Source organism: Prionailurus bengalensis, chromosome B3 (genome assembly GCF_016509475.1).
Source record: "Prionailurus bengalensis isolate Pbe53 chromosome B3, Fcat_Pben_1.1_paternal_pri, whole genome shotgun sequence".
In the NCBI taxonomy this organism is placed as follows: Eukaryota; Metazoa; Chordata; class Mammalia; order Carnivora; family Felidae; genus Prionailurus; species Prionailurus bengalensis.
In genome coordinates this window covers 36,862,638-36,933,702 of record NC_057355.1, presented here as the reverse complement: position 1 = coordinate 36,933,702, position 71,065 = coordinate 36,862,638, and the positions used below count along the sequence as shown (strand labels likewise).

Sequence of the window (71,065 nt, the reverse complement as noted above, 5' to 3'; positions counted from 1 at the left end):
CTTTGGCAATACAGAATTATGTGAAAATATTTTAGGTGAATACAAAATACAAAGTTAATGTTGTAGGTGATTAAAAAATCACCCATAATCTTAATTCTAATAATATGTCTTTGTTTTGCATGTTTTCTTTATCTTTGTTTCTCATGCTATCTCCACATCATTATTACCATCCTGAAATTTCTCCACATACAGAAAACTTGGAAAAATTGTGCATCAAACAGTCATATATTTACTACCTAGCTTCTATAATTAACATTTTGGCCATATTTATTTTATCACATATCCATCAATCCTTCTTATTTTTTATGAATTTAAAAATAAGTTCCAGAAATCAGTGCCCTTCACCTCTAAATACGTCAGCATGCATATCATTAGCTAAAGTTCAATATTTACTTATGGTTCTTACTTTTTTTAGGTAAAATTTACACACAGTGAAATGCACCAGTCTTGTGTTTGACGAACTCTGATGAATGTACATACATTTGAAACGCAAACTCTAATCAAGAGAGAGAATAATCCTTTCAGCCCAGATAGTTCCTGATGCCCCTTTCTAATCAATCCCCAGTTGCATACCCCAGAGGGAAAGCAGTGTTTGATTTTATCACTGTAGATTAGTTTTGCTTGTTATTAAAATTTATGTAAGTGGAATCATACAGTCTGTACTCTTTTGCGTCTGGCTCGGTTTGCTTGGCACAACCGCTTTGATATTCTTCTGAGTTGTTGCGTTGGTCAGTCATTCATCTGTTTTTTATTGGTGGGGAGTATTCCATTATTGGGTCATCCTACAATTTGTTTCTTTATTCACCGGCTGTTGGACGTTTGAGTTGTTTCCAGTCTGAGGCTATTGCAACAAAGATACGGCCCTTGTACAGCGTCTTGTGCTGTCCTTGCATTCTTGTACAAGTCTTCCTGTGGGCATGTTTCATTTCTGTTGGGTAAATTCAGGCATGGAATTGCTGAATTAGAGGGTAGGTATACAACTGTAAAATTTAAAGAAATTGCAGAACTTTTTCCAAAGAGGCTGTACCATTTTCTTTTTTAATTTTTTTCAACGTTTTTTATTTATTTTTGGGACAGAGAGAGACAGAGCATGAACGGGGGAGGGGCAGAGAGAGAGGGAGACACAGAATCAGAAACAGGCTCCAGGCTCCGAGCCATCAGCCCAGAGCCTGACGCGGGGCTCGAACTCACGGACCGCGAGATCATGACCTGGCTGAAGTCGGACGCTTAACCGACTGCGTCACCCAGGCGCCCCGAGGCTGTACCATTTTATGCACCCACCAAAACCACAGCAGAGTCTGGTGGTTCAACATCCTCATCAGCTTTTGTTGTTGTCAGTCTTTCTCATTTTAGCCATTCTGGTGGGTGTGAGTGATAACTCATTTCCCTGATAGCTAATGATGTTGGGTACTTTTTCATGTGCTTATTCGCTATTTGTATCTTCCTTTGAGAAATGGCCTGTTCAAATATCTTTATTTTACGCATTTTTATCTTTTTTTTGTTCTTATTGAATTATACAGCATATTCTCTTTTTCATATGGCAAAAGACTTTACATATTGTTCTTATTTGTATGCATATTAATTTGTTTTCTGTTCTCTTCAATAAGTATTGCATAACAGTTGCATAACATTTCTCCTTTTTTCCTCCTAGACAGCTGGAAATGTCACCTGTTTTATTTTTTTTATTTATTTATTTTGAAAAGATAACTTCAGTTTTATTAATACCTAATGACTGGTTCTCACCTGGGAAACAATAACAGTCATCTGGGGAACTTTGAAAAAAAATTTTTTAATTTTATTTTTTATTTTTTAAAATTTACATCCAAATTAGTTACATATAGTGAAACAGTGATTTCAGGAGTAGATTCCTTAATGCCCCTTACCCATTTAGCCCATCCCCCCTCCCACAACCCCTTCAGTAACCCTCTGTCTGTTCTCCATATTTAAGACTCTTCTGTTTTGTCCCCCTCCCTGTTTTTATATTATTTTTGTTTCCCTTCCCTTATGTTCATCTGTTTTGTCTCTTAAAGTCCTCATAGGAGTGAAGTCATATGATTTCTGTCTTTCTCTGACTGACTAATTTCACTTAGCATAATACCCTCCAGTTCCATCCACGTAGTTGCAAATGGCAAGATTTCATTCTTTTTGATTGCCGAGTCATACTCCATTGTATATATATATACCACATTTTCTTTATCCATTCATCCATTGATGGACATTTGGGCTTTTTCCATACTTTGGCTATTGCTGATAGTGCTGCTATAAACATGGGGGTGCATGTGTCCCTTCAAAACAGCACACCTGTATCCCTTGGATAAATGCCTAGTAGTGTGATTGCTGGGTCGTAGGGTAGTTCTATTTTTAGTTTTTTGAGGAAACTCCATACTGTTTTCCAGAATGGAAACATCACCCATTTTAAAGTGTCATATGCCTTTTTGCATGCTGAGACAGTTTTAAGAATATTCAGTTCAGGGGCGCTTGGATGGCCCAGTCACTTAAGCATTCAACTCTTGATTTCGGCTCAGGTCGTGATCTCATAGCTCGTGGGTTTGAGCCCTGAGTCGGGAACCTGCTTGGGATTCTCTCTCTCTCTCTTTCTCTCTCTGACCCTACCCTGCTCATTCTCTGTTTCTCTCTCTGTCTCTCTCTCAAAATAAATAAATGCAAGAAACTTAAAAAAAGAAAAGAATTATCAGTTTGCGTGGTTACTGATCGAATTTGGCAAAATTTAATTTGTCACCATAAAATCTCATGGGACAGCTCAAACTCAGATTGTGCTGAATCTTGAAATCAGGGAGAAGACAAGCCTCCCTAAACTCTATAGTCTCACCCAATTCCTCCCACTAGGGCTGGCATGGTGGTCAATGACTGCTTTTTCAATATTTCCTACACGGTGGTCCATTTCATGAACTATTGATCTGTGGGGGAGAATCTGACTCCCTAGTATCAACAGACCCATCAGTTTATCCTGTTTAAGAGCTCTTGCTGCGAGGGCTCTAGTTCTGCTCTCTTTTGCCTTGCAAGGAATTGAATGGCACAGCCTGGAGGTGGTCAGGTCAAGGGCAGCCAGGAACGTAAATTATGGAGATCTAAGAGACTTCCGGGGACCAGTCACGGCCGCTGAGAACTCCCAAAATCTGAATAGGGTTCAAAGAAGCGGGCATGGGGCGCCTGGGTGGCGCAGTCGGTTAAGCGTCCGACTTCAGCCAGGTCATGATCTCGCGGTCCGTGAGTTCGAGCCCCGCGTCGGGCTCTGGGCTGATGGCTCAGAGCCTGGAGCCTGTTTCTGATTCTGTGTCTCCCTCTCTCTCTGCCCCTCCCCCGTTCATGCTCTGTCTCTCTCTGTCCCAAAAATAATAATAAAAAAAAAAACGTTGAAAAAAAAAGAAGCGGGCAAAGACAGGTGTTGTGACAGGGGCCCACACAAGATCTGGGGTGCAGGAAGCGTGAGCAACAAAACGCAGAAACCAATTCCTCCACCAAGCTTCAGGTGCTTAGCCTGTCCACAGCCTTTCCTGAGAAAGGGGGCCCAGGCGGCTCTTTCTGCACAGTTGATAGGGCTTCTCAGTGGGAAGCTGGAGCCCCCTTGGCCGGATGACTGAAGCACGAGTTGGTGTCCAGGCCAGAACCTGCCCAACAGTGGAGGCCCCCCGCTGCTGGTGACTAACCGGCTAGGGCGGCTCATTTTTGCCTGGGGAAGGGCAGGCCTGATGTGATGTGCGGAGAGCAGGGGAGTGCACTGAGTGGCTGAGGCCCTGGGGGCTGCCATGATACGGGAGTGACAACGTGTGTGTTATATAGTCCTCCAGGGGCCAGGACACGGAAGGGCTGGGCTGGCGTGGTGTTTCCTGCTTTCCTCCCTACTGCTGGAATCCCAGCCACGGAGTTTGGGATGCTGGGCCCACGGCGTGTAAGATCTGGCCAGTGGATGCGCGCTCATGAGCTCTTGCCGGAACGGCTCCGGAGGGGAGAGTGGCCCTGAGCCCATAGGCAGAGACCACGACCTGTGCGTGGCTAGAACCAGGGAGTGTGGAGTGCGGGGTCCCAGGGAGTCGACAGCCGGTGGGGAGGAACCAGCAAGCGCAGAGTCCGACGGCAAGCGGATTGCACGAGTTTCCTCCGTGGACGCCCACAAGCGCCACGATGCGAAAAGCCCTGATCCTTTTCCCTGCCCCAGCCACCCACCGCCCCCCCCCCCCCCCGGCCCCTGCCAACGTGAAGATCCACGGAAGTTGTATTAGGGAGAACAAGGGTTATTCTTCCCCCCTTCCACCTCTCACACCTGCAATCCCGTGAGGTCCATCCGTAAGCAGCTGACGGACCCCCCCTCCCTTGTCCCAACTCCAACCTAGTCCTGGAACCGGAGACTTTTTCCTGTTCCCCATCACTGCCTCCATGTCTCCTTCCTCTTCCTTTAAAAAGTTGTGAATGCCTCTCTGTTGCTGTTTTCTGCCTCCTCTTTGGTGAGGTGGTCCATCATCTCTTCTCCTGTTGTGATTCCTGTCATCATGCTCAGCAACTTCAATGACGCCGGGGATGAACCATCCAATGCCTCGACCTCTCGGCTCTGCGGCCTCCTCACCTCCAGTGCAGATCTGCTCTGGCGTCCCGCTCAGACACCCACCTCCACGGCCCTGTCCTTGACCTTCTCAACAGTAAGTACGGCCTGTGGGATAGCTCCACTCCCTGAGGGCTGCCTCCTCCCGCAGCAGCTCACACGCCTTGGTGGTCCCAGCCCAACAGCCCTTCCACTCTGGCAGTTCACCTTCTCGCACCTTCTCCCCATCAGTCATGACTCACTTCCCTCCTGAGCTGACTCGGGATTCCTGGTCTGCCCTTACAATCTCGTAGACACCCCGTCTCCCTTGCCCCACGCCTTAATGCGTTAGAATCATCCAGCTAGTTAAACAATTTTTTACAGAGTTTATTTACTTATTTTTGAGAGAGACGGTGAATGGAGGAGGGGCAGAGAGAGGGGGAGAGAGGATCCCAAGCCCCGATGTGGGGCTCGAACTCCTGAAACCGAGATCATGACCTGAGCCGAAACCAAGAGTTGGGTGCTTTATGGACTGGGCCACCCGGGCGCCCCTCATCCAGCTAGTTAAATCCAACTCTCTGCCCCACCGACGCCCATACTCAAGCAGCTGGGCCATGTTGACTGGTCCCCCCTTTAAAGTTGTGGTTCCCAGTCACAGGTAAATGGGCACTGGCCCCTCCCAGGCTTCCCAGGGGTGGTCCCCCCGTCCTGAACAACCACAACTGTCTCACGCCTTCTGGTCTCTCTTCAAACCCTCGCTCCCAATCTGCCCCCTCCGCCCCGAAACTCCACTGACCACCGTGCCTCCTATTTCCTTCAAAAGCAGCCGGGAACCCTGCCACCTTCCCTCCACCAAATCTACCCACCTTACTGTATCTACAGCCTTGCAGTCCCTTCTCTCCTGCTACAAAGGATGAAGTGGGTTTTTTTTTTTTTCCCCTCTGCCAAAGCCTAAAGAGGATCCCCTGCCTCTGATTTTCCCCAAGATGCTCCCCATTTTGTGTACATCACGCACGCCTCCTTCTCTACGGGGTCATTCCTGTCAACATGCAAACATGCTCCGTGCCTCGGGACAATTCTGGGATGCAGACGCCGCGGAGAGGTGGCCTGTCCCAGGTCACAGGGCCTCTGGGCTCTAGCCCAGGATGGTGCCCCCAGCTGTGCTGCCTCTTCTGATGTCTTCAAGCATGGGAAGGAACTGCTGTTGCTCCTTCAAGACAGCCGGTGTCCTCCCTCTCTCCAGAGGTAGAGATCTCCTTGCTCCTGAGGTATAAGTCATTTCTGTGGCAGACGTCTGCTCCCAGGGACTATGGAGAGCCTGGTTTCATCACAGACTTAGGAGTCTGGAGAACCGCAGAGCTGAGTGGGAGGACCGTACTGGGCCTGAGAACTGGATTCCTGAGAAAAGGTGTGAAATTAGTCAAACCAAGATTTGGAGGAGATGAGTCTTTGCTGCAGATCGTTGTAGACTGCAGAGGACTGAGAACTGAGGAAATACCTCCGTCCTTCAGGCCCGGAAGCTATGGGTTCTCACGCCTGCTTGTGCCTTCCTGGCTGTGTGATCCGGAGCAAGCTCCATAATGTCTCTGAGCCTCAGTTTCTTCTGGGAAGAGGAAAGACTACCTACCTCAAAGGCAATTGTGCTGTGAGAATCTGTGGGCCTCGAGACGGGTCGGTTTTAGCTCTCCTTCCGTATTGGGTCAGCTGGGTGACCCAGGCAATTGTGGGTGTGGATAGACCCGGCTATCTGTCTACACGGTGAGACCTCAGAAGTGCACCGGCCTCTGCAGAAAAGGCTGTTTCTGCCATATTGGGCCCTTCCTCTTGGCAGGGACTGCCAAGTCCCTTGGGCAGGGACTGCCTTTACCAAACTTCCTGTTCAACCTAGGCCTGACTGGGGGGCCTCAGGGCAATGAGGGAAAGACTATCACAGTGAAGTCCAGACTAAGGCTTCAGATGTAATGTCATAAAGCCAAGGTGTCTGCAATCACCCAGCCAGTTAGTCTCAGAGCAGAGCTAGGATGGGAATCCAGGCCTCCTGACTCCCTGAGCCCTGGCCAAGACTCAGAACACCTCAGGAGGCGGGCAGCAAGATTTAGGATACTCCCAGAGCACAAATTCAGTTCTTTTTACAACTAAGATCTTTCAAGAACTGTATCTTGACTGTGGCTGTTGATACAGAGAGTAAATTTTATTGTATGTAAATTTAATTTTTTTTTAATGTTTTTATTTATTTTTGAGACAGAGAGAGACAGAGCATGAGCAGGGGAAGGGCAGAGAGAGAGGGAGACACAGAATCCAAAGCAGGCTCCAGGCTCTGAGCTGTCAGCACAGAGCCGACGCAGGGCTCGAACTCACGAGCTGTGAGATCGTGACCTGAGCTGATGTCGGATGCTTAACCGACTGAGCCACCCAGGCACCCCTATTGTAGGTAAATTTTTAAAGAATGTGGGGGATAAAAGTCTTCCATGTAGATTATTAATTACCAAGTGGTTTTAGGACTTTGTTTTCCACTTCTTATAGAAAATATGTGGGTTGCTTGGGCCTCTTTTTTCATAAAACTGGCCTCTCACTCTCTCTCCTTTCTCCTTTAAAAATTTTGTTATTATTTTATTTATTGTTTTTTTTAAATGGTTTATTTATTTTTGAGAGAGAGAGAGAGCAAGAACGAGCAGGGTAGGGACAGACAGAGATCTGGAGTAGGCTCTGTGCAGACACCAGAGAGCCCGATGTGGGGCTCGAACACACGAACTGTGACATCATGACCTGAGTCGAAGTCAGATGCTTAACTGACTGAGCCACCCAGGCACCCCCCTACTCTCTTTTTTCTTAAAGTTCATTTATTTATTTTTTAAAGTAATCTCTACACCCAACGTGGGGCTCGAACTCACAACCCGCAACATCAAGGATTGCATGCTCTTCTGACTGAGCCAACCAGGCGCCCCTCCTCTTCCCTTATTAATAGCAGATTTGCTTTCCACTTTCCCATCGCCTAGCAACCAATGAGGTACACAGTAGGTAGGATCATCCTCTTTCTGCAGCAAGTGTGAAAGCCACAGACACCCAGGTTCAGATCCCAGCTCTGTCACTTGCCTGTGTTAGCTTGGGTGGGTTACTTAACCTCTCTGGAGCTTCCCTTTCTCAACTTTAAATGAGCATGGCCATACCTTCTTCAGGAGGCCATCGTGGGTACTGAGTCCCCAGTGATGAGAATCCTCTGGGTACTTGTTAACACACAGATTCCCGGCCTCGATCCAGAGCTACTGAACCAGAATTCCCAGGGGGTGAGGTCTGGACCGCTGACAAGCCCCAGGGATTCTTATCAGGGAAATTTGGGAAACATCAGGTTGATTTCTTTAAGGCATTTATTGTTGTCTGCCACTAAGCGGCTAGTATTTATGGAGCACTTGAATGTGCTCAATCTTGGAAATGGGGGTAATAACGACTACCCGATGGGAAACAAGCAAAATAACATACGACGTCCAGCAGACAACAAGTTCTAAATATATGTCGTGTGTCTTCACTCCCTCATAGTCGTCTGGACTCTCCCAGGCTGACGCAGAATGATCCAGAGGCTCTGTCCAAGGGATGTGCCTCCACAACTCCCGGGCCTCCGACCTCCCAGCCCCAACCAAACCCCCAACAGGAAGTTGCTCATTTTCCAAATTCCAGGGGCCAAGCCTCATTTAACCAGTTTGGGTTCCAGGCTCTTCCCTGTACCACTCAACATGGTCTAAGTTCAGAATACACTGATTGGCCAGGACTGGGTCATCCCCAGAACCAGAGCGGGTAGCCCTACCTGAACTTCAGGTCCGTATCCACACGAGTCCTGCTGGTGGTCCCTGTAGTGTTGTTGCCAGACCAACTCCACGGATGTCCCCTGCATCGGCTTCTTGAGTCACAGTCGGCCATCAGGTTGGACTCTTTCTCGTCTCTCCCCTGCTGGCGTGCGCATGGCCTGCCTGATTCGGCCTGACCTGCCCTCCTGCATCCAACCACCTCTCCTCGGCCCTGCTCACTCACCCCTGGGCCCAGCCTGCCACAGGGGCCTGTCTAAGGGCTGGTCCAGGGACTCAGGGCCACCATTGTGCAAAGCTGCTTATTAGGGACCCACTGTGGGAATCCTTCCAACCATGAACAATGAGTTTCTGAACAAGGATAAAAACAGCCTTTGCAAGTCAGCAAACGAGAAAAACGGAATTGCTCACCCCCCCCCCCCCCCTTCCCTCAGCCGCCTGGCCCTTTTAACACAGTGGATAAGAACAAGTCTTCCAGCGTCAGGACGTAGGCTTGAGGCTTAACCGCCACTTACTAGCCAGGCTAGTTGTCTTCTCTTTGAACTTTGATTTCGTCAGTGAAATCTGTACGAGGATTAAGGGAGGCCATGGATATAAAGCGCATGACACAGAGTAGCTCCTAATCTAGAAGCATCATCATTACGCTCTTTCCAGGCACTGGTTCTGCGTCGGGAAACACACACCGATTCCAGGGATGACCAATGTCAGACACTACGGGGAACATTTAAAAACACAGGACACACTCCAAAGCCAATGGAGCCCCCGGGTGTGCCGTGGCACTCCCTCCGTCCTGCCCGCCCAGGGCTTAGCGGTGTTCTTCCTGTAAGGCACTACACTGTGTATCTTCCACTTCTGGAAGCCCACAGCAGCTGGGCTCCCCGCAACCACAGTGCAGCTGTGGATGTCTGAGCAGCAGCCCAGGAAAGGGGGTCCTGCCTTCCACGCCGGGCTCTCCCACCGCCTTGCTGTATGACCTTGGGCACATCACTCACCCTCCCTGATTTTGGTCTCCTTTTTGGTCAAATGGGACGGTTGAGGACTGGGTGATTTCTAAGGGCCCTTCCCTCTCAAGGGTCCATCCTGTGCATTTGCTGGCACTCAGCGGGGAAACCTCTGTCCTGGGGGCACCGTGACGGGCAAGGAGGAGGTGGCTGCAGGGATTCTGGTGGAAGGGAAGAGGGCTGGCTCTGGAACCACACACCCCTGGTTTATTACTGGCGCTGCTCCTTCCTGCCTGCATGACCTTGGGCCAGTCACTAAACCGCCTGTAGAACAGGGTTAACGGCACTTACCTAAGGCAGCTGTGAGGATTCGGTAAGATGGAGATGACGCACATACAGCGTGGTACCTGGCACACAGTGAGTTCAATAAATAGGCTTTTAGCGCCTCCCCACCCGCCACCCGCCCCTTGGGCTGAACTTCCTCTTCCTCCTTGTCATTCTTGACTAACTTCAGTGAAATGGAAATAGTTCAAACAGACCTGGGTTTCATCCTGGCTCCACCTCTTCTTAGCTCCACATCACTTGACCTCAGTTTTCCTCATCTGTAAAATGGGCATGGCAAGACCTTTCCTTAAGGGTTGATGTAAATACTTGGTATGGTTGCTACAGATAGTCTGCTCTTCCCTTAATCCCATCAACACTAACCCAGTCATTACTATGCATTTCACCTTACATTTTATAGCATGTATGTCCATTATCTACATGAGTCAGCTGGTCTCTAAAGCCCCCAAGGAGGCAGTCAGGGTCAGAACACCCAGGGCCAGGTCGGAGACGCTCTCAACTTCACCCCCTCCCCATGTTCTTTGGCCGGCTCCGGGAGGCACAGAGCACGCCCACCAGTTGCTCTTCACCACCCCGTTGCTTGGCATGGGACCTGGCCTCTGGGAGGTCACCTTCCCCGCCTTCCACCTGGGGCTGGAGGATGTCTTTGCCAAAGAAGAGGACAGCAGGTGTCTGGGCACCGCCCAGAGACGGGGTGGGTCAGTCTCTCCCCAAGAAGCACCTCATTCTGCTGGAACCACGCAGAACCAGGCCTTGCTAGAACTCAGGGTTCAAAGACGTAAGGCAGAGAATGAACATAACGTGCATACGCATTAACTACCACAGTATTCTACCATGGCATAATCCTCCTGGAAAACACAGAACCTTGCACGGGAGCCTTAGAAATGTCCAACTTTTGGTTCAACGACCCTGCTTCTAAGGCTCTGTGTGGAGAAATCCACAAAAAGTAGAACAGAACCGCTGCAGGGGGAAGTGAGAAACAACTCAAACCTCTAACCATGTGGTTAGACTGAGAATCAAGCGGGTCAGAATAGTTAATGGACTACTACATAGCCATTTAAGATCCATGCTTTTGAACTCTTCAGAGGTAAGAGAAATTACCGTAACGATGGTTAAGGAAAGAAGGAACAAATTTGTTTTATCCATCCCTGGGGGCTTCAGGTGAGTATTCTTTCCAACAGAACCACGAAAGAGAACTCAAAATAAGGTCCCAAAGTTGGCCTCACTTTTGGGTGACTGTTTCGGTGTTCGAGGAACTCTTTTTCTAGCTTTACATCTTTTGGGTTTTTACTCTGAAGACGAAGCTTTGAATGAAGACCGCACACCACTGAGCCTGGCTTTGAGAACCCCAAGCCTCCAAACTTGGCACCAGGTTGCATACTCTGTAAAGAAGCTATTTTAATCAGGTAACCGATGCTAACGCTTCCCCGCATCAGCTAGCAGGTTATCTGGAATGCATCTTAGAAAGATCAATGGCCTGCTGGACTCAAAGAAGCCATCCCCAAAAAAATTGTATAAAAAGATTTATTGAAATTTATCAATGACAAACAGACATAAAACTCAAAGTTTGGCTCTTCTGAGGGGGAGGAGAAAAACCGGTGCAGATGTTCTTTTGTACAGATGAAACGCGGGCTAGGAAAGAACACGTCACTTCTAAAGCAATCCAGAAGGGGGACACGAAAGCAAACCTGTACACTCACTAGGAATTTGCAGTCATTTCAGATTTCCACTAGGTAAGAAAATACAATTTTGCGTTAGTTTATCCGTGCTCGGGTGTATGAAAAAAAAACCCAGCTGACATGCAGCACTGCCTCCCGTGCCTAGGTTTGTAAAAACGGTCTAAGCACAGAAGGACACGTGGAAGAATTCTCTGGTCATTTTTTTGTAAAACAAGGCGTTCGAGTATTTTACAGAACAAGATAGGACAGTTTTGTGTTTCCTTAATCTTATTTTAAAGAGGTTGAAGTTTGAGGGTTTGCTTCTTCTCTCTTAATTGTCATGACCGAATCCGTTCTACTCATAACCCATAAGCCTGCTGTTTTCGGCTCTCTGGCTCATAGCTCTGAAGAGTGACGCCACAGCCTTCTTCACAGAGCAAAGCCCACCACCATCTGTGAAGAGGGAAAGGAATGAGAGACGGGGAATGTCCCCCAACCAGTGCCAAAATACGCCTTTAGGTTGCTATTTACAAACCAGGGCGTTGGATGCCTCTAGCAGGCCCGAGAAATGCAGAAATCACGGGAAAGAGCACAAGAGGTAAGACGTGGCTGGTGCTCAGCGCCTTCTGGGCTTCGAGAAACCAAACGGAGGCCAGCCACGACCTTCCAACTGACTCCAGAGACTCCGGAAGTACCAGGAGACAGAAGAGCCCTCCAAACCATCCTCTTTGAGAGTAAGAAACAAATGCTCACTTGGTGTGTACCTTAGCTATCGCATTTACAGGGACAAAACCAGACACAAAGAAAAAGTAGGGGAAAAAAATAAAGAGTGGCAGTAAAAATAGTATTTTATTCCACCCCCTCCCGCCCTCCCTCCCCCCACAACCCCCAGTACACGTTTCCCCTCTCGTTCCCACAGCAACGTTACAATCAGAAAAAAATAAGTTTCGGGGGGCGGGATTTCGGGGGGGGGGGGTATGGGTAAAAACAGTCAAATCACAATAGGAATTTTTCAAAATAGGTTATTCCACTTAGTCATCGTCTTCTCCCTCATCTTCAGGTTCTCGTTTTCGCTTCTGACCCCTTTCTTCTTCTGGAAGAGGAAGGAAAAGGCGTTTAGGTTAAAACACTGAGCCTGCCTCTCACTCGACCCACCTGCTGGGAAACCAGGGGACCATACGTCTGGGAAGCTGGGCCATCCCTGGCAGATCTGAGGGGGCAGATCTGCAAGCCAGGGAGGCACGGGGGGCCTCGGATGGGTGTGTTCTACCCTCGGGCAGGTCCCCAGGGCCTGTGCGGTCCGCTGCCGACCGAGGGGGCCGGGCTAGCTGAGAGTAAAAAGGCTGCCATACCACCAACATCTTCTTCGTCTTCCTCGTCGTCTACTTCCCCATCGTTATAACCCTCTTCATCCTCCTGGAAGAGAATACAGACAGCAGGCATTAGTGATGCCCCTGGCCCAGGGACCCGCTGAAGAGGCCACTTCCCCAGACAGTGAGATCGAGAAGGTGGGGGCCTCTCAGAGCCTCACAAGAACCTGCCACCTCAGGATGGATCCAAAGCAGACGTTCTCTTGGATCAAGGATCCCTTTGAGAAAATGACAAAGCTCTGAACCCCTTCTCCAGAAGAAACCGCCCACATCACACACAGTATCTGCAAACAATGTTGGGGGGATGGCAGATGCTAACCCAGTTCAGAATTCTGACCTGGAGTCCCTGTAACTCAAGCAGCTTTCCAATCTGTGCGCTCTCGGGAGAGAAACTTCCCCAAGCCGACTCTGTCATGCACAAGCCAGCCGTGCTTTTATTTGCCCTCAAAGTAGTTTTCGCTTCAAGGGAAGACCCCGGTTTTAGCAAATCCAGGTTCTGTGGGCAAGTTCAACCTCACGCTACCCAGCCTGTCCACCGCCTTGCACACTTGGATCACTCGGAGGGGACGATCAATCCCAGGCCCCTGGAGGACATCATTCCCAGCTCCTTGAGATTCAGCAAGGTGTGTGAATTCATCCTCAGCACAGGATCCCTGTTTTACGCTGCTTCTGAAGTCCTATGCTAGCTGAATCTCTACATGTTGAACACTGTTCCTAAAGCATCAGGCAACCAACCCATAGTTTAAGAAGAACCTGGTGTGGGGCAGTCAGTTAAGCGTCTGACTCTTGGTTTCAGCTCGGGTCATGATCTCTCCGTTTGTGAGTTCAAGCCTGACATCAGGGTCTCAAGTAACAGTGCAGAGCCTGTTTGGGATTCTCTCTCCCTCTCTCTCTGCCCCTCCCCTGCTCATGCTCTCTCTCTCTCTCTCAAAATAAATAAGTAAACTTAAAAAAAATAAATAAAAAGATCTTGATGAGAACTTTCTTTTTGTCAAGAGACATATCCTTTTAGAAGATCACCAAATAGTTTTTCAGTCTGTCTGCTAAGACTTTTTTGGTCTGTGTGTAAGTTCAACTTCACTGGAAGCTAGAACTCTTGCAGATGGTCAATGAGATTACAAAAAAAAAAAAAAAAAAAACCCAAAACAAAAAAACCACAACAAAAAAAACACAACAAAACCCTGCACGTTGGGACTCCTGTGACAGGAAGCGCAAGATGAAAAATCCATTAGCCAACATGACTTACTGCCCTGTCCTGGGGGGGACTGTTTTTCTAAGTCTTTATTTTTTAAATATTTGCAATATTCTTGCAGCCTACACCTAGGGAAAAGGGAAACCCAGCAGCAGAACTAGGCGGGAACAAGGCCGATCTTTTTCTATTTGCCTTGCCTTGTGCCTCTCCTAAGTTTGGGGTGGGCAGGAGATCCTGTCCAAATGGGTCTGTGGCAGGATAGAGACAGGAAATCGGAGAAGGTAGGTACCCTGTCCGTGTTGTTCTCACTTGCAGCCTCTCCAGGTGTAACTTTTTTGTTTTTTTAATGTTTATTTATTTTTGAGAGAGAGAGAGAGACAGAGTGCAAGCAGGGGAAGGGCAGAGAGAGAGGGAGACACAGAAACCAAAGCAGGCTCCAGGTTCTAAGCTGTCAGCACAGAGCCCGATGCGGGGCTTGAACCCATGAGCTGTGAGATCATGACCTGGGCCGAAGTCAGAGGCTTAACTGACTGAGCCACCCAGGCGCCCTTCCGGGTCTAACTTTTGTAATCAGGAAGAGCTGATTTAGAATTCTGAACAAGTCATGGAAAATGACTATTACAGAGAGACTCCGAACATCCAAACACAAAACCTAGCACAAGACCTTGGAGAAGGGTGTAAAAGCCTAAAATAGTTAAGTGCTATTACCTACAAATTTTTATATTCTCTTAAGAATTCACTGAATTGATCCTTCTTTACAACTCAGATGTAAAACAATACCTATCTTACAGATGAAGAAATAGGCTCAGAAAGGTTAAGGAACTTGTCCAGGGACACAGAGCCAGCAAATGGTAGAGCTGGGATCCGCCCTCCTCAGACTGTGCTATTAGTAACCCTCACAGACACGCACAAACCTTGTTAAGACGCTGGGAGCAAGCCAATGTATTAGGATCACAGCATTATTTCCACGTGTGCTAGGGACCCTTGTCACTCTGAATGGCACCAAGCAGGGTCTTCTCCTATCACCCATGAGTTCAAAGCAGTCTTTGATTTTCTCTAACACACTCTAAGTGCTCAGTAAATATCTGAATTAATGTATGAATGCAAAAAGGCAGAAAAGAAGGATGTGGATTCCCTAAGAACTAATTTTCACATATAAACCAGGGCTAGGTTTATTCCACCAGCACATGGCTCCCCTCCTGACCTGCCTCCAGAATCTTCTCCCTCTTCCTCTCCTGGGGCTGGCTGCGAGCCTGGACTCCCCCATAGCAGCCCCATAAAAGGCCCCGAAATGGTCTCGTTTCCCCAACCAGGGTTTCGTGGCTGCCAAAGGCCGATCACCGAGGCCTTTAAGTTGGACGGAGTCATAGGCAGCAAGTAAGGGGGACTCTGGGAGCTGGTGCCCCTGCCCGGTTCAGCCTCTTACCTCTTCTTCTCCACTCACGTCCTCCTCTTCTCCTTCCTCCTCCTCCTCTTCATCCTCCTCATCTTCCACTACCTGAGCATCTTCATCATACTCTTCCTCTGTGCAGCAGAAATGGGGACAAGGGAACTGGTGGTGAGCCCGCCTCCCTCACAGCACGAGCCCAGGCTGTGCACGGGTGTTCCATACAGGTAGTCTCCCGTGGGGCCCAGGACCCTCCCACGCCCACTCAGGCCCAAAGCCTGGAAGCCCCAGTGTGACTGAACACACCCTAGGGTCATCCAAAAGCTAAACCCTCCTCCCAAGTTGTACAAAAACGAGAAGTTCCTGGGTGGAGGCTCAGCCCACAGAGAACTCGCTGGATCAGAGGAACAAGTTACAGGGTCTAGGAAGGCAGAGAAGTCAATTCATTTGCCAAGAGCATCTAGCCAAATTCCTTGCTTTAAAGGTGAACATCCGAGTCCCTGAGGGGGGATGTGACTTGTTCAAGGTCATACGTCAGAGTTAGCCATGGAGGTGGGCCTAGAAACCTGGCCTCAGGAGTCCTGTCCTGGGCCCTTCCTGTCATACCACAAGATGGAATAAACTAAGGCAAATGGGTGTCTTGAGTATCTGACCTAACAAGGAAACTCAAAAATCCTATGTCTGAATTAATGGGCCAAATGTCTCCACTCTCTCTGTTACTGTGGCCATCAAGAACCCGCTGGGAAACTACACTACGCTGGCACAGGGGGGAAGGAGACAGGACACGCTCCTTTCCTTTCTTCCTTCCTTCCTCCCTGCAGGTCCTGCTGCTCACGGCTCAACCTCACCCTCCCCGCACCACCAGGGGGCCCAGCATGCCACGCGAAGCAGCCTCTTGTACTTCCGGGGCCCCTGGGGGCCCCTGGGGCTCCAGCATCCACACCCTGCAGGTCCCGCCTGTGGTCCTGTGGGCTGCAGCCACCAGGGGGCCCCACAACCTCTCCAGCTCATGACCTCATCTCCACTGCTGGACACCCAGGTGAATGGGACCCTCAGGCCACACCCCACCTTCCTCTGTGGGCTCACCAGCCCTGGGCTGGGGAGTCCACGGTCATGGTCACGGTCACACTACAGAGAGACACTGTAGGATCTCATTCCGGGGGTGGGGACTTCGGAAAAGAGGGAAAACCGGAAGGGAAGGTTTAGTTAGATTTCTTAAAGAGTTACCGCACTGTCAGGCAGTGTCACGATGCCTCTCTGGGGTTCGAGCCCCAGTGAGAAAGATGAGGGATGGTGGCAGCAAAGCAGCCCCACTCTCCCCACCCCACCCCACCCCCCGACACCCACCATCCTCGTCCTCCTCATCGTCGTCCAGCCCCTCCACATAGCCCTCGGCGTCTGAGTCGGGGGCCTCCTTGTCATCCCGGTCGTAGCCGTCGAGATACGTGAGCTGTGGGAGGAGCTTGAACACGTTTTCTCGGTAGTCGTTCAGGTTGGTCACCTCACAATTGAAAAGGTCTAAGCTCTTGAGGTTTTCTAACTTTTTCTGCAAGCAGAAACATGAAGTCGACAGTGAATGATCTGTGGGAGGGCGGGAGGGCAGGGGGGAAGCAGGAGGGGGGACTGAGCCAGGTGGAGGAAACAGCTTTGCTCTGCCCAGCCCCGTCACCCTGGTTGGTGGGCCTCAGTTCCTTCACCTGGAAAATGGGAGGGCGCACTTTAGGGCCTTTGAAGCTCCATCCAAGGCCAACACATTTAGTCTGCAAATACAGCTTTGGCCGTGTCAGTGACCAGCTTCAAATTAACCTGGGACTCCCTGGGGCTCCAGCCAAGAGCTTTGCGGCTGCCCCTGTGACGAAGGAGCCAGAGGGGAACGAAAAAGGCGCCACGAACAAAGAGACTCCTGATGTGTCTATTACTAATGATGGTGTGGATGACGGCCATTCACATAGCACACTAGGTATTAACTCAGTTTATCCTCACAGCCCCGATAAGGAAGAAGTGATTACTAATGTTCAGTTGCTCTCAAGATCTCAGGAGCGAGAAGTCATTCTCAGCAGGTCAAGGGCAGGGAAGGAGTCTGGGCTGTGGTCTGGGTGGGCAAGCCCAACACCCTCCCCCAGCCTGAGGAGGTGAGCGTAAAGCATCAATCACATTGATAACCAGGGAAGGAGAAGCTCCAAAAACATGTGTGGTCTGTGCAGGGAGAATAGGGTGTGTCTGTCTGTCTGTCTAGGTCAGACCTTTCATCGTAAGCCGAATCACAATGTTTTATATATACATACGCTTGGCCTCTACACCTGCCTCCCAAAATACACATATACAGAACTTCAAAGATCGTCCTATGAAATCACGAAATCAAGGCTTCCAGGTAGATCCAAATAGTTTTGCTTTTCCCTAGGAGGTTGGTGGAAGACCTAAAAAGAAGTTCTGTGGGACGCATATACTCGTAGTTGACTCCACGCCACAGCGGGCAAAGTCAGAGCTTGGGAAAGATGTGCCGGCTTCTGGTTCTGCCGTTCTGGCCCATCAACCTGCCCCTCGAGCGTCCACAGAGGACAGGGAGTGCCTTTTGGACAAGAACCCTACAAACCCGAACTGAGGGATGCCCCAATTTCTACTCTGTAAACCTAGAAAGTGTGGCAAACTTGGCAAAATACCCTCATGACCTTTCCCTGACTCTAAGGTGGATGGCTTGTGAGAGGGTTCTTACGTGTATGTTCGCAATAAGAATGCTTATTTAACGTGGTAGTATTTCCGTATGTCAAGAAAGCTATTAGTCAAGGACAGCTGAAATCAAGGGAACACACTCACTCAGATCCAGGTAATGGAGAAATTGTTATTGTGACCATGCCTTGTCCCTTTCTGGTGAGTAAACCCATGAAGTTTGGGGTGTGTTCAGCTCTATGGAAATGAACAGGAGCCAGAAACACGGCCCACGTCTCTGAGGCCCTGGTCACTATCACACCAAGGACTAGAGACCATGGCTCAGTCGCTCTCTGCCCCTCAGAGCAAGGCCTGCATCGAGGCTCTTGCCCCATGCCATTCTGGGCCATCCAGGGGGCCATCCCACCATTTGGGGGTACCAGCCTCAGGCCAGCAATCCAAGGAGAAAACAGGTAGGCCACTCCCAGGGGCAGCTTAATTCTTGGGTGGCTCCTCCCTCCCCAACGAGGGACTATGAACCAAGCTCAGGTTCCCAAAGCTGAGCAGAAACTGTACGAAGAAAAGCACTGGACCAGAAGTTGAGGCCAGGGTCCTACCCCACCCCGGCCCCCTGACTACCCACTCTGGCAGTGTGAACTTGCTCAGGCCATTTAACTTCGCTAGGCTTCAGCTTCTCTGCGGACAAGGCAGAAATAGTAGCTCCAAGTTGATCTCATAGCACACGAGGGTCAAATAAAGTAAAAGAAGTGAGAAGAAGAAAAGAAAAGACAAAGACAAGGGGAAGGGGAAGGGGAAGGGGAAGGGGAAGGGGAAGGGGAAGGGGAAGGGGAAGGGGAAGGGGAAGGGGAAGGGGAAGGGGAAGGGGAAGGGGAAGGGGAAGGGGAAGGGGAAGGGGAAGGGGAAGGGAAAGGAAAGGAAAGGAAAGGAAAGGAAAGGAAAGGAAAGGAAAGAAAAGAAAAGAAAAGAAAAGAAAAGAAAAGAAAAGAAAAGAAAAGAAAAGAAAAGAAAAGGAAAAGGAAAGAAAATTAAAGAAAAGAAAAGAAAAGAAAAGAAAAGAAAAGAAAAGAAAAGAAAAGAAAAGAGAAAAGAAACAAATCCCAAACATTCTACAAACGCAAAAGTAGTATTCCCTGGTATCAACTCCTCCCCCCTCCCGCCCCGAGGAGAGGGAAGGACCCGAGGACCCGAAAGACTCACCAGTGGCTCTATTGTGCTGAGGTCTTTAATTTTGTTGCCACTTAAATTTAGATGCGTGAGGTTCGGACACTTTTCTGCCAATACTTCCAGGCCCCCTGAGATTCTGTTATCGCTTAGTTCAAGCTAAACAGGGCAGGGAGGGGAAAAGCAGAAAGAGCTCTTAACACGAAGGCGGAGGGCCCAGGGTGCCCAGCCCTCAAAGTCGTCTGAGGGCCTCGACCACGGGCGTGTCGGCGCATGCGGCCGCCTCACCTTCGCTCGCGCCCCCTCAACACCAAGCAACGAGCGACCCCCTCCCCTCCTCCCCGTGCACACTCCTAGACTCTATTTACCTTCTTAAGTTTGTTTAACTTTGGTAAGTTTGCGACTGAGGTGAGGCCTACGTTGATTGTACTTAAGAACTCCAGTTCTTCAAATTCATCTGTGAGGCCCTCGATTTTGCCTTCGATTGACCGGCAGTTGTCCAGGACGAGCTCTTTCACCTGCAAAGGGAAGGCCAGCGGGCGGTCAGACCCAAAGAGCAGTCAGTCCGTCCTACACTGCAGGCTGCACCTCCTCTGTCTCTTCAGGGGCATCGTGCGGCCAGCACCCACCCGGGTCCTCCTGCCGTCTGCGGTCCTGAGGGGAAGGACGGAGGGGGTGGGCACACGCTCCGGGCATGGTGGTCTCGTTCCAACGCCACGGCCACACTTCTCCAAAACTCCCCTTAAAAATAAGCCGCCACAGTCCCCAGCTTCCCACCAGCACCAGCCACACCGTCAGATCCCCACCGCCCTCCTCCCAGGCCCTGTGGCCTCAGCCTGCCCATCTCCCACGGCCAGCTACTTCCCCTCCTTCTGCCTCCGTGTGCCTGTGACCCTCGGTGTGCGGACGGGGCCCAAGACACACACGTACGCCACCCTCACCAGCTCACCGGCCAGAGCCTGCCCACTCGTCACCACAGTCACCCACTTGGCCTGGCCCCTGGTAGGGGCCGCAGACTAGGGAGCCCCCCACTCTCCGTTCTCTAGACCAGCCCCATGCAACAGAACCTCCTGCAACGATGGATGCCTCCTGCTCTGGCCAAGAGACGAGGCGCTAGCCGAGGGTGGCCACTGAGCACCTGTGACCCGGCTGGTGAGACTGAGGAACTGAGTTTTCACTTTCATTTTCCTTAATTTAAATGTAAAAAGATACTTAGAATTACCATACGGGATAGTGCATCTCTAGACCCTGCTCTTCCGGGTCCTGAGCATAGATGTGAAAGGAAAAGAATGGAAATCCGCAACCCTAGGACGGCCCCGTAATGCATGCTGAGGTCGTCGAAGTACAAAAAGTCAGTCTTTGGAAGCACCTCTGTGACCCTGTCTGGCCCTTCTTTAAAACTCCCTGGAGGCAATTTTGCCGCTGGAGTTCTTAGATTCTCTTCTTTTCTCTTCTTACTCCAATCTGGGTCCAAATCCTTTATTTCTGATGACGCAGAAAGACGAGTTTGGCTCAGGTCATGATCTCATGGTTTGTGAGTTTGAGCCCCACCTCAGGCTCTCTGCTGTCAGTGTGGAGCCTGCTTGGGATTCTCTCTCTCTTCCTCTCTCTCTGCCCCTTCCCCGCTCTCTCTCTCTCAAAATAAATAAATGAACTTTCAAAACACCCCCCCCCCCCAAAAAAAAGAGTTCCTTTATTTAAAAAAAAAAAAAAAAGACTCATGAAAAGCAACTTCTCATTAGGTGGTTAAAAGGTAGATTTGGCTGAAGGGAAGATTCCAGGCTCCAGTACAGACGGTGGGGAGACAAGCTGAGGAACACATCAAGCCCCAGGCCTCAACGTCTCTGGGGAGTCAGCAAGGGAAGCCAGGGTGCCCAGCCCTCCAGGAGGATGCCCCGGTGACCCACTCCTGCCCCAGCAGTCTGGCTGCTCCTTCGCCACCCAGGGCTGGCAGGCACCTTAAAGGTAACTCTTCCTAGACGCATCTGGTGCTGGACACAACATCCCCACCTGTCTGCTCCCCACAGCCTCAAGGAAACACACATCACCATCTCGGGATCTGCTGCCCCCCTAGGACTTCCCCCTACAGGTTCTGATTGGTCACGGATGGTTCAGACAGTACGATCTAGTTCTTCCAAATGGCAGTCCCACACTGTCCGAAGGGTCATGCCAGCCCCTCAGAGCCTTTTCTTCTCCTGGACAAGCAGATGGCCTTCTGTTCTAACCAGCCCCTGTCCAGAGCTCCTCCGGCCCCCTGAGCAGGCCAATTTGCTTAGACCTTCCTGCCGGGCCCAGGATGACCGGCTTGCCACAGTCCTCCAATCCTCCCTCCTGCTCAGGCGTCTCTAGGCCAAGCAGAAACCTGGGGGGACAGAATCGACAGTGGGCCTGCTGGGCCCCTTCTCAGCCCACCCTTGTCAGCGGGCAGACCAGGGGCGCTCGGGGCACATCTGGACTGCAGAGCCCCCACAGTTACCCTGCTATCTTCTTCCCTGGCAGACAGAGGTGGTGTGCCTAGCCCAGCGACAGTGGCAATCTGCCAGGAAGGGCAAAGCCAGGCACAGGAGCTCCTTCCCAGAGCTGACCCGTTCTGGGCCTAGGCAATGGCCTCCAAGTCCTGCCTTTCCCCTCGGATCTGGGATGGGAGAAGTTAAATCCTTTTCCACTCCCTCAGTCCCCAGGAGAGGCCAGATGTCCAGGTCAAGCCACCTTCTCAAGGTCACTGGCAAGAGTGCCTGGGAATAAATCCTGAGAGGCCTTCTGCCCTAGGGCAGGAAATCAGCGTAGAGCCAGGAAGCCAGGCCTTAGGGGAGCAGGGCAAATGGAGGGAGGTTCACAGTGCCGGGGAAGGGGGTAGGCCCACCTCCTTCATCTGCACCAAACTCTGGAGCCACAAGGCCTGCGGACTTCGGAAGGCGCTGCAGATTCTTGGAGCTCCACCAGAGAAAGACAAATACGAGCAGGGATTCCAGTCCACCCTCAAAGATTTCAGACATGTGGTTTTTCCAGATGGGTCAAGGGCTTCTCCTCTTAACGACCATTTGCCAAGGAAAAGAAAGCCTTAGAGATGGGGGTGGTGGGGCTGGGAGTCAGGGGAATTCCTCCCGGAAGTCAGCCTCTTTTCCAGAGAGGCACGGCGCTGCCTGGGAATTCTACGGACAGGCACGGGGTCCCAGTCCCGGCACCCCACACGACCGCCAACTGGGGGCCATTCCTCCCGGGGGATGATATGCAAGCAGCTACCACTAATGTTTTTATTAATAGGAACCATCGGATCTTTCCAGAGCCTGCACAGGCCCCCTTGAAGTGCTTTGCTGGCACCAGCTGGTTCACTGGTGGGAATGGGATTTTCCCATTCCACAGCCACATCAGAACCACCTATCCTAATGGCCCCTGGAATGGACATAAGACCCCATGCAGTGAACCAAGGTGGTCAGTGTTGGCTCCCGACTGGTCCTCAGATGTTCCCAAATATGAGGCGCGCTCTCCCAGACTCCCCCAACTCAACCCTATAAGCTCTCCTGAAGCCCCTTCCAACAGGTCCACCAGCAGGGTGGGGACCGCTCCTGGCAGTCCCCGCCCTGGTTACACTTCCTCCGTAACCAAAACAAAATCCAAGCCAGCCCTCCTTCAGATGACACTGCGATTAGGGAGCAAGGATGTGGAGAGGGGCTGGGGGACCTGGCACCCTGCTCTTGCCAAGCGGGAAGAGGCTGCTTCCAGCCGCTTGGGCAAGTCTATGCCCTCTGGAGTGCCAGCAGTGGCCAGTTATAGGTCAGGTCTGCGGGGCCTCTGGGACCACCACTGGTTTCTGCATTTCCTTCCTGGCAAGAGTTTCGGCAGTGTTTGGGGTGAGATCAAAGATGTGAGAGAAGGGCAAGGTTCAGACACTGCGGCTGCTGATATCACCAAAAAGCCCAAAAACCACGAGGGGGAAACCCACTGCTGCTTTGGGGAGTGACTGTCGCTTTGGGGATGGCAGGTAAGCCGCCTGTGAAGTCCCTGAAAGTGACCAAACAGGAAAAAAACAAAAACACCGGCCCAAGAGGTGATCTGAAGTCATTCCACACACGTCCCCCGGGTCCCCCTGGGTCCACAGAGGGTGGCCCTTTCCTAGAGCTCCAGGACAGACTCCCACATTTGCAAACCTCTAACCAGCCCCAGTGCTCCTCAAATCCACTCTGAGCTCCTGATCCAATTCCAACCCACTTCCTCCCGTCTCTGTGCGGTGGCCGCCACTCCAAGCCCTTCCAGGCAGAGAACATATCCCTGTTACATCCAGGGTGTGTTCGCCTTAAAAAAGAAAAAAAAAAAAATTAAGGTCCACTTCCCCCTGCCAAATCCTGGGTGTGAGCTAAGTGCAAAGTTAAAATTAAACTGGAAATTTGTACTTTGGGTTGAGACTCTCTCCCAAGCTTCACTGGCCCTTTAAAAATATCTGAATGTGGTTGCTCTCTAGCCCAACAACTGGCTTACTCTGCTGGTAGCAGAAGCTTTTCAAACACCCATGGACAAAACTACACAGGATTCTAGGCTTCACTCCTCAGGTGTCAACACCCAAGAGGAGTCTGCATGTTCACACTCAGCCCTCGCGAGAGGTCAGTGGGGAGGCCACTGAAGCTTCCCAAGAAATCAGACTGTCCGGCTCCAGCATTTCCTGAAAAACTTGTCCCCAATGCAAGGACACAGCAATCATTTCTCACCAATGGGAGCTGAAACGTCCGTGCTAAACACAAACACATTATTACTCTAAGGAACAACCCGTTGCTTGTTTCAAAACTGTGAAATCTTGTCTTCACAGCTCTCTCAAATGTGACCATTTCCTCTCTATTCTCTACACCGCAGTCCTGATCACAGTCATCGAAGTCACTCTAAGTCCGATTCTGCCTCCCAGCGGGGTCTCTGTGACAGCGGGGGGTGCACTGGACTACACGAACAGGTCAAGGACCTGGCTGGCTGAGGACCCTGACTCTGTCCCTGAGGGCTGGGCTCTGCCTCTGCGGAAAGAGGAGAATGGGATCTGTTTAACTTGTGAAGTACAAACCCCGGCCTAGAACACATTCCTTGTGTGTGTGTGTGTGTGTGTGTTTGGCGGGGGAGGGACGGGGGGGCTCCAAGTTCCTACACTGACTTAAGTGGGCCCTCCACTCTGACCTCTCCTCAATCTCACCCTTGCATCACAAATCGAGTTCAGGCCCCCCCCCCGCCCTCCCCAGGAAACCTTCCCCACACCCAGCTCTGAGCATCCCAGGGCACTGAGGGCAGCTGCCACATGAATCATTTAATCGTGTATTAAGCATCCGATCCTCCTAGAGGTCAGGGACTGTCCTTCCCCGTAATCAGCCTAGCGGGGAGCGGACACCAGAGCAACTGCTTAACAAATGTCCTGCTTACCGTGCCAGGCACAGCACTAGGTGCCGGGAGTACAGAGTGAGTCAAACTTACAGTGTCGCGGGTCCCCTATACACTGAATGAACCCGACCTCTTACAAACAACATTTTCCACGTGCCTTGTGTCCCCCAGGAGGCAGGCCAGCTGCGCACGCTCCTTTTGACCTGACCCAGTGCTCTGCACGCCAATCTCTCGCCTACTAAAAAAACCTCCCTCCACCAAGGGTGCTCCTATGACACTGTTCACCTGGGTAAATGCTGAGGGGACTCAGAAGCAACGGTGAGCCAGTGAGCCGCAGCGGGGTCCCTGCCAGCAAGAGGTGTGGTGGCGGCTGGGAGGAGGCAGACGGCTGGTAAATAACCTCAGAGCAGCGTGCCAGGTAGCAGACCGAAGGCTGGGACAGAGTGCATTCTTCAAATGCCTCTCCCCCAGACGGGACAGGCATGTTAAAGGAAGACAGGAGGGACCCAAGAAAGGGGATGTACTATATCAAAGCCAGGACTGGCTATATCGTCGGCAGGGCTTCGTGCAAAATGAAAACATGAGCCCTCTTGGTCAAAAATTATTAAGAACTCCAAACCCGCGACAGCAGCGCATTGAGCCCAAGGGAGGGCCCTCCTAAGCACAGGTCACATGCCCGTGATCAGCTGGCCCTGATTTAAATGGACAGCTTGGGCCTAAAACAGAGCCCTCTGAAGGCCAGAGCCAGAGAGAAGGAAGCTTTAGTGAGAACAGCTCTTTATTTTCCCAGCACTTCCGGAGGCAACGTGGAGAGGTGGACAGAAGGCAGGCTCTGGAGTCAGAGAGACTTGGCTCAAGTCCACATTCTCCACTTGCTAGCTCATCTCACCTCCCCTGAGCTTCCGCTTCCTCCAGTGACAACAGTGCCCATCACCTAGGGCTGGATTAAGTGAAATAATGAATGCACTTAGAGCATTCCCAGTTTGGAAAAAGCCACTTGCCTTCTCCGTGATCCACAAGCCACCTTTACCACGGTGTCCACAGCCATGCCACAAGAATGGGAACAAAGGCAAGCCGCCACATCTGAGCCACCAAAGCTGTCTCTCATGGAATGCATGAAGCCTCTTAACATTCTGGAGAACTAAGGTAGTAGGCCCAAAATATACCCCTCTCGACCTTACATCTACACCTCTCGTTTTTGGCCTTGTTTTCCCCCACTGGCCTCGAGTCTCGATTTTCTTTTCTTTCCCTGAGCAAGAATGCAACACATATTTGTAGCTTTGGTCTTTACCTGTCCGTCCCTGACCAATTTAGTTTTCAGGTTCCAGTCTTGCACAGAAGACGAGACTCAAATCAAATTGACCCCGCATTTTTTTGGTGCTCGTGGGTTTTAAATAGGTCAGCTTTTAAATGGGCCATCCCCCGCTGCAGATCCCATTTCTGGCTAGAAGGCCAAACTCTAGTTCGGCTTAACAGTCTTGTGTGGCAAGACCTGCCAAAACCCAGTCAGGTTCCATGGAGGGGAAAGTCAGGCTCTGGGAGAAAAGTCAGACATTTCGAAAGCTGGAAAGGCCTTTGGGATCATCTAGGTCAGTGGCTTTCTGACCACAACCCACAGTAAAAATATATTTATACCCTGGCTCAGTGCACACATGTCCTGTGTATACAAGACATGCACACCGAAACGAAACGTACCCTATTACAATTACTGTTTTCTGTTACATTAAAGAAAAAAAAATTTTTTTAATGCGATTTTTTAATGCGACCCACCGTTTGTAAAATGCTGGTCAAGTTTAGCCCTCTTTTTTTCCAGAGGAAAGAGCAAGGTCCAGAGTTGGCCCAGAGTCCAGGAACCGTGAGCTGGGTGATTCTTCTGTCAAGCTACCCCATACCACCCCTCTGAGCAGAAATCAGAGGCCCCAGACTGGGGAATCATCCACATAGCTTTCGAATTTCTGCTAACAGGAGGATATTCTGCAGCCTCAGTGGTAGCCAAGACCCTGGCCTCCACACCTTAAAGATCTTTTAAAATCTTAACTTAAGGGGCAGGGTCCCAACACTACCTTAAAACCAAAAAAAAAAAAAAAAAAAAAATCTCTCCAAGAAAAAAAAGCATCTGAGTGTCTGGATTTTGTTTGTTTCCTACAATAGAGCTCTGAAGGCACGGGTGGGAGCACATGGCCGCGGGAAGTCGGTGACGCCATCCTTATTATTTTAGGGAACCGTGGAACGCAAGCCGAGGCGCGCTGCAGCGGTAATTAAGCTGTCGGCCAGGGCCCGGGTAATAGGCTAAGCGCCGGCTGGGGGAGGGCCCGCATTAACATAAACCCTGTGACTGGCTCCTGCTCCGCCTGGAACCGGCTCCCTACCTCCTCCAGCGGGTGCGGGGAGGTCTCGGTTTCTGCCTCGGAGACAGAGAGGAGCTGGTTCCACTGCGGATGCTTCCTCCAGCCAGAAGGACAGACTCGCAGTAACCGGAGGCGGGCGGGGATGGCTGTTGTAGGACCTGGGCTTCCGGCTTGTGGCATGGGCCCGCTCGGCGCGAGTGAGCCCCCGGCACAGCCGGGCCTCCTCCCTGATGTTTCGGCCCTGGCTTTCCTCCCCTAACACCTCATTCCTCCCTCCGGGGCCAGTCTACATTCTACTCCCCTTCAAGACTTGTCAGTTCCACTTCCCTGACCGCCCAGCCCCTGCCCTAGCCCTGTCCGCCTTAAGAGTATGGGAAGCAAAGTATTCCCAGAGCGGCAGAAAATAGGGCCAGAAGGCTGTTTGGACCCAGGACGTGGGGAGGGGGTGTCTTGGTCTGACTTTGCTGGGGGAAGGCAGTGTAGTGGGAACAGGGAGAGATGAGGTCTTGGCTCCGGTGGATGATGCGATCGGTTGGCAACCTAGCAGGCTACATCTTCTCTCCATGGTTGTCCCTTCCCACCTTTATTGGGTACTGGATGAAGCAGGAGTTTGAAACTGGTCCCAGAAGGTGGTATCTGAATGGTGACCAGAAGGAGGAAAGAGGGACAAGAAGCATGAGGGTGCTGATCAGGCAGTCAGATGACCTGGACCCTGGTGCCCACCTTGCCAGGGACTTGCTGTGTGCCTTGGGGGAGAGCCACATCCCTCTCTGGGTTTCTGCCAGCCCCCTAATTCACACACTGGACAATGGAGCCTGAGCACAGAGAGGAGATCCTTTCTAGCTCCAAAATTCTGTGGGTCCATCTACTTTTAGTCCCACTCACATCCAAACTCAGCCTCTGTTCCTCCAAAAGGAAGTGAGAGATTTCATGGACCAAAAGAGCTCAGGAGTCATCACTGAGGGACGCCAGAAAGGAAATTTGGGGCCCCAGGCAATTAATGAAACACAAAAATCAATCGTGTAGTCTCTTAAAACACACCAGGGTCACAAAAACAGCTCCCAGAGGCCCAGGGTGCTGGGTTCCAAATGCAGCAGTCTGGCATCGTCCCATCTGATGTCTGCCTTTTCCCAGGGCAGCAGGGAGCAGGCACCTCAGCTCACGGGGTCCTATTCCCTGCTCAACAATGCTGCGGTTCATAAAAAACCACACTGTTCACAATGATCTTATTAAATAGCCACAGCACTGGCCCCACGCAACAGAAAAGCCATGAGGAGATTGAAGGGGAAGGCCCAGAGGGCAGAGGGGTAAATCCTGACCAATCTCCTAAAACGCTGCTTTGATCATGTCCTATCACGTCCCGTCACCCCTGGTCCACAGACTTTCATGGCCACAGGGACTGCAAAGCCGGAGAAGGATTCCCAGCCCCCCAGCCATCAGCGCTCCTGGACCAAAAACCCTGTGCCTCTTCCCAAGGCAGCTTGTCCCCACCTCACCTCTCTGCCAGCCTCCCTGCCCTGCAGCAAACACGGTGGCACCACCTGGCATTTCTTCCCTATATGACAGTTTACAAAGTGCTTCCCCAGGCATCACTGCATTGAATCCTCAGACAACCGGAATTCTACTCATCCTACTCGTCTCCCAGGGAAAGTGCTCCTTCCACCAGGGTCCTCTGAGAGCTGCTGCTCGGCCACAGAGGGCATCTGGCAGTTCTTCTTCCTGTGATCTTTTCTCCAAACACAAGCTTACCAAGGGCTGAGGTCTCAGTGTCCCCCGCTGGTGCCCTGCCCAGAAGGGCTGGCTTTCAGTAAATACTTGCTAAATGGTCAAACCGGAACGGGTCACTGAAGCTAGAGCAAAGAATGGAGTGGGGGGGGGGGGGGGGGGGGGGCGGGTGGCGATGGCTCTGAAGAATCTTCTAGATTCTAAAAGGCTAACTAATCCCTAATTCACTTTCCTTTTTTTAAATTTTATTATTACGTTTATTTATTTTGAGAGAGACAGAGTGTGAGTGGGGGAGGGGCAGAGAGAGACAGAGACACAGAATCTGAAGGCTCTGAGAATCTCCAGGCTCTGAGCTGCCAGCACAGAGCCCGACGTGGGGCTCGAACCCATGAGTGAGATCATGACCTGAGTCGAAGTCGGACACTCAACCAACTGACTGAACCACCCAGGCGCCTCCCTAATTCACTCTCTTTAAAAAAAACTTTTTTTCTTAAGGTTTATCCATTTTTCAGAGACAGAGAGACAGAGCGTGAGCGGGGGAGGCACAGAGAGAGAGGGAGACACAGAATCTGAAACAGGCTCCAGGCTCTGAGTTGTCAGCACAGAGCCCGACGCGGGGCTCGAACTCACAGACCGCGAGATCATGACCTGAGCTGAAGTCGGACACTTAACCGACTGAGCCACCAAGGCGTCCCCCCTAATTCACTTTCTGAAGCAAACCATCCCATTAGTTCCACTCCTAGACAAATCAACAAGCATGGCTTCCTGGGCCCTCTGTCCCAGCTGCCTGATGTGGTTGATGTGGACTTCTGAAATCAGATTCAGGGACTGTCAGCCTGGCTGGGGTCACCTGTGGACAGCAGGGACAGTCTGATGTGGAAATGCCACTGGAGTCCTCAGGTCAGCAGAGTCCAAAAAGAGGGCCCAGTGTGGACCTTGACTGCTACCCACTCCCTGTAGACCCCCAAGTGGAAGAATGGTCTGCAAAACAAAAGTTAATTCACTTCCTCAGATCCATGAGCTGGCAGGTCAACCCTCTGCCCAGCCCAGCCCAGCAGCACAGCCCATCTGAGAAGACACCTCACTACCCAGACTCAGACTCAGAGGCTGGGAAGCATCCCACAGCCTCTGGACGTGCCTCAGCCAAATATGCAGCTGGCTATTAAAAAGTACATCACAGAACCAAAGGACCCCACCATCACCACCTCTAGGGAACCACCGATCCTCTCCAGCTCCTCAGGCAACTGATGAAGCTCTGTGAAAACCAACCCAGTGACTCACCCAAGGTCACACAGCCCATTATGGAATCAGACCTTGGGCTGTTCTCAATTCTCCCACACCCTAAAGCACAGGCCTCTCCGTGATGAACTCCTGGAAGCAAGAGGAAACAAAGGAGGAAAAAGAAAACAGCTGTGAGGAAAAGAGCCCCATGCCTGAACCTGGCCCTCCTCCCTCCCTCCCTCCCGCCTCCACACACACACACACACACACACACACACACACACACACACACCCAGCAGGACCGGAAATGCCGAAGAGGCAGAGAAAGGCTCAGTGGCCTCACAGTCGAAACTCTCGACCTTGGCCTCCTTCCCTGCCACCTCTACCCAAAATGACAGTGGCATTGGCAATGACAGAAGCAGAGCAAGTAGTGCGGTGTGGAAGGCCTCATGTCCAACCACCAATAGGAAACCGCTGATTTGGGCAGAAATGGGAACCCATCATGCAGAAGAGCCTAAAGCTGGGGGCTGAAAGTTTTTTTCTATCCAAGGCCACAAAGCAAATTAGCCAAGGGTCACACATGAGAAGCAATTTAATCTCCGTTCTTTCTCCTTGAGAAAAATGGGACACGTGCACCTTAGCCTAAGCCTGTAAATGAAAGGCTATGGGTAAAAGTATTTGCAATGGAAATGCTGCGAAGGAAGTGTTAGCTCCCCCTGTCTACTAAGTGGGAGGGCAGGGACGGGAGCAATGGCAGGAGGGAGAGGGAGGGAGGGGGAAGCGAGGGGTGGGCGGGAGATGGAAGGCAGAGGGACAGACAGACACTGAGGAAAAGACACAGGCAGTCAGAGGCGGGAGAAAGGATAAAGTTGAAGGCTCTGCACGTTTTGCTTTACTTCCAGAGTTCCACCCTCTTCACGTGGATTTTGGAGACAGAACTTTATTCATGTTTACTATCTTTTAAAATAGGGCACAGGGTGGGGCGCCTGGGTGGCTCAGTCAGTGGAGTGCCCAACTTCAGCTACGGGCATGATCTTGCAAGTTCATGAGTTCGAGTCCCAGGTCAGGCTCCGTACTTACAGCTCAGAGCCTAGAGCCTGCTTTGGATTCTGTCTGTCTGTCTGTCTCTCTCTCTCTCTCAAGAATAAACATTAAAAAAAATAAAAATAAAAATAAAATAAGGTACAGGGGCACCTGGGTGGCTCAGTGGGCAGAGTGTCCGAAATCAGTTCAGGTCATGATCTCATGGTTCTTGAGTTCAAGCCCCACATCGGGCTGGCTGCTGTCAGCTCAGACCCTGCTTTGGATTTTCTGTGCCTCCCCCACCCCCATCTCTCTGTCCCTTCCCTGCTTGCACTCTCTCTCCCAAAAATACATCTTAAAAAAAATTTTTTTTTTAAATGCCAGAAGCCAAAACCAAAAACAAACCCTTATAACCTTTATGATTCTTGAAGAGTCTGAGAGGGGCTCAAGGACTAGAGACAATGTAAAAGTGAACCGAATGTGTTCTGTCTCCCAGGCGAGGTCATCCCAAGGCTGTGCTGACAGCAACAGGTCAACAAGGACCGAGGCTCCTTGGGCAGGGTCTCTATATACACTCTGCTCCGACGGGACTAAATCTTGAATTCTGAAACTTGAGGCAGAACAAACTTGAGGAAGGCACCCAGGGTGGGAAGGCCCCTGACAACGGTGGCACTGGGAGAACCATCAAAGGGACCAGTGACGTTTTGGCCGGAGGGTGGGGGAGCCTTTCGACAGCCATCTTTTCCCAACTATCTTGAAGGAGTGTCCTGTGCACACAGAAGTGCGTTTATTCCGTGCTCTCCTGTGCTTCGAGAACGAAGATCAGTGTGCAGGAATTACAATGAGGCAGTTTTCGGCCCCATGTAACCTATGAGAGTGTTTAAATCATTACAACTGTCCCAGAAAAGAATAGGCTGCTCTGGAAAAAAAACAAAACAAAACAAAACAAAACAAAAAAAAACAGTGAGCGGTCTCCCAAAGCATACAAATCAGAGGCCTCTAAGTGACCGTCTGCAGAGGGCTCTAAACAGGGCTGAACAATTATTAAATGGAGTGATATTGTATGATGAAGCGCTGCAGACAGACAAGCCTTGGGTCTTTTCGCCTTTAAAAAAGAGGCTATGATTTGCTTCTTTCCTCTTTAAAGAAGTGTTACTTGTTTAGGCCACAGGGCAATTTACAATTTACCCGTTCAATACTGTGTACGGAGTATCTATTAGATGCTGGGCACCTGTGCTAGGCAGACGTTAGGGATACCGTGCAAAGCCCAACTTGCCAGGCTTCGTGGGCTCACACATCGGAGGGGACGGGGGTGAGGCAGGAAAGCGATCAATGTAGTCTGTATGTAATATGAACAGACACCATACAGAGAAAGCAGCAGTGGTGGGGAGGGATGCCACTTTCCTATCCAAGGGAGTTTCCAGCGGAGACTTGAAGCCACGGGAAGAGCTTTTCAGACAGAGGGAGGGAACAGCCAGGGCAGAGACCCTGAGCGGGGAGCATGTGTGGCTCTTCTGGGAAAGAGGATGACAGAATTTGTGGAAGAAGGGAAGGAAAAGAAGAGGAAACGGTGGCAAGAGAAAGGGGTGGCTAGAAGGATGCTGTCACATCCACCCTTACACACGCCTGGGACAGTCTGCACCTAACTTGTGGCAGGGTGGTGGGCTTCACAGGCAGTGGAGGTCCGAACTGTTGGGACGACAGCAAAGGGGGTTAAGACCCAATGTGTGACCGTAAGCCTGAGGTTTCCACTGCCCTTCCATAAAGGCGAACAGTGAAGGAGGCTTACTGAGGACTGTGCTCACCTGACTGTTTCCAGGTAGAGACTGGCCCACACCACACACCTCCAGGAAATCTCCTGTGGCGGAATGTTCTGCTTACGAGTGTTTGGGCTCATGAAGAGCATCAGAGAAAATCTGGTTTAGTTCCAGGCTCTACCACTTAGGAACTGTGTGGCTTTCGTTGGGCAAGACTTCACTGAGACTCCATTTCCTCATCTGTGAAATGGGGAGAATCCCCACCAACCCCACACGTCTCTGAGGGACCAGATGAGGTAAACTGTGCAGTCCTGGACGGTATGAGGAGGAATTTTACACTCAAGTTTCTCACCCAAGACTTCACACTCCGGAGAGCAGAGATGAGGTGTTATGGAGCTCTGACTCCCCCACGCTGCCTTGCACTTAGCTCTCAATTAATGTTTGCTGAACTGAAAAGCATTAAAAATAACCTGGGAAACATTCTGCCATTTTTTTTTCCTTCCTATTAAACTGCAGCACTTTGCCAGAAAGCTCCAGAACAGTCTCTCTTCACTGTAATCCTCCTGTTTGAGGGAAGAACCAACTGAGTCACACCAGGGCAGGGTGTTCAGAGGACAAACTGCCAGGCATGGGGACAGGAACAAGGCCCAGACCTCGGCAGAGGGCTCCTTGCTCTCTGCATCGCCCTGGCCTTTCTCAAACAGCCAGAGCTGATCCAGGTGGAGGCCACCAACAGAAGGGACTGCAGACCGTCCTAGGACCAGGTCAGTGTCTCCTGGAAAAGCCCACAAAAGTCAGACATACACACAATATACACAACGCGATGAAACCTTGCTCTAATCCAATCACCTCGTTGTTCGGATGGGGAGACGGGTTGTCCGGACAGACAAAATAGCGAGTCCAAAGTGACTTCCATTATTTTTTTTCTTTTTACTTTTTTGAAGAAGTTAACATTCATTCTCATGGTTTCAAAACCAAACAGCAGGGGCGACTGGGTGGCTCAGTCGACTAGGCGACCAGCTCTTGACTTCAGCTCGGGTCATGATCGCACAGTTCATGGATTCGAGCCCCACATCAGGCTCTATGCTGCCAGGGGCAGAGCCTGCTTGGGATTCATTCTCTCTCTCTCTCTCTCTCTCTCTCTCTCTCTCTCTCTGCCCCTTCCCTGCTCATGTGCTCTGTCTCTTTCTCAAAATAAATACTTAAAAAAAAAAAAAGCATAAGATAAACAGTTAATTCTCCCTCCCATCCTGCCTAGTTAACCATCCCACCCATTAAGTATATCCTTCTAGAATTTGTTTACACATACACAAATTCAAAATCTTATTTTTCTCCCCTTTACCCAAAACTAGCATATTATATACTGATCTTTGCCTTTTTTTGTTTTTGTTTTCCATGAAGTTCATGTAACATAGTACACAAAAACCTTTCTTGTTTCTTATTTGCACCGTTTGGAATGTGCCATCATTTTTCTTAATCGGGCCCTTATTGATGAGTGTTTGGGTCGCTTCCAATCCTTTTCTACATTAATGTTGCAATTCAGATAAACGGGTACATACGTCATTTTGTGTTCGTCCCACTTAGTAACCAAAGAGCTGGAATCAGATCCTACTTCTGACCCACAGAGCAGCTGTCCTGGAGCCTCAGAGTCCTACAATGGAAAGGCTTCACCACTGCACCTGTGTGGACAAGTTACTTCCCCTCTGCTCATTCAACAACGCTTAGAGCCTACCAAAAACGCCAAGATGGCACCGCACCAGGCACCAGGGACCCAATGATAAAGGTGTCCTTGCCCTCTGCCCCCAGATTGGCCAGTCTGGAGGGACAAGCAGAAGGGACTGTTAGGACACATGGGGGCAGTTCGGCGTGCCTTGAGGGCCATCTAACCTCAGGGGGCCAGTTTCCCTGTCTGGTAATGGGTGTCCACATGCATACCTTAGGGGTGTTCTTGAGGATCAAAAAAGTGTTGTTTGCCAAACACCGAGCTGGACACAACGCTTGCAGTAGGTGCTCTGTAAGGGGGCAGCCTGACTCCTTTCCCAGAAGGGGTCCTGCTGATGGCCAGGCTGCAAGGGGTTCCAGGGAAAACACGCTGTCAGGCCCATTCCACAACCTCCTACGCTCTCTTCTTACTCGAGGTCAGAATACGCTGCTGTGCGGTTTTTGAGGCAGCACCTAAGCCCCTAATTGTCTTAGCCTACTTTTACCGGAAAAGAATTTGGTCTTCCCCCACTTTTCAGACCCTCGTTAGTACTCTGAGGCACCCTAGGTAGGCTTCTCATCTGTGCGCCCAGGCCCTCGTGGTTGAAGAACGTCAGAAACACGGAGACGTGCAAATAAGACTGGCACAGAAAGGCAAAGGAAGGCACGTGGAGAGCGGATTTTGCTGGGATTTCCCCGACGATGCAAAAAAATCACTTAAGGGGAAAAATCCGAAGGAGGGGCGCCTGGTCGGCTCAGTTGGTTAAGTGTCCGACTTCGGATCAGGTCGTGATCTCACAGTTCGTGAGTTCGAGACCTGTGTCCGACTCTGTGGAGCCTGCCTGGGATATTCTCTCTTTCCCTCTCTCTCTGCCCTTGGCCTGCACGCTCTGTCTCTCTCTCTCTCAAAATAAATAAATAAACTGAAAAAAATCCAAGGGAGAAAAATCATTGAACCTCACATTTACTTCATTTACTTTGATGTGTTCCATATCACAATACAATATATATATTTTAAACCAGATATGTTGGCATCATATGTCCATCCTCCTAGGGAAGACAAATGCAGCAGATTTTATAGAAAAGAGAAAGAAATGAAAGTCAGGAATCTAGAGCATTCTCATATTATCATCAGCCCCAAAGTGGCTGGGAAGATGGGGGAAATCACAGTTAAGATTTGAGGCTATGTGCACAGCTCTGAAGTCAATGACCTGGCTTGGTACCCAAGCACAGCTCCTCAGTAAGATGTGACCTTGAGCTAGTTGCTAAACTAGCTTTCTGAGCCTCAGCTCCCTCATCTGTTAAAGTGGGAATAATCCCACTCAGCTTGTAGCATTTTTTTATACAGATTAAATAAGAACAAATATGGTATCTGGCACACAGCTACTCAACGGTTAAAAGCAAACAAAACACATAAAAAGATACTACATTTTTCTCAATATTTAGTAAAAGGATGAAAACCTAGCTCCTCCTTTTCAGAACCCCAAACCAGAACAGTGGTCACCAAATTTATCCAGCCCCCCTAATACTGGGAAGCCGTTTCCCTAACAGGCTAATTAATGAAGTCTTACTTCACCAAAAGCTCCTTTCAAATTCACGCAGGACACCTTCTTCTAGATGAAAACTATCAGCCAATTAAGGCTCTTCCTGGTCCTTGGGAGAAGACGTGGGTCAGGGCTGGTTCTCTGACCTGATTTTACAGTGTGTTTCTCCCTGAAAGTAAGCCTGGGGGGCGGGGGGCTCTGAGTCCTGCCTCACCATCTTGGGTCAGAGGTAAGGGCAGGGTCTCCCTAGCCCACCCAAAGGCACCTGGCCCCTCAAACCAGGGTGGGAGGGCTAGATGGAATCCAAAACGTAGCAATGGGACCTTCCAAGAAATTCTGCCATTTCAGAAAGAACACGAAAAATCCCACTTAGGGGTGCCAGGGTGGCTCAGTGGGTTAAGCGTCCGACTTCGGTTCAGGTCATGGTCTCGCGGTCTGTGGGTTCGAGCCCCATGTCCGGCTCTACACTGACAGCTCAGAGCCCGGAGCCTGCTTCAGATTCTGTGTCTCCCTCTCTCTCTGTTCCTCCCCCACTCGCACTGTATCTCTCAAAAATGAATAAATGTTAAAAAAGAAAGAAAGAAAGAAAGAAAGAAAGAAAGAAAGCAAGCAAGCAAGCAAGCAGGGAGAGACCAACACCAGGTGGTCAGCCCTTGCCCAGAGGGCTCACTAGTGGTTACAAGATGTGTTTAAACTTTGTGCCCCCCACCCTCTGACTCACACAGCCATAAATGAGAAAATAAATCTGCTATTGTTAGTAAACGCAAATTTGCAAGTACAGATCTTTCAAAGCCGGAGCCTTAAGAGAATAATAAGACCTTCTGGGATGAAAAGGCAGGGTGGGGGGGTCAGCTGGCCTGGGGAAATGACTAACGCTGGTGTGAGCAGAGTACTGGCCACTTATGTTTTGTCCCGCTCTTCTATCACATCATCTTTCCTACTTATCACCTCACGAATCTGCACCTTAACCTCGCTGGGCCTCTACTTGCTCGTCAGCAGGATGATTCGTAGGTACTCTGAGATCAGATACTTTAGGTTCTGGTTCACGGGGGCCAGGTGTCCAGTGTAGGTTACCGAGTGATTGCTCAAATGCCACCTCATCAGAGAGGCTCTCCTGGATCACACACCCCCTTCAGCACAGCTCTGTCTTCTTGGGGCTTAGCACACAGGCATCGTGACTCTTTACCGACCACCTCCCTCAATGGAATGGGAGCACCGCACGGGCAGCGCAGATGAGAAGTTTGTCTAGTTCACTGCTGCATCATGCAGAATGCCTACCCGGTGCACAGTGGTCATTCAATCAATATGTGAAGTTGATGCATTGAATGACCCCTCCACAGTATTTGCTATCTGCAGAAATCACCCTCATAACTCTGGTGAACATCAGACGCTAGCCGGCCAAGTGCTGTTTATCACCAGAGACATCTGGGGCCGTCATAAGCCTCCCAGGGCTACTAACGAAGCATCTGCCCGAGACGAGTCTGGTTTGCCAGTACGGTGGGCACCTTGCAGACCAGGATCCCGACCTTGCTGGAGTCTATGGCCCCTGGTCAAACTCACAGATGCATCTGCACTTCCACTTTAGACACTCCCCTGTGGCCACTCCTGGCAGTGACCACACTGGCCGCTGGGACTGAGGGAAGGTTCCCAAGTGCCTACAGAGGCCAAATGCCTGCCCTGAACCACGTACTCCTTCACTGTTAAGAGGAGAGCATTCCACTTCTGCTGCCACGACCGCAGCTCCTCCACCTCCACCCAGAACAGCAGCCCTAGAGGGAGGGCCCTGCTCTGGGAGAAGCCTCCCGAGACTCACAGAGCGCACCTAAAAGGACAGACACACCAGCTCTACACAGGCACATCTGCAACAGAGCCGCAAACTAGACGGGGGCTAGGAGCACAGCCACTCATCATGGCGGCAGGCCAACCTCTGCAGAGAGGATTCTCCAAGCCTTCCAGACAAAGCTGAGGAGCTGTACCAAAGTGCATGCCTGCCCACCCTTCCCAGGCTGCACCCAGGGTGCACCCGAATCTCCGTAGGGAAAAGGAGACAGGCAGAAGTGGCAGGAACGCCCCGGGTGACTGTGATGGCCAATTCCCGGCCCTCCATATGGAACAGGCCCCTGTGCCAGAACAGACAGATCCTTCCCACAGGCAGCTAGGCGGGAGGCTGGAGACACATGACATCATCACAAAGCCTTCCTGGGGCCCCCAGCTGCAGGGGAGCTGCCCCGGTCTCTGCAAACCCTCAGGTCTCTGCAAACCCTCAACGCCACCCTCAGGCAGGGGGAATAAAGAGACACGAACCTGACCCCACAGAGAGCTGAGCCACAGTGGACGTGAGGTGCCATGGAAATTAGCGCAGAGGAGAGCACAGCTGGAAGTCCTGGGGACTTCTGCATCTCGACATCACCTGGGAGGGACATGAATCGCACCCTTTCGTCCGGGTCAGTAGAGGAAGACTTCCTGGAGGAGGCCCATCGGGAGCTGTCTGAATGAAAAAGGCCGGACTGAGGCACACCTGGGGTCCTGCAGCCAGGAGGGGAGTTGAGAGGCAGGAGGACCTGTGGGCAGAGCAAGTGCTCCAGAAAAGAGAAGCCAGGCAGAGAGCCCAGTCACCCCTATTCCACAGGGAGAGGGAGGCCCTGGGGCAGGGGTGTCTGCAGCTCGCAAGCAAGCAAGCAAGCAAGCAAGCATTCCGGCCGTCTCTTGCCCGGGGCTCCTCCAGCCCCCTCCCACCTGCTTGAGCAGCTCCAGGGGAGGCCTCCTTCTGGGACAGGCAAAGACAGCTCTCCCCAAAATTGCTCCGGCCACACACAGGCTCAGACACCGAGCAAGGGCCTTCTTCAGACAGGCTGCCCCCTCCCCAACCCTGTTCAAACACTCCTTCAAGCCTGGGCTGGTTAGAATCCACTAGCCTTCAGGGGCTATCCGCGACCCACACCCGGCACAAACATTTCTTTCGGTCCTGACAGCAAGCAGGCGTTATTGTTAGTCACCATTTTACAGACGAGGTAGCTGAGGCTCAAACCTGCTGGATGTGCTCTAACAGTGGAGTCAGCGGCTCGGGCCCTGCCCGAGACACCCGACTGCTTGGCCCTGGGGTCCCGTCCTCCTTACATAAAGGTCCCCTGGAGATCAAGAAGGGCCAAGTGCAGTCTTGCTCAAGAAACCTCACTCGACACTCCAGCAGCAGCCCCGTGAGGTCCAGGTTCACGTGCAAGTGTGATGAGCCGGAATGTAGGCCCGTGAGGGGGCCAGGCCAAGGACCAGAGCCCGGCACCCCGGCGGCGGGGGGATTCTGGACCCCTCTTTCCTCTTCCCCATTTTCCTCGTCTTTTACCTCCACTTACTTTACTTCTTCCTACCTGCTGTGGAGTTCTGCACCCTGCCTCAATGTGGCGGTTCCCAACTGTGCTTTAGAGCCCCCTTTAGAGCAGTCTAAAAATACACCGACTGGGCACCACCCTCGGAGACTGATTCTGTAGCTGGGTAGAGCCTGGGAATTTCTTAAAATGCTCCCCTGGTGGTTCTGATACACAGCTGGGGTTGAAATCTGCCTTTCTAGCCACATGCATTCTTTCTCCTGTCCATGTTCTATCTCCCCAACCCCACCACAGAAACCACAATTCCACTGGTCTGCAACCCACTCCCCACCCAGCTCGCGTACCACCCCCCTCCCCCGCCCCCCTTCCCCCAATCCAGAACATAGGAACTGGATTCACTAAATTCAAGCTGCTACCCAGATACTTACGTGGCATTCACAGAACTCCCTGCATCATTCTGGATGCTGGGCACACAGGCCGTGTCAGTGAAAGTGCGCTCCCCTCACCCTCCCTTCACAGCCACGCCATTTGGGCCTGCTGGGGAGGCCAGCAGCTACAGAAAAGTTGGTTACATAATGGGGGATGAGGGCCTCCACGGGATGCATGCCCCTGAAGAAATCTGTAATCCTTTTAAATTTACTATTACAGGTTCTTGCTTCAACCCCACCCCCTGCGCGCGCGCACACACGCACACACTCTCTCTCTCTCTCTCTCTCTCTCTCTCAATCTCTTTCACCACCCCCCCCCACCCCCGACTTCTGAGGGACGCAGCAGAATCCAGTGACCTGGACCTTCTGGACACTTCTGACGGCAGAGTCCCAGCACAATGTTGCTCACAGAGACACCACAGGCCTTTCTCGTCCAGACTTCACTCTGGCCCTCCATTCCTGTTCTTCCAGCCCGCAGCAGAACCCTGCCTTTTCCTTATTCCCAGCCGGAGGACAACTAGGGGGAAAGCCTCCTCACTCCCACCCTGCTAATGGAATCCTCTCACCTCAGACATGTCTGAGCCTCACAAGACATCTGCAGAACAGCCCAGGGGGTTGCCTTCGCTGGACCCTACAGGATGGCCTGAGAGGACTTTGGTGGGTCTGTGCACACAGCCTAACCAGACAGCACCTACTAACACAGAGCAACGGATGCTTCCTCTGCTGGGGATCTCAGGCAGAGCCCTGCACCTTCCCTGCTTGTCAAAGAAGGGTAAAGAACGCTCTTCACCCCTAACCCATCACACACCAGGGCTGGGAAGTTCTGAGTAAGGAAAGAGTGCTTGGTAAGGTATAGGCATTTCTTGTATGGCACGAACTTTCGTGACCAAATTAAAAATAAAATAAGCCACAGAGTAGAGCAGTAGTCTCGTAACACAATCCACTGACATGCAGGAAAAAACTATTTGGACCTTGAAAATACTTTTGTGTTTTATTAGTTTTTTGGTGTTCTGCTTTGCTGTGTGTGAATAATCCACTAAACTAAAAGGTAGACAAACTAGGGCTGAGGTTCAGATGTAAAAACCGGAAAAATCGGAGAAGCACAGGGCGCTAAGAAAGTGTGAATCACCCACTCAGAGGAAGAGCTCACACTCACCCAGGGGAGAGCTGGAGGGGAGGGGGTTGGTGGGCAAAAAACCCTACATTGTTTCTGATGCTTTGTTTCAGGGGCTTGTGCTTGGCTTTCCAGAAGGCGATGAAAATGACAAGAACATGCAAGGACCCTGGTTTCTTCATTCACCTTCATTTCTAGAATGCCCACCATGTGCCAAGTGCAGTGCTGTGCTCCGAGAGCACACAGTGATGTGTACCAAAAGCAGGGCCTTGAAATCATGCGGCTACACAGGGGGACAGAGATGCTAATTAAAACACTCACATTCGGGAATGTATAATTACCAACTGAAGCACTGTGAAGGAAATTTCTGTAAGAGTTTCATAACAAAAGAACCAGACCCAGAGCTGAGGAGGGTGGAGGGTGAGGGAGCTGGTGGAGACAATTAGACGCTAAGTCGGTGATGGTGGCAGTTATGGCCTGGAGTAGATATGCAGGAATAAAGGCGGTGAGTGAGGCCAGTGCCCTGGCAAGGCGGTGAAGGAAACGATGAGGGCAACCAGTGGCCAGTCCCTGCAGAACCTTCTCCTAAGAACACCACGTATCTGAAGCACGGCGACACAATTACATCCGTGTTTCGGCGAGAGCATGCTGGCTCAAGTCTGAAGCGTGGCTCGAGGGGGCTGTGGATGCAGGGACATCAGCTGGCAGGCAGTAGAGGATGTATTGCGAATAGACAGGACTCGTGACGGACAGAAGGTCGCAGCGCATCTAGGGGAGGACGGAGGTTACAGAGGTCATGGGTCCTTTCTGGGCATTTGCTTGTGGGGTGATTTGGGGACACTCAGGTGGAGACATCGGGTGGGTCCCGAGCTTAGCCAAGAGTCCAGGGCGGGGACGCACCCATCAGTCACAGAGCGAGCACGGTCCTTTCAGCTGTCAGGGCGGGAGGACACCACATGGTGTGGAGGGAATGCAGACGGAGAGGGCCCAAGGCCCGAGCGGGCAAAATGCTTCGTGGCCACAGAGAGGAGGGCAAGGGACACTAGAAACGAGGAGTGACCAGAGCGGTAGGAGACATACTGGAGAAAGGGAGCGCGGGAGGGAACCCGTTTCATGAAGGTCAAGGGTCCAAATGCTGCTGAGGAGTGATGTAGAAGACGACAGTGAAGTTGTCTCTTTAGAGCTGTTTAGGAAGCAAAGCAGACGGAGGAGGGTTGAGGTGTGAGAGAAGTGAGGGAATGGAGAAGGTGGTTCTAGACAACTCAGGAAGTCTGACTGTAAATGGGAAGACAGAGCTAGGCAGCAGCCACGGTGACACAGAATCAAGTGAGGTTTTCTGCTGGCTGGAAGATGGGAGAAACACCACAAGCCTGAAAAGGTCCGAAGGAGAGGAGCGGCACAGGTGCCCAGGGCAAAACACCGAGGACACCTGAGCGGGGCACAGATTCCGGCTAGGCATTTCTTGGGAAACCAGGCGTCACTTTTCCATGAAGAAGGCGGGGGTGGCCAGCAAGGGGGCAGGCTGGGAGGGCGGTGAGGAACAGTGCCGTCGCCCTGTCCGGGAGAGAGAGAGTGGTGACCTTACCCTCTGCACAGACTACCTGGGACCCATGGCTGGGGCTGCTCTGTGATAGTTAGATGTGCAGCTATACTCACATCCAGAAGCCACGCGTTTACTACTGAATTGCTTGCTCGTGGGGAAAAGACTTCTGCCAAGTTAAGAATCTCTAGCTTCTAACCTCTTTTCTCACTGAAACGAACGTTACTTTTTAATATAATGTGTGTTGTTAACGTATGGGGTGTTTTTTGTTGTTTTTTGTTTTTTTTTTTAAAGCGAATGCCAACTATGCGGTTCCAGTGGGACAGAGCATAATGCCAATGACAGTTCTGGTTGACTGAGTGCTTACCGTGGGGTAAGGTACTATCACATCATCACGTTACAGAGACAAAAGGAGGGAGGCGCTGGGAGGTGAAGGGTCTTGCCCAAGTGCCATGGCTGGAAGTAGGGGAGACAGGATGCACCCCCCAGGCAGGCTGGGTGGGAGCAGAAGCCAAAGGCACCCTCCTCACCCTGCAAGTCTCTCCTCCACGCTGGAAAACGTGGAAGCCAGGCCCCAGGCAACCTGCACAGTGTGTGGCACCTGAAGGATGGAAGGCACTGGGTGGTGAGCGGGGAGAGAAGGGGGTGGAGGAACAGGCTTGGCTGAGGGCCACTGGCACAACCAGGAACCTTGGAAGGCATCCACTTGGGGGTAGGAGTTTAGGATAAGGATTCCTTACTGCCATGAGAAGGTTTGGGGTGGGAAAGAGCTAGAACTAAGGAGAGAGTGTGCAGTTGGAGAACATGGGACCCAGGGACAAGTGGCTTTTTTTTTTTTAAGTTTTGTTTATTTTGAGAGAGAGAGAGAGAGAGAGAGAGAGAGCGCGCGCGAGCCCAAGAGGGGGTGGGGGTAAAGAGGAGGATCTGAAGCAGGCTCTGTGCTGACAGCAGAGTCCGACGCGGAGCTCGAACTCACTGAGACCATGACCTGAGCCGAAGTCAGACATTAAAGGACTGAGCCACCCAGGTGCCCCTCGAGCTGGCTTAAAAGCTGGAGAAATCACTATTGACCCTCAATGGAGGCAGTTCACAAAGCTACACATGGCATTCCCTCATTCCCCCAAATCAAACCACCAAGTATTTGAGTGCGAAGGAAGCTTAACACTCATCTTTTAATGTCTTTCAAACAATAACAAGTGACGTGATCAATTTATGGGTCAAAGCCAGCACACTTTTTTTAATGAACAGAAATGTTTTACATGTAGTAAGGAAACGTCTTGTCATTTGTTGGTAGAACATACGTACATATATACCTACCGGGTAGTGGTGCAAAACATATTTTTACTGTTAGGATCAAGAAGTTTGAAAGCCACCAATCCAATTCAATACTCTCATTTTAGAGTGAAGGAGACAGAGGCCCCAAGAAGCCCAGCAACTTGTCCAAGTTAGTTAATAATAGCAAAACTGAGAACAGCACACAAGTCTTTAATAGCCCTCTGCTAATTTGCTCACCAAACCGGAATCTCCAAACGCAAATATCTCTGGGAAAGACAGCCTTGACTTTAATCCACATTAGGGTAAGTGATAGTGGAGGAGTAAGCTGATCTTTTAGATCTGCTGCCTAGGGCAAGTTCTGGTAGAGAAGATAGATGAGCGTCCCAGGGCAGCCGTGGGGCTAAAACAAAATAAATGCGAGTGGATGTATGGGGGTTGCAGGGTGTGGCTCACTGGGCACAAGACAGGGACTAGTGTGGGAGGACAAAGATATTTCATCTTGTTTACAGTCTTTGTATTAACAAATATCATCAGGACAACTGGTTCTATGTAAGGAGGCTGTTTCCACGTCCGGGCAGGTGGCCCAGGGCCACGGGTGCTTGGCTCATCTTGTTTCAACAAATTTTATTAAATGACAAGTTCTGAGTAACAGGTGCCTTCGCAATTCTCCATCCCTGCCCAACTCCATCTCTTTAATGAAAACATCATTGTTGGGGATTTATCATGTGTACAATTGTATTTCAATGTAACGTAAGATTCTAAGATTCAAAGTCGGGTCCCTTTTTCTCTGTATTTGTGGGAGGAAAGCGGTGGTGATGCGGAATGGGTGGAGTGCACTTCCCCAGGAGCCGAGACAACTAGCTAGGGCAGGGGGTGGGCAGGTCAAAACGGGGTGGGGAGACACGGCAGTACACATCTGTGAGGGAGTGGCCGCCTCTGGACAGCAGAGTAATGAGCCTCCTTTTCGTCTCAGAACTCAGGCCAAACAACTGGGCCAACCAAGCTCATGTGACCAGGGCTCCTCACCACTCAGCAACAAGCTCTGTGCTCCCCTCCCAGGCGGAGACACCAAGGTAGAGGGGGCAGGCACAGGGGGGAGGAGTCGCCTGATGAGCAGCCAATACGATATCCATAAAGGGTCACCAACAGTCCCCGAGTTTTTTATTTCAACGTGGGATCATTCATTCGGACGGAGGCTCTGGGATGGCCAGCCCCCAAAGCTCAGTTAGGTGCCTGTATTACAAATAAAAAGGATTGTGTAAGTCTAGCATAAGTCACCTTGAAAGGCTGGTGGTGCAAAAGCGGCCAAGACAGGGACCTGGGTCTGCAGTCCGCTGTCCTTAAAGCATACGCCAAAGTTGTGGGGACTGGGATTCTTCCCCTTGGATTTATCTCCTCCTCCCCTCAGCCTGGCCAGTCTTATTCTTGTTCCCTCTGCTCGTTAGCTCGGGCACAAGTGGCTAGAGGTAGGAAGAAGGGTCTGAAACTCAAAGCCACTTTGTTGAGGGTGTGTTCCCCAGGAAACATGCATGGTGGGAGAGCAGCAGGGCAGGACCAGAGATTTCAGGATTATCTGTGGCTTTCAATGATCTGTGTTCTGAGGGTCTGATGTCAGCCATGGAGGACACAGCTGCTGCACCTTCTGCAGGCCTCAAAGCTCCGAGAAGACATTTGAAATTGAAGAGTAACCATAGAACTACAAGATACACAACACCCTTTTGAAATATGGAGTATGCAAGCTGAAGAATTTTAGTTGGTTACACAGAAGAACTTCTAGATAGAAGGGGCACTCAATTCTGAACTGGTAATGAGGACAATTTCTCTTCTGATGGAGGTTCTTGGATCAAAGCCAATTTCCACTAGGCATCAACTAGTTAAAGGGCACACACAAAAGAACTTGGAAACACTCCTAAAGCACCACCCAAATGAATGGTCTGCCACATGCTTAATAAAAAATTTAAGAATTAAAAACAATAAAATAAAAAAATCCAGATCCCAGCCCTCTCTTCCCCCAACTAAGAAAGGGATCACCAAGCTTTCTCTGTAAAGGGCCAGGTAGTAAACTTTACCTAGGGGCAAAACTAACAATACAACACAGGCACTTTTATAATGACAGAAAACAAATTTCCACAATTCTTTTATTGATGAAACTTAAGATCTGTAATAAATACAACTCGGGGTATTTGATGGTCAGGGTAATGATGGTCTAACGAGACAAGTAGAATTCTTTTGGGGGCGGGGATAACATTTCACATAATTGGAATTCAAAGTTAAGCGTTCCACATCATCAAACTGATTGCAGTATTTCTATGTACAGATTATTCTTAGCTCATGATACCAAAACAGGCAGCTGACCCTGAATTTGACAGCACTTGTGCTAAACCAACATCTAGGGGTGCCAGGAATCTGCATTTTACATGCTCCCTAGGTGATTCTGATGATGGATGGGCCATGTTTGGGACGTGATGGACTACACAACTCTCAAAGTCCCTAATTTCCAACCAAAGAGGCCTCTGGTTTTACAGTAGGAGGAGAACCCAACTCTGTTGCATACCATGACCACCCTCACAACATGGAGGATGTCACACAGCTTTGCCTACCCTTAATTAGTCGTTAGGAGAGTTCGGTGAGATGATCCATGAATTGTTACTAGTATACCACATCTTAGGTAAGAGGACATGCCAATTCTCTTCAGTTTTTTGGATGCAGATGGTGACAAATAAAGACAGAAAATGCATTCCATGCAGGATCCCATACAAACCACTGCCTAAGAGTCTTCTCATTACTCAAATGTGTACCCCAACATCTAAAAGGACAGACTTACTTCAGCCTAAACAGATGTGATGTTCTGAACCAAACTCGGAAAGTGTATGGCTTCCCTCCTTAAAATGACAATTCAGAGACCCCCGGTCCTGACCACCCACCTCAGTATCTTCAAGCAGGAGGCCGTCCAGGGTTCATTTCAATACCTTAAATGACAGGAAACTCAATCTCTCATGAGGTGGCACTATTTTAAAGCCAGAGAAGAAAAAGCTCTCCCCTTAGTGTCTGATCAAAAAAAAAAAAAAAAATAAAAAGGTGCTTCAGGAGATGGAACAGAGAGTAAGATGATGAATATGCAGACTGGCTGTGATAAGCTCTCTATGCCTCAATTTCCCTGTGTGTAATATGAGGATAATAACAGTACCTACACCTCACAGTGCTGCTGTGGGGACTAGATTAATTGATCTGTATAATCCACTTAGAATTGTGCCAGGCACAGCATGGTGCTGTGTAAGCATTCGCTATTATTATTGTTGTCGTGGTGGTTGTTGTTGTCCAGAACTGCAGAGAAGCTCAGAGTTGTGCTCTATTATCTCTCCAAGACCAACACTATCGCATATTGGGCACCTGACGGCCAGAACAAGCCACTTTTGTCACTTACTCATTAGACCAGCTCACTAGTCCCCTTGTAAAGATGAGGAAATGAAGGTTTAAAGAGGAGGTTAGGTTACCTGCCCAAGATCACAGGGACAGGTTAACTTACCCTACCTCTTTTTGGCCAGAAGAATTCAAACGCAGAGGTCTGTGCAGCTCCAAAACCCACCTTCACTATGGAGCCCCCAGACTCAAAACTACCACCAGCAGCAGCAATCCAGGAACAAAACATCACTGACCATGACCATCCGGAGCCCCAGCTCAATTTTCTGCCTGTGGATCCTTGGTTGGCTTGCATAAACTGGAGTTAATATCAGGCTACATGAACCCAATTAGGCAGTAGTCTGGAAAACATCATGCGACGTATTCCAAAGGTCAAAGTTAAACCTGGCTTCCTGGGCTGCCTTTGCCAGGCACTGCCATCAAAGCTAGTCTCACGCAGACACCAGAGTTTAACCAGAGAGGTGCTTAACCAGCACTGACATCGGCTTTTAAAAAGTCCCGGAGAGAAGCCAGAGACGTGACGCAGAAAGGCGGTCGGCAGAAAGACATCGCTCACTTTTTAAAAAAGCAAACCTTATTCCCTTCTCTTTTCGGTTTAGGGTTACTACCGTGAACTGCCTTCCCCAGGGCAAAAATAAAAGGGGGAGGGGCAGTGGAAAACTGGGGTGGAGGGGGGGCCTCCCCTCGCAGACTGCAGGGCGCTGTAACACCCACCTGAAACACGGGGCGCGACCTACCTTCCCGGAGAGCCCAGCCCCGGAGGGCGTTTCCCCAACACATCGACAACTCGTCCCTCCCGGGTAAGCGGCTGCTGTCCTTGGCTCCAGTCAGGGCCGCTGGAGTCGCGCGCGCCCCCCTCCCGAAAAAGAAACCTCATGTTTAATTTCTCCCCCGACCCTCCTATCAGTTTCTCCGAAAGAGCCAACACCCGGGCGGCCAGTACGTCTTTAGGGCCACATTTAACTACGTCTGAAAACGCCAGCAGGAGGAAGGGCGAAACACTGGAAAGAAGAGGGGGTGGGGGAGGTAGGGAGAGCGATGGGGGGTGGGGGGAGCACTTGCGGGGAGGATCGTCGCCCTCCCTGGGCGACCGCCGCCGCGACGCTCCAGCCAAGCCTCAGGCCGTTGTCTCGGGGAAGAAAACCCCATCGGGGCCCACAGCACGACCGGGGGTCCCCGGAGCCGGCTTCCCCTGCTGCCTCCACGTCCGGGGCCGTCGGGGCGATGGCGCAAGACTCCGCACACCACCCCCACCATCCCCCCCCCCCCCCCACATACACAGCGACAACAGCCACAGTGACAAAATGGCAGCCCGGCGCCCGGCAGTCGTGCCACAGGCGAGCAGGGCCCCGGCGGCCGCCCCTGCCCCCCAATAACGCGTCGGCGCCCTTCGGGCTCGGCCTCCGGCGGGCCTGGCCTTTGCAAAAATAAAAATAATAACACAACACCTCGAGCTCCAAAGCAGCGGGGGAAGCCAGGAGGCCCGCCCGGGGCCGGCCCCGCGCGCCCGCGCCCGGCCCGTGCGCACGAGGCCCGGCCGCCCCGGCGCCAGCCCGCCCGCCGGCCCGCGCCCCGCGCCGCATGGAGCCCGGCGCCCGCACTCGCAGCCCCGCGCTCGGCGCCGGCCGCGCCATGGGGGAGGGGCGGGGCGGGCCGCGCGAGACCCGGGAAACATGGCTGCTCGTCCTATTTCGGCGTCGCGGCGTGGCCACCAGCCCCCGGATCCGAGTTGGGAGAGGCTCCGAAGGTGGGTATGTGGGGGCCCCCGGGGGGGGGGAGCGCGGCGGGGAGGGGCGCAGGGGGCGCTCTCCGAGAGCTATTTGTCTTAAGAACGTTTACAAAAAAATAGTTCCTCCTCCCCCACCCCTTTTGTCCCTCATTAGCAAGCTTTCTCGCTCCCCCTCCTCCCCAAATGTGCAGAAAGTGCCCCCTCCATCCCCACCCGCGCCCCACCCCGCCTCGAGGCAGGGGGCAGGCGAGTGGGCAGGGAGACTCGGAGGCGAGGGGGCGAAGCGTGAGAAATCGCTCCCAGTTCGGCGCGGCGCGCTCCCCTCCCCCAGCACACACTCGGGGAAGTTTAAAGAGCCGGTTCGACCCGCTTTCGATCTCGCTCCCAGTTGGCCGGCCGGGTGGCTGGGGCCGGCCTGGCGAACCGCGCCTCCACACCCACCCGCCACGACCCCGGCCCCCCACTGCGCGCCCTTCCCCCTCCGCACGGGGGGCTTCCGGAAAGTACGCGGGAAGACCGCGGCTCCGGCCCCCTCCCCCATCACCACACCCAGCCCCCAAATCCTCCGGCTCGGGGTCTAAGCGGGGATGAAACCGGCCAGAGAAAGGCAAACCGCCGGCAAATTGTTCGCGGAAACTCCTGCCTTCTCGGCGGGCACCCCCTCCCCTCCCTCCGCCACCCCCTCCCCGCCCTGCGCGCCATAAGGCACTGCACGTCTACAGTCCACAGCTGCGTTATGGTGGGGGGGTGGGGGGGGGGCACAAAAAGGATCTTGTTTTCAAAAGTCTCACTCAGGTTTGGGGGAGGAACTAGAGAAAAGAGGAAGCAAGGCCTGCCTTCGCCAGGGATTCGGGTTTTAACGGGCTGAAGGGGCGACAGGTCAGCGCACCGTGCTACCCAAACTTCCAACTCTGTGGAACCCTGGCCACCGAGGCTGGAGGGGGGTCCTCCGGCCCGCGCTGCCCGGGTCTCGGAAGGGGCCGCGAGAGGAGCCGGCCAGGGTCTCCGCCCCAGAGCCGGGGTCTCCGCTGAGCCGCCAACTCACATAAAACACTGTTTGAAAGCGAGAGGGAGCCAGAAATACAAACGAGCGTTCGAGTAACCCACCCTCACCTTCCCCCTCCTTGGGGGTGGGCTTTCGCCCGAGCCTCCCAGTTCCCATCCGTGTAAGTTTCCTCCGGCCGTACTCCCGCCGCTGCCCAATCAATAACGGCGACCAGAAGGCAAACTCCCATCCCGGAGCTGCGTGTTTCCTATGCCCGCATAAATCTGGACCCGGCCAATACCCACCACGGGCACCAGGTCTGGGCAGCTCGCGTCCTGACAAAGTTTCCCGTGCCCATTTATTAACCAGGCGCCGAATGGCTGCCGAGGAGCCCACCCCGGAGAAAGCCTGGCCGGGGGGCGCCAGGGCTCAAAGGCTGGCATCTCAGCGAGGCCGGAAGGAGCAGGGGCGAGGGGGGACCGGGACGTAGCCTTTGGGTAACTTGCAATAGCGATCGCTCGAGGTGGGGAGGCGCGGGGATTATCTGTGCCTTAGCACGTTCGAAAATCCCTCCCCCCTTCCAATTTATCCTCCCTTCGGAAGGAAAGGAAGAAACATCAGCATCTGGCCCGAAGGTGGGGTGGAAAGAGTGAGGGAGAAAGAGGAGGAGAGGAAGGGAGGCAGAGAAAGGGAGGGAGGGAGAGAAAGGGCGCGTTCACGAACACTACAAAGTTACAAATATGGCTCCCCCGTCTCTCGCCTCATCACTGCAAAGAAATGAAGACGCACTTTAAACTCGAGCCATTCCCAACTCCACTGCAGCCCCCTCCCCACGCGCTCTCCCCGGGGGCCTCGGCCCACATTTATCAGAAACTAAACCGGACTCGCGAAGCCCAAAACTTATTGTGTGTGTGCGAGCGAGAGAGAGAGAGAGAAAGGGAGGGGGAAGGCGCGGGAGGGGGGCGGAAGGGGGGATTCATTTATAAAATATAAAACCCCCTTTTTTTGTTGTTAAATCCAGGAGGCAGCCCCCCTCCTCCTCTGCCTCGTTAATCTTTCCCCCAGACGGAGTCAAGGGAGCAGCGAGCTCAGAGGGTTATTTTGCCTCATTCTCTCCGACCCAAACGCGTGCGCCCGCTGGCCCCCGGTGGGTGCACACTCGCACGCACACTCTCGCACCCACACTCGCACACGCGGGAGCACACGCACAGGTAGTCACACACCAAGGGCAGCGGCGGCGGCAGCCGGAACATGCTCGGATGGCATTGCAACCCCCCAACCTTGCAATTCATTTGCAGTCCGACCCCGAAACCCACACCTCCCGGGCGCCCCCCCCTCAAAAAAAAGTGCCTCCCCCCAACGCACACACACACACAAAGTAGGAGAATGGACCGACAGAGATATTTTTGGCAAATGCTCACATCAGAGGGCGTCCTGTTCCGCAGCTCTAAATGAATCCGTTTGTCCATTTCCATCTCTCGCGCTCTCTCTCTGCAGAGGCTCCCGCGCCGGCGGAATTCAATCAATAAACCCCGAACCCACGGCCGCGCGTTTTAGGACTTTGAAGGCTCAACCAGCTCCGCTCGGTTCTCGAGCCCCCAGCACCCGCGGCGCACACTAACCTGATCACGGTGGAGGCGGGACCTGCGGGCCGGCGGATGAGCGGCAACAGCTGGAGCCAATCGCCGCCGAGGGTCTCCGGGCAACAGCCAATGGTGGCAGCGGCGGGGGGGGAAGGGACCAATGGGCGGGCTGCGCAGCCGGCCAGGGAGGCTCAGCCATTTGGTTGTGGTGCCGGAGACGGACCCCTTTAGATTTCGGGGCGGCTGAGGAGCGCGGCGGCTGCTTGGTGGCTGAGCTAGGGGGGTGGGCAGAATGGCGGGGGAAGGGAAGGTGACTGCGCCTCGAGAGCCTAGCCGCTCGGCCTCGCCAGCCCGCCGCCGCCGCCTCAGCGTTTGGCCGGGGGCGGGGCCGCAGGTGCGTTACTCGAGGGGGAGGGGCGCGGCCGGAGGGGTCGGGGTCGGGATCCTCGCAGGGCCGAGGGCTTCGCGGGGACGCCCTGGGCCTGCCCGCCTCGCTGGAGCGGGTTGGTGAAAGAGGTGGACGTCCGGCGCGAGGTCTCGGGGCCGCGGGCTGCCCCGCGGGCGGGCTGATGAAAGGCCTGGAAAGAGGGGGGAGGGGTCAAGGGTGCAGTGGGAGGAGGGGCTGGTCATTTTCTGGGTCCGGAGGGCCGCGCGGTGGAGCGTGGCTGCTGCCCTCCACCCCCTCCGCGGGTTCCCACCCCCCCGGCTGCGGCTCACAGCCCGCGCGCCCCTTCGCCTCCCGCCTCGTCCTCGTCCAGCCGCGGCCATCGCCGCCCCTCTAATAAACAAGTAAATGAAAGCAAGATGCGTCCACCTTTGGATGACTTTCCTCGCGGTCTTGACCCTCTCTACGGAGGGGCCTTTCAATTTGCTGTCATGTAAGGTCAGCCTGGAAGGAGCGATCACCAGGAGGCACCCAGGATCTTGTTCAGCCAATAAATGAATGGAGACCATGGATTAAGAGTTGTTGCTGAATATACTGAATATTAAAAAAAAAAAAAAAGTGAAAAGGGAAGGTGCTAATAACTTCTGGTTTTCTGGTCCAACCATAATTTGATGGGCTTTGTAGACCTAGTGAAAGGAAACGGCGCACAGTTTATTCTAATCGTCCACCTGACTCATTTGGTTCAATTTGGGTTGCCAAAGAGGCTCTATTTGGAGCACTTTCTCCAGGTTTTACGGTTTGCTTGCTTTGGGTTATTTTTTGTTTTGTTTTGTTTTGTTCTGTTTTGTTCATCACATTAGTTTTTAGACCTTAAAGCCTTCATCCCCACTGGGTTACCTACTTCTTATGGCCAGGCCTTGGACCTTGTCATGTACTAGGTTGGCTGCCTATGGCTGTTAATAAATCATGGGAATTGTTGTCAACAAGGACGGATCCATCGTTACCCTTCCACACAAGTGTTTTTCAGTGCTTCTATTTCTGTGTGTCTGCACTTTTCCTTATACACGCCAAGGTGGTTTTTAGGTGGGGATACATTGTATTTTATTTTTCAGGCACATGGGTTCAAGGGAGCGATAAAGCAGTATGTATGTTGCAAATTTGAAATATTGTTACATAACACCAATACAGTTTCATTCTTGAGCATATAAAGTTGAGGAGGAAATAGAAAGTGACGGAATGTAAATAAAACGCAGAGAATGCTCACACTGGGGAAGAAACTGTAGTAACCCTGATACTGTAACCTGATGGATTGTAAACTTAAAATCCTACAGCCAAGCATTTTACTCAGTAAATTTTTCTTTCAGTTAAAATAATAAGTGGAATTTGAAAAGTGATAATGTTTACCCTGAGTAGCTGGGAAATCCAAAATAAAAATGGAAAGCCATTGTTTTATTTCATCGGGGTAGTAGCGTGTAATGTATTTGACTTGTTGACTTAGCCCACATGTTTGTCTTCCTCAGTTTTTATAATCTCGTTGAACTCAGTTTGTGTAGTTGGAATTTATTTATTTTTAAACTGTATTGGCTTTGTTATAGGACATACAGGGACCCTAAATTACCTCTCTTTGCCAGAGTCGGTTGTTATTTCTGGATATAGCATTTAAGGTGGTTTCGAAACAGCTTTTCATCACATACATTAAGTCAATATGATGTGTAGAAGATATGTAACAGAGGAGTACTGAAGGTTATGTTCTATTTGATGGTAAATGCTTGTCTTCAATTTGAATTTTTAACCACAGTTAAGTCCACACTGCTAGCAATGTGATAGGGAAACAGGGCCTTTCCAGAGGACTAATCCTTTAAAAGCCAACCAATCAAATGCAGAGATGTTCCCTTATCCAGCTCTGCTAAACAGAAGCAAATAGCTCACCTTGTCACACAAAGATTGCAGAAGATGACTTGGAAGCCTAAACCCCCGTGAAAGAGAGTTACAGGACAAATTAAGGTTAAATTGAAAAAATTATGGTTTGGTCACTAAGTCAAAATATCAAGCAACAATTGTTTTTAGAAGCATCTTTTAAACATTTTGATAGCAGATTTTGTATTGGCGTCAGAGAATTGAAAGAAGGCTTCACTAGATTCCAATCGTACAGAAGTTGAAATATCCAAAAAGTATATATAACCAATTGAATACTTAACTTCCCATCTTCCAACATACTTTTTTTAAAAGATTTTTTTTTTAAAGTAATCTCTATGCCCAACATGGGCTCTAACTCACAACCCCAAGATCAAGAGACACTTGCTCTCCCACTGAGCCAGCCAGGTGCCCCTCCAACATACTTTGAAAGGACAGACTTCCTCTCACTTCCACAAATAGATTTGTTTGTAGTTTATTTCTAAGAAAATTTTAATGATTCTGACTTTTTCTTACCAAAAGGAAATGGAAATTTCACTCTAAAGCTGAGCCATTTACCCAATGCCACTTGACAAAAAAAAAAAAACAAAAAACAAAAAACTCTTAATATTCCTTATTTTATGGAGTTGTTTCTTAAATTACATTTCATTGCATAATATAGTATTAAACAAACGCTCTGAATGATTCTGAATATCAGAAGATAGAGTAAGAAAAGCACATTCTATAGTGGGAGTTCGGTTATAAAAGTTGCAGTCTGTAACTTCTGGAGCTGGATTTGATTCACACTGAGAAGAATAAATGAGCTACAATTCAAAGGCTTGAGCCCATAGGGAGAAAGTTGGCCTTCAAGTAAGGAAAGATGTCTTCCTGCCTTCCAGGATATTCTAGAATGTTTTTCCTTCAAGAACCATTCCAAATAGATGAGCATCCTATGTTCTCTAAGAGGTCTGATCTCAGCAATGGATGTCTTAGCTTCTTGATACATGTTGGAAAGTACTGTTTTATAAATAACCCACAGTGAGGCTGCCGCCATGTAAGCTCATTTGCCCTTGCTTGGTGTCCAAAGATGGAGGCCCTCTGGTTAGCATTCTTTTTAGGAGTTGAACGAATGTATTCACAGTTCAACTTTTCGTTCTTCAGCCCGAATCACATACATTGGAACCTGGCCATTGTACTTTTTCACCTGCATCATGGTTCTGCTGCCTGGACCCCAAAAGACAATAATATGGAAAGACTCCAGCTTAATTATGTTCTCTTTTGTCTTTCTATATAAATAGCTTTTAGAAATGTAGATTATTCTTTTGAAATCCATGGTAACAAATGTGAAGACTACTGCATTTTGGTTTGAATAGCAAAAGACTGTTGAGGTCCAGGATCTAAAAAGTTAACTATTAATTCTTTTGCTTAATAAAGCATTGAGTAGTTTTATTTTTTTAATTACTGAATAGTTACTTTTTCAATGAGTTGGGCATAGAGAAAAAGCACTGCTAGATGAAAAGTCATTCCATGTGATTTTTAAAATTAAATTAATAGTAAAAATTTTAAAGCCACCTTAAGGATGCTTTATTTTGAAAAGGAAAAAAAAATCAACATCACCTGCACACTAGTTTGGAAATCACTGGAGTTTTTTTGAATCCGATTCTTAAATATATTTATTAAAGATAATTCAGGGGTTGCAATAAGAGAAAGTTGATTACCGTTCACCAAGAACACCAGAACTATAAGCTCTGGCGTCTGGTATTGAAATATGACTAAAAATAGATGCCTTAAAGGCAAATAATGGAATGAGAAGCCATTAGAACAAGACTGTGACTAAGGGTAAGCTAGGCTGAAAAAATAGAAATGCAATTAATTTCGAACTTACTATTTGTTTTATTTTATTTTTTTCCTTAAGTAGACTGCATGCCCAGTGCTGAGCCCAACATGGGCCTTGAACACACAACCCTGGGATCAAGACCTGAGCTGAGATCAAGAGTCAGATGCTTAATCGACTGAGCCACCCAGGCACCCCCCTACTCATTTGTTTTAATCTATCTGCAGTTGAAGTTTGCCACTGAAGAAAAAGGTACTAAAGTCTATTAAGATATAGGCGGTAGAGAACAGACCTTCTAAGAACTTTTAATATTTTTAGTATTTGCCAGTAGTGTTTGTAATTGTAAAAGTACATAGCAAAACTGTCCTCTCAGATTATCTCCTTTGTGACAATAGTTTACTATTTGTACCTATAAGTAATTACTTTAAAATATAAACTCTACAACTCTTCTTGAATTAGAGATCAATTTCATACATTCTGAGAAATCAGCCATTTTTAAATGAATTTCTAGTTGAAATAGCAGGTCCTCAGGAGAGTATACCTATACCCGAAATTTTCTCTGGAATTCCTGAATCCCAGCAACTTGAATCTAAAAATTATGCCTTTATTTGCACATGACCGAACAAAGATAGCCATTAGGTGTTTGAGGACTTTTACCCACCAGAGGAGCACAGGCTTTCCCCTGCTAGATTAGTTCTGTCCCAAGAATTCACCTGAAATCATTTTATATGCCTTTGCTTCTCTCCTTTCTCTCCCTCTCTCTCTTTCTCTCTTTCCCTCTCTCTCTCTCTCTCTCTCTCTCTCTCTCTCTCTCTCTCTCTCTCTCTCTCCCTCTCTCTCTCTCCCTCTCTCTCTCACCCTCTCTCTCAGCAGAGAGAGAGAGAATTCCAAGCAGGCTCTGCCCTGTCAGCAAGGAGCCCGACACCGGGCTCAAACTCACAAACCAAGAGATCATGACCTCAGCCAAAACCAAGAGCCAGACTGAGCCACCCAGGTGCTCTTCTACATATATTTGAAGGGAACTTGAGTTGAGTGTGACAAGTATTCTTTACTAGGCTAGACTAACTCATTATGTCTGTGTTTCTTTTCTCTTCTTTTTTTTTAAATTTATTTTTAATGTTTATTTATTTTTGAGAGAGACAGTGCAGGTGGGGCAAGGGCAGAGAGAGAGGGAGACACAGATTCTGCAACAGGCTCCAGGCTCTGAGCTGTCAGCACAGAACGTGATGCGGGGCTCGAACTCACAAACCGTGAGATTGTGACCTAACTGAAGTTGGATGCTTAACTGACTGAGCCACCCAGGTGCCCCTGTGTTTCTTTTCGTATGGAGAAGCAATGCTATAGATGAGGCCAAATAGCAGGCAAACACCAAGCCTGTGGATTGCGGTGTGTAGCACTTTTTATAACAGCTAAAGAAAGAAACAATATATTCATGTGCCCAGGAAAAAAGTTTGGGAGAGTGTGCCAGAAAATGTTTCAAATATTTTTTTACAGAGTTTCTCTATGGGTGATGGGGTTACAGTGTTTTCTTGTTTATGTTTTTTCAGTTGATAACTTTTGCAATGAGATAAAGTTATTTGTAATGGAAATATAGGTATAGCAGATTTGAGGGATGCTTGTGCTAGTTGGAATTCTTGGCTGCAGACAACAGAAGCTTTCCCTGACCCGTGCAAGCAGAAAATAATTTCATATAAGGCTATCACAGAACCTAAGCAGAACAGGGTCCGGGAAAAGAGCAGGAAACGGGAAGCTGGGCAGCCTGGGATTGCCAAGATGGTGTTCCATGTATAGTCTGCAGAGGAACCCCCCCCCCCAGTACCTCAGAAGTGGTATCTGGACTGTGGACTCTGCCCCCCTCCATTGCTGCAAATGATCTCTCAGGAGCCTCCATTTTTGTGTGACTCCCTCAAGGTTCAGAGCCCTTGGCAGGAACATTTGCAGATGTCCCGGCTATCAGGGAAAACGATTATCTGCCCTCTTTAGCTTCTACAGTGGGATGTGTGACCCTGCCTCCTATCTGTTTCAGGATTCTGCCCAAAGAGTATTCTGACGTGAGGTGACCAAAAGTAAAATACACTAAAGCGTTCTGGTTGAATAATACTGTGAATGTTTCTTAATGACCCGAATTACCCCTGTCTTAGCTCCTCTCTGGCTCTCTACTACTTACCAGGAAAAGACTTGCTATGGTCTGAATGTGTTTCCCCCAAATTCACATAATGAAATCCTAATCCCCAAGGTGATGATATGAGGAGGAGGGGCCTCCAAGTAGGAGGTGACCAAGTCATGAGGCTGGACCTTCAGGACTGAGATTAGCGCCCTTATTAAAGAAGACCCACAGAGCAACTCGGAAGACGGTGGTACCTGATCTCAGACTTTTAGCCTCCAGAACCGTGAAAAATAAATGTTTTGTTTTGTTCCTAAACCACCCAATTTGATATTTTAAAAAAATTTTTAAGTGTTTATTTTTGAGAGAGAGAGACAGAACATGAATGGGAGAGGGGCAGAGAGAGAGGGAGACACAGAATCCGAAGCAGGCTCCAGATTCTGAGCCGTCGGCACAGAGCCAGACGCAGGGCTTGAACCCACAAATCGCAAGATCATGACCTGAGCCGAAATTGGACGCCTGACCGACTGAGCCACCCAGGCGCTCCCCAATTTGGTATTTTGTAGTAACAGCCCAATCAGACTAAGACTGCAGCATCTTCCTAGGGTCAACCTAAAACAGAGCTAAAAATCTGAAATCCTTGATTCCCTTCATTTCCTTACAAATGCTTCCCTGTCCAAATCCTAAGCCATAATAAGTGATATATATATATATGTGTGTGTGTGTGTGTGTGTGTATATATATATATTATTGTTCATGTCAATGAAATACTTAACCAAAACAGAGCTGATGATAACTCTGGGACTTTGAGAAGAAGGATCCCGGTAGAGATACTTGATCTTAAGTCACAAGGAATTTAGTCCTGAGGAACACACCAAAGATAGGAGTGATCTACGTGTTATATTTCATGACTGAGCACAGCAATCTCTGGATATCTAGTGATCTAAGATCTTGAGTAGCGATGCATTACTGACAGTGGGTTTCAATGCACTGCTCTGAGCACAGGTTCAGGCTCCAGTGCAGAACTAAGCTGAAGTGGATGAGATTTGTTGTAAAAATTTATGGGGAGTAGGCAAGTGGTCACAGGCTAAGTAAGGGATCATAAAAGGATGCAGTCACTTTAAGGACAATTTTGAAGAAAAAAAATGCTGATGGTGAGAAAAAATGTCAAAACCACAAACACATCAAAGAGGCCATCTTCCTGGGAACAGAGAGGAAGGCTGCAGAGGATCTGCTGATAGAAAACATATTAATCCTGGGGTACTGCCTCTTTCCTCTTGCCCCCCATCTTCTCAGGTCACTTAGCATAGATTGCTTTCGGTGAGAAAAAGCAAATGATAACCTTGCAAAGACTCTCAACAATGATCTAGGCATTCAGCTGTTTTCTCGTTTGATATTTATAACTATTAAAGCATGGCCTAACTGTTACACGAATAGAAGTTCCTCAGGAATGGCAATAACTTCTCTCCAGAGAGGCAGTGCTAAAGATGCTGTCCGTTGACACACAACATGCTCTTCGTGACCAAGTGCTTTTTTTTATTTAAATGTAACATTTACTCAGACGATTTGATGCAAATTGTGGCAGGCTACTAATTATTCAACAAAATCTATTTCCTCTTCTTCCTGGACACAAAGTTTGACTATGCTTCCCAGCTGCCCTAGTAGTTAGAGCAGGCCATATGACCGAGTCTTAGGCAGCAAAGCGTTCTGAGAAGTGACGTTTGCCGGTTTGAGGCCTTATACCTCCCACGCAAGCCGACTGAGATGCAGGTGACAGTGACCTTAGTTAGAAGCCATGTGTTGTTCTTGAGGGTGGAGCCTTCCGCAGCTTGGGTCTCTAAGCAGAGCTGGTCTACCAACCTATTCACTTGCTAATCAAGAGATAAACTGTGACCGAGACAGAAACTTCCATGGTGCTGGGCCATTACATGTTTGATCTATTTATTACTGCAAGCCTATGCTAACTAATACACTAATAAAGTTGCTTTTCCTGTCTTAGTTTTCTGTCCATTTATGATTTTGTAGATGCATTGCAAATTTGAAATATTTATTATTGTGTTTGCAGTGTATCTTTGAATCATAGGTTCTCAGAAGCACCATAAAGCAGGCATAAAAGAATTGTGTTAAATAACAAGGACTTAATGAAGAAAAGATCATTGTAAGAGAGTCTACATAAATGACACACAAATATCTCTTTCCCCACATATAATGCTCGGTTCATAGTAGGTGTAAAATAAATGTCTGTCATCTCATCAATAAATGAGCCTCCCTCGCGAGCTCCACACTGACATTTCCATTGCCCGTGAGACAGTTCCAAACAGCTCTCCTCAGGAACATCCACAGAACATTCCCCAAACTAATCTTCCCTGTCAGCCTCTGCCTGCTTTGCCTCCACCAAAATACCATCGTGCTCCTCACTCTCCTGTTTTTGTCCGTCGCACCCTTGGCGTTGTCCTCTGTTGACTCACATAGCCAAACGGTTGCCTGTCTTCTGAGTCTGATTTCCCAAAACTCTTTGTCCCTTTCAGCCATTTACTCTACGCTAAGAGCGCTTGACCCAGCTCCTGTCTCCCTCATGTCTACATTGACCAAATGCGACCTAAAGTTCCCAGGCTTCTGTTTTTTCCACCAAAAATGTTTCCCAAAAAAGTGTTTTAAGGACCAACATAGGATTACCAAATTTTACTTTTGCCAGATAAAAAAAAATTTTTATGGTTGAGAGATGTATATACACACACATACACGTACACATACATACACACATATATAAATATATGTTTATATATTTTCTTTGTCCGTTCATCCGCTGATGGTCCCTTACGTTGTTTCCATGTCTTAGCTAGTGTAAATAAGGCTGTAGTGAACATGGGCATTTATCATTTATTTATAGACTTTTAAAAATGGTAATGTAGAGAGGACTCATTCAGAATATAGGGGAGTCCTTCACATTACATATTAATTTTATGTGAACTCACCACAGTGTCCAAGACTTTCTACCCACGTAATTGGAAACTCTCCTGTGGGCCCTCGCTTGCCCTGAGGTCCCGATATCCTCTTATGGCCAGATGAATGTTGTTCTGAGCTGTGGTTACAATACTCCCATGACCAACAGCCTCTGGCTCCTGGTGGCCTACACCCTCCCCCCCCCCCAACCCCCCCCCCCCCCCGCCACAGCCTGGCACTGAAACTCCCAACAAGGAGATCCCACACTACCTTCTCCCTGTTCTCTCTAGTTTCCAGACAAATTGGACCTTCTGCTATTCCCTTCTTTTCTATCTTGCACTATATGTTTCTCCCAGCTTACATATTCTTTTATTTATTTATTTTTTGCACCAGTCAAAACTCCACCCAGAATTTAAGACCAAATTTGATGCCACTGCTTTCGTGAAACCTTTTATGATCCACCCAAACAAACAAGATCTTTGCTCACCTTGACCTTCTGTAACAGGTCAAGGGCAGCAGGGGGCTGGTGCCTCCAGGTGCTTTTTTATCGACCCCTCCCACAATAAGTCCCTGAAGATAAGAATAATGTTGAACACATTTTTTGTTACCCCTGCCTTACTGGAGCATTAAATAGTCGGTATATATTCAGTAACTAAATAAATGTTTTGAACATACTGGGCACCCTATTTTTAAAAAGCCCCTTTGACACATTTCAATAACTTTAATCTTCAGTGTCAAGTAAATAGCAATTGAAACGGATTGCTAAGTAAAGTATTCTTTCTAACATGAGGGAAGCAAGAATAAATCCTTGTTTCTATGAGCATAACACAGAAGCTTTCCTACTATAAAATTTTTATTTTAGGCTTCTACCCAGGAATTGTCTTGTCTTTTATTTTAGGTTCCCACCCAAGGATTGAATTGTCTTAAAAGCAATTCGTAAGAGAGATGGGAATTACAGAGCTCACTAACTCTAATTTTGTGTCTATGCCAATTTTAAAGAGGATACACAATTTTCCTTCCTTTGAGTTTTGCATTCTTCAAAAAGCAAGAAGGAATGAGATGGCAAAGCTCAACGATGTGAAACCATGAAACTCCTAGAAGAAAACATAAGGGGTAAACTCCTTGACATTGGTCTTGACAATGACTTTTTGGATGTGACACCAAAAGCAAAAGCGACCAAAGCAAAAATAAATAGGTGGGACTACATCAAGCTAAAAAGCTTCTGCACAGCAAAGGAAACCATCAGCAAATGAAAAGGCAACCTACAAAATGGGAGGAAATATTTGTAAACCATACATCTGAGAAGGGGATAATATCCAAAATATATAAAGAACACATACAACTGAATAACAAACAATCCAATGATAAAAAATGGACAGAGTGGGGTGCCTGGCTCAGTCGGTGGAGCATACAACTCTTGATCTCAGGGTTGTGGGTTGAAGCCTCACGTTGGGTGTGGAGATTGCTGAAAAATAACATCTTTTAAACAAACAGATGGGAAGAGGATCCGAATAGACATTTTCCAAAGAAGACCTACAAATGGCCAACAGGTACATGAAAAGGTACTCAACATCACTAATCATCAGGGAAATGCAAATCAAAACCACACAGAGATATCACCTCACACCTATGCAGAAGGTCTAGTATCGAAAAGACAAGAGATAACAAGCATTGGTGAGGATGTGTGAGGAAAGGGAACCCTCGTGCACTGTTGGAAATGTAAATTGGTGAAGCCACTATGGAAAACAGTATGGAGTTTCCTCAAAAATTAAAAAAAGAGCTACCATATGATCCAACAGTTCCACTTCTGGAATATATCTGAAGGAAAGGAAATCGTTATCTTGAAAAGATATCTGTACCCTCACATTCACTGCAGCATTATTTACAGTAGCTAAGACATGGAAATAACCTAAGTGTGCATCAGTGGATGAATGGGAAAGAAAAATGTGAGATCTATCTGTTTATCTATAACTCAGTCATAAAAAAGTAGGAAATTTTGCAACAACACGGACAGAACTTGAAAGTATGCTAACTCGTTGTAAGTGGAATAAGTCAGACAGAGAAAGAAATATCATATGATCTCACTTAGGTATGGAATCTTAAAAAAAACCAAAGTCATAGGTACAGAGAATAAGATTGTGGTTGTCGGAGGGAGGGGTCAGGAGGTTGGACAAAATGTGTGAAGGTAGTCAAATGGTATAAACTTCCAGTTTATAAGTTCTGGGGATTTATTGTACAGCATGGTGACTGCAGTTACTACTGTATCATATATTGAAAAGCTGCTAAGAGAGTAGATCTTAAAAGTTCTCATCACACACACACACACACAATTGTAACCATTTGTGGTGATGGAAGCTGACGAAACTTACTGTGGTGATCATTTTACAATATGTGCATATATCGAATCATCATGTTACACCCCTGAAGCTAATACCATGTTATGTGTTCATTATATCTCAATACAACCGGGAAAAAAAAATTCTGATTATTTTCAAAAAGAGGGAATGAGAAGACAAAGCTCGTCTGTTTCACTCTCCTTTAACAGCTGGAGTTCTGAGCACTTTCACTGCCATGTTCTGTCTCTGACCAAAGAAATCTAATTTCCACCTCTCATGGTCTATAAATATGAACATCAGTATGTCAGTGTTGCAGGCTTACTCCAATTATATGAGCAGGAAATTTAGCAAAGGTGAGGATGAGTATATTTGATTAAGCTATTCATTGTTTTATGGAAGGTGTGAAAATAAAGGACTTTCGACGTGGGATTTGAATTTGACAGAGACTATTTGGTAAGAGGCTTTATGTGTTTAGCCTCACACTAGAGTGAGAGATGGGAAAAAACAGAACGGTTCTTTAAATTAATTCCTTTTAAAAAATGAATTCTCTTGACTTCCAGCTCTAGTTATGATTGAGTGCCTGACATTGGACTCACCTTCCTGCTGTAAACAACAATAGAAGCTAGACAATTGTATAAGACAACAACTGTGGGCTTTGAACAGAAACCGAGGCAGGGTTATTACCCTTCAGAAAAGGGAAGCGCATGAGGTCAGCCTTGCATTCATCCCAGCACAGGGACGTGGAGCCCAGGCAGGGAGCAGCAACGTCTCTGGGCAGAGGAAACAGAGGTCAGAGCGCAAGCCCTCTAACACTGCTGGGTATGGAGGGCAAGGTGCCTGGGAGGAGGGAGTTGCAGAGAAGGAATCCTCCACCATTGCATCCAAACTTCCCCTGAGTACTTGGCCCACGGGTAAGCTGTGTATGAGCAGGGCAAGACTCCAGGAGACCCAGCGGGGAACAGTTTCCAGGAGGTGATTGCCAAACAGACTTCAGAGGCTTCACTATCAGGGGAAGGAGACAGGGGAGGTTAGGCCCAGCCTAATGCAGAATGTATAAACATTCATGAATACGGAGGCACGCATGGAGACTCCAGAAAGGTCACACCCCGGGATTGAGGACCATGAAATATCAACGTCAACAGAAGTTTGGATTCCAGTCCACGTGGAGGACTTGGAGGCGTCAAGTCTCCAGTGGAAGAAGTAACTGTGGATGTGGTAGAAATAGCAAGAGAGCTGGAATTAGAAGTGGAATCTGAAGACAGGACTGAATGGCTACAGTCTCAGGATAGAACTTAATGGACGAGGAGCTGCTTCTCATGGGTGAGCAAAGAAGGCGGTTTCTTGAGATGGAATCCACTTCCGGCGAAGATGCTGTGAAGATGGTTGGAATGACAACAAAGGATTTAGAATATGACACAAAGTTAGTTGATAAAGCAGCAGCAGGGTTTGAAAGGATAGATTCCAATCTTGAAAGACTAAAAGATAGATTTCCAATTTTGAAAATGCCATGAGACAGCCTCACATGCTGCAGAGAAATCGTTTACGAAAGGAAGAGTCAGTCATTGTAGCAAACTTTGTTGTTGTCTTACTTGAAGAAATTGCCACAGCCACCCCACCCTTCAGTCATTACTGCCCTGATCAGTCAGCAGCCATCAACATCAAACAAGACCATCCACCAGCAAAAAGTTGATGACTCACTAAAAGCTCATGTGATGGTTAGCATCTTTTAGCAGCAAAGTATTTTTTACTTAATGTACATTGTTTTTTAGACATGATACTAACTGCACACTTAATAGACTGTAGTGTAAATAAGCATAACTTATCTGTGCACTGGGAAACCAAAAAAATCACCTGAATCTTTATTGTTTTATTCACTTTATTGTGGTGGTCTGGAACTAAACCCATAGTACCTCTGGTATGCCTATATACTGCAAACTATGAACATTGTGAGAAGATTTAGCAAAGACCTAAATAAAATGATATGTGTAATGGTCATTGAATAAAAAATTTGATATTATTAAGATGGCAGTTTTCCCCAATTTGACCTATAGATTCAACGTGGTCCTTTTTTTAAAATTTCATTAAATTTTTTTAATGTTTATTTATTTTTGAGAGAGAGAAAGAGTGCGCACGTGCACAGAAGTGGGAGAGGGGCAGAGAGAGGGAAACACAGAATCTGAAGCAGGCTCCAGGCTCTGAGCTGGAGTACAGAGCCCGATGAGGTGCTCGAACTCACAAACCATGAGATCATGACCTGAGCCAAAGTCGTACGCTTACTTGACTGAGCCACCCAGGCACCTTAGATTCAACACAGTCCTAATCAAATTCCCAAGTAGCATTTTTTTGGCTAATCAACAAGCTGATTCTACAATTTATATGGAAACCCAAAGGACCTAGCAGAAACAATCTTGAAAAAGAAAACAAAAGTGAAGGACTTACACTACCTGATTATAATGTTACAATAATCAAGTACAACAGGGGTGTTGGTATCTTAGTAAACTACAGATCAATGTAACAGTATAGAGAATACAGAAACAAATCCACATGTATACAATAATTGTTTTTTGACAAAAGATTTAAGGTCATTCATTAGAAAATGAAAATCTTTTTTAACAAAAAGTATAGGTACAACTGGGTATCTGCATGGAAAAAAATAACCTTGGCCTTTGTCTCACAGCATAAACAAACATTAATTTGGGGTGGATCAGAGATCTAAACATAAAATCTAAATTTTAAAGCTTTTAAAAGGAAACACAGAAGAATATCCTCATGAGCTTGGAGTAGGCAGATATTTTGGATGGAATACAGAAACACTAGCCATAAAATTAAAACTCATAAGTTGGACTTCATAAAAAGTAAAAATTTCACCATTAAGATAATAAAAAGGCAAGCCACAGAGTGGTTGAATACATTCTCAAGGTATACGTTTAAAAAGGACCTGAATCCAGAATATATGAAGAACTCTCTCAAATCAAGTAGACACCTGACAAAAGAAGAGGTACGAATGGCCAAGAAGCACGTAAAAGAAGCTTGTATCATTAATCAGAGATATGCACTCTAAAAACATAAAGACTATGTCATACCCTATAGAATAACTAAAATTTAAAGGAATGACAATAGGTCCATACCCTTTGCTCTGTCCCTTCACTTCCCAAATGATTCAGTCCTAAAATTATTATGTGGAACAGAGCAAGGTAGGTGCCACATGATGGAGATTTGGGGGAAGGGGCAGCCTCATTGGGTTAGAACAGTGTATCAGGACTCTAGCAGGGTTAGGGGGCAAGGATGTTTAGGAACAGTTCAACATGGCATATTAGAGCATAAGCGACTTGGGACAGGTGCTCACACAGAGGGAAGCCCGGTATTAGATGTCAGAGGCTGAAGAGGAAGAGCCCAGAGTCCATAATGGGAGATAGCCTAACATGGGGAGTTAGAGCCCAAGCTGAATGAGAAGGTATCCGTGTGAGGGTGACCCAGCATGGAAGTCAGAGCCTAAGTGGACTAAGGAGGTCATCCACTTGGACAGGTGGCCCAAAGCAGGGTCTCAGAACCTGAGCAAGGAGAGGAGGGTATGCTGGTAGAAATAGTGAGAAGGGTGACCACACTGGGGAGGAGATAGCAGTGGACATGGGAGATTGGATATATTCAGTGTATTGATCAAATAAATGAATATAATGATAACATATGTCAGAGAAAAGAGCTAAAAATATGGAAAGTGGAAAAACAAAAGTGAACCCCACCATATGAGTTGTGTTAAAATTGGAAGTATTGGTGTAGACTCATGGTTTTCAATCAATGTAAAGGGGGTATGGAAATAAACATAGATGTAAGTGTGTGCATAGGTGTGTGTGTGTGTGTGTGTGTGTGTGTGTGTGTGTGTGTGTATGTATCCATCCACATATTCCCTAGTTTTCTCCTGAGAGAGGCCTTGGAGCAGTGATATGCTAATAACAATGAGCACATGAAGTGCCTAAATCTTGGTTTCTAAATACCATCTTCCATTAAAAGAAACAAAGACTCCTTGGATAAATGGCTGATTCCAGAGGTAGGCAGAAGACGTTCACGGCAATAGTGAATGTTCTTGTGCCAGAAAGCAGAGAATTGTTCCAAGAATGATAGGGACATTTCAAAAGGACACAGAAGTCACTTTATAGGGCCAAATATGGTACAATTTGAGTATCAAAATAAACAATGATAGTAAGAGATTATTACCTACTGAAGAACATTGGAAAACACAAGTCCGTGCAGATATAAATTAATAAATGAACAAACTGGAAGTTTGCAAAGCAATTAGTTACCTAATATCAGAGTACTTCCCTACAAAAATATAAATTGCAAAGAGAAAAGAGTAACTTTATATTGGAGAAGACATGTAGACGCCACCTTATTCAAATGATCAGAGTCAATATTATCAGTAAGGACAAATTAAAGTCACGTACCTTCTATGATAATCTTGCCAAAGTGTATAACATGGATACGATTATGAAGAAACATCAAACGGCCCCCAAATTTGAGGCCATTCTACAATATAATTGGCTTGGAAACTTTAAATCTTTAGGAAAGGTAACCTGAGAAAAGTTCCCGTTTAATGAAGACTAAAGAAATTTGACATGGGGCGCCTGGGTGGCGCAGTCGGTTAAGCGTCCGACTTCAGCCAGGTCACGATCTCGCGGTCCGTGAGTTCGAGCCCCGCATCAGGCTCTGGGCTGATGGCTCAGAGCCTGGAGCCTGCTTCCAATTCTGTGTCTCCCTTTCTCTCTGCCCCTCCCCCATTCGTGCTCTGTCTCTCTCTGTCCCCCCAAAAATAAAAATAAACGTTGAAAAAAAAAATTAAAAAAAAAAAGAAATTTGACAACTAAATGCACCATATACTTTTTGAACAGGATTCTTTTACTAGAAAGAACATTATTAGGACAATTGTTAAAGCTTGAATAGTGTCTGAGTATTAGATCTCTGCAGTGCACCAAGATTAACTCCCTAATTTTGATTGTCATGTAGAAGAATGTCCTTGATTGTGTAAAATACACACTAAAGAATTAGGGGAACATGGAGCATCACGTTGGCAAAGGAAAATGTTCTTTGTACAGTAGCTGCAACTTTTGTGACTGTGCTACAACTTTAACAAAATATATTAAAAGTATGATCACACACACGTACAAGATAAGATCGAGTTTTGGCAAGGATGTGGATCAGCTGTTCCCTACTGTGGGTGGATGGTTAAATGGTACAGCCACTTTGGAAAAGTGTATGTCAGTTTCTTATAACATCAAAGTTACACGTACCCTATGCCCCCATAATTCCACTCCTCGAAGTGCCCATAAAAAGTCTTTTATTAGAATGTTCTTAAGCAGATTAATTTGACATAGCCCCAAACTGAAAGAACCCATGTGTCCATCAATAGGTGAATGGATAAATAAATTGTGATTTATCCACGCATTGGAAAACTTCAGCTATAAATAGAACTGCTGATACACAGAATAACATGAATGACTCTCAAAAGAATTATGTTGAGGGGTACCTGGGTGGCTCAGTCAGTTAAGCATTGACTTTGGCTCAGGTCATGGTCTCATGGTTCATGAGTTTGAGCTCCGCGACCGGATCTGTGCTGACAGCTCAGAGCCTGGAGCCTGCTTCGGATTCTGTGTCTCCCTCTCTCTCTCTGCCCCACCCCACCCCCCTTGTGCTCTCTCTCTCAAAAGTAAACATTAAAAAAAAAAAAAGGAATTACGTTGAGTGAAAGAAGCCAGACACCGTCAATTTATACTTATGATTCCACTTATATTTAGTTTAAGGAGTCAAAACAAAACCAAAGAAATTGAAATTAGAATAGTTATTGCTTTGGGGAAATAAAGATTGACTGGAAAGGGACAGGAGAGAACTTTTTGGGTCCAGAAATGTTTTATAGTTTGATTGGCTGATGGTTATATGTGCATGTGTATGTGTCAAAACTGATCGAACTGTACATTTAAGATCTATGCATATTATTTTTATAATCTATACCTCAATTTAAAAAGCTACATTTAAAAAAATTCACTAAATCATCAGCAGTGGTTACTCTAAGGAGTAGGATTCTTTCATTTTCCACATAGTGCATTTCTGAGGTGTTTGAACTTTCTTCAACATGCATGTGTTAATTATTTAAAAGAACCACATTTAGAATCCAAAAATATAACTACATAAAGGTAGGATTTGTCCAAAGGGTGCTCAAGCAACTAGTTGTTTCAGGAGGAAGTTAAGTTAGACCTTCTTCTGTAGTTTATACCCTGCCCCCAAGTTCAGGTAAGTGAAAGAGGTAATTAATGTATAAAGTCAAGCCATAATTTTAAATCAAGCCATAAGTAACAGAAAATAGAGGTTAGCATTTATTTCTGAATGGCAAATAAACTAATATTGAAAGCAGTGTTAGGAACTCTAAAGGAATAGATTTTTGCTACACAAAAATATTAAGATACATAATAAAATTATATGCAAACAAAATTAAACACAACAGGAAGTTGGGGGAATTTACAAAAATACAGTGTTTGACAGATTTATAGGCAAAGCATGTGAATTCTAGAAAGGAAGGAAGAATAGAAGGGATGAAGGAGGGAGGAAAAGAGAAAAAAGGAAGGAAAGAAAGAAAAAAGGGAAGGGATAAAAGAGAGGAGAAGAGAAGGGAGGGGAGGGGAGGAGAAAGGAAGAAGGAGGGGGAAAGGAGGGATAGGAGTTAGGAAGGGAAGGAAGAGGAGGAGGAACACAATGGCTAATCAACAAGTGAATAAAAACTAAACCTGAAATTTTACCTATCCAATTAGCAAACATTATTGTTACATTCTAGTATTTGATGGCAGGCATAGGCAGGCAAGACAAATTCTTGGTCACTACTTGTAGGAGTGTAAATTGCTATATTTCTGAAAACCAATCTAACAATGTGTATTCATAATCGTTGATATGTTTATATTCTTCGAACCAGAAATAGCACTTTTTGGAATCTTTCTAAAGGAAATAATCATAAGAGTCACTCTTTTCAGGATTATTCGTAATCGCCCAAATGATTTTAAATAATAACCCAAATGCCAACAGTATGGGACTAATTTGTTATATCATAGGATATCTGTTTGATGGATTATTATTCTACCATTAAATAAAGCTTACAATGAGTTTTCAACAACTCTTTTTTTTTACATTTTTTTTTTTTAATGCTCATAATAAATTAAGACTAGCAAGGCTGACTCCAGTTTGCCTCCAAAACAGAAATTTCCCACTGGTGCAAAAACACTGTCTCTAGACACACCACATCCCCCCTCATTATACTGTAAATATATTAAACGTTAAATGGTACCTCTGCCCCATATGTACTATTCAGGGTTTGTTCAGGACAACACAAGCCACTTCACGTCTTCTGGGTCTACAGGTTTAACACAGCAGTAGGGGTTTACACGGTTGTTGGACGAGCAGGGAGGGAGCAGAGCTGGGACAACGGCTGCGAAGGCACAGGTGGACGCTGGAGGTCTCAGCCGAAGCAGGGGTTCCCCGAGAGCTTGCCGGGCAGCCTCTGTGACGCGCATCTGCTGAGCATCTGGCTGTCACCACCTCTGGAGAATAACAGGTTCCCTTTCCCTTCTACCTGCCAAATTTCCCCTGAATTCCTTTCATGCAAACGCCAACCTCCAAGTGGGGGCATTCTGGGAAATGTAGTTCCTGGCTGCTCTGCATTGCGGAAAAGGGGTGGGAGGGATGCTGTGCTGAACAGTCTATCTGGCACTAGGTACCAAGTCCGAGGATTGTCCTCACACTCACCTGTCCGAGTCGGCAAGTAGTCAGGAGGCCACAGGCGTTAGGGTTGAATAAAAAAAGAATTTGGATTAGAGATAACAGAAGTTGAATTATATATTTTCTTATTAAAATAGCTCATTTTTTCACACATGAGGCATTTCTAGCTCATTTTATTACAAATTGGCAAAGCAAAACAAAGCACCAAGCTGTATGAGTAAAGCCAATTTACAGATCCACTTTAGAAAAATTAGAAAACGGCATTAATAAAACTACTCAAAAAACGATTCAAAACCCTCATACACTGGTAGGAATGTAAAATGTTGCAGCCACTGGGGAAAACAGTGAAAAGCTAAGCATATTACTCAAAAAAATTTTTAGGGGCGCCTGGATGGCTCAGTCGGTTAAGCGTCCGACTTCGGCTCAGGTCATGATCTCGCAGTTTGTGAGTTCGAGCCCCGTGTCTGGCTCTGTGCTGACAGCTCGGAGCCTGGAGCCTGCTTTAGACTGTGTGTCTCCCTCTCTCTCTGCCCCTCCCTCACTCGTGCTCTGTCTCTGTCTCTCAAAAATGAACAAATGGTAAAAAAGAATTTTTTTTTAAATTTTTTAATCTAAAGAAAGAAAGAAAGAAAGAAAGAAAGAAAGAAAGAAAGAAAGAAAAAGAAAGAGGCACCTGACTTGCTCAGTTGGTAGAGCAT

General features: G+C 48.7%; 1 protein-coding gene and 1 long non-coding RNA gene across 6 annotated transcripts; one reads left to right on the top strand and one right to left on the bottom strand.

The window, feature by feature from the left end:
• Window positions 1–11,125: 11,125 nt before the first annotated feature.
• ANP32A (acidic nuclear phosphoprotein 32 family member A) lies at window positions 11,126–51,054 on the bottom strand. Of its 5 annotated transcripts, none has more exons than XM_043554052.1 (7): window positions 50,959–51,054; window positions 19,421–19,570; window positions 19,089–19,211; window positions 16,572–16,770; window positions 15,264–15,361; window positions 12,628–12,691; window positions 11,126–12,368 (listed from the first exon to the last, which is right to left on the bottom strand). In XM_043554052.1, the coding sequence occupies exons 1-7, from the start codon at window positions 51,010–51,012 to the stop codon at window positions 12,307–12,309; spliced, it is 750 nt and encodes a 249-aa protein (XP_043409987.1). In that variant the 5' UTR covers window positions 51,013–51,054; the 3' UTR covers window positions 11,126–12,306. The 5 variants fall into 5 exon arrangements, with proteins under 5 accessions (XP_043409987.1, XP_043409985.1, XP_043409984.1 ...); XM_043554050.1 differs by lacking the exon at window positions 50,959–51,054 and adding an exon at window positions 49,843–49,995; XM_043554049.1 differs by lacking the exon at window positions 50,959–51,054 and adding an exon at window positions 48,272–48,472.
• LOC122467613 lies at window positions 48,443–52,962 on the top strand. Its single transcript, XR_006293024.1, has 2 exons — window positions 48,443–48,570; window positions 51,035–52,962. It is a non-coding gene; the product is annotated as an uncharacterized LOC122467613 (long non-coding RNA).
• Window positions 52,963–71,065: the final 18,103 nt, after the last annotated feature.

Coding starts and splice junctions, on each gene's coding strand:
- ANP32A (XM_043554049.1), bottom strand. CDS start 48,457: ATGGCGCGGCCGGCGCCGAGCGCGGGGCTGCGAGTGCGGGCGCCGGGC. Junction 19,212..19,420: donor AGTTAAACAAACTTAAGAAG/GTAAATAGAGTC, acceptor TGCCCTGTTTAG/CTTGAACTAAGCGATAACAG. Junction 15,362..16,571: donor CGATGAGGAGGACGAGGATG/GTGGGTGTCGGG, acceptor TCTGCTGCACAG/AGGAAGAGTATGATGAAGAT.